The sequence below is a fragment of the Dermacentor albipictus genome, chromosome 8 (genome assembly GCF_038994185.2).
Source record: "Dermacentor albipictus isolate Rhodes 1998 colony chromosome 8, USDA_Dalb.pri_finalv2, whole genome shotgun sequence".
In the NCBI taxonomy this organism is placed as follows: domain Eukaryota; kingdom Metazoa; phylum Arthropoda; class Arachnida; order Ixodida; family Ixodidae; genus Dermacentor; species Dermacentor albipictus.
The window spans coordinates 83,275,649-83,347,737 of record NC_091828.1 but is presented as its reverse complement, the minus strand read 5'-3'; positions in this window follow the sequence as shown (position 1 = coordinate 83,347,737).

The following is a 72,089-nucleotide window of genomic DNA, read 5'->3' as shown; positions in this document are numbered from 1 at the left end:
AGGTCAACCAGAACAGCATCCGGTTTGCTACCCTACACTGGGGGTGGGGGAAAGGGGAATAGAAAGAGGAAGAAAGGGAGAGAGTCAGCACTGAGTACATGTGGGAGGGACACCTTACACAATGACACTATAAGCGGTCTCTTAAGCCCGTGCACTTTAAGTACCGCACTAGTGCACGAATCGCTTTTCGAGCCAGTGACGGTTGTGGCCACGGTCCGAGTATCTTTGACTCGGTGAATGGTCTCGAGTCTAGTCTGTGTAAAGTTGCCCGCAGAGGGAGGCGGTAGACATCGTAGCGAGGGCAGGTACACAATACGTGCTCGATGGACTCCTCGCACCCACAGGAGTCGCACATCGGGCTCTCGGCCATTCCCATACGGTAGGAGTATGCGTTCGTGAACGCCACTCCCAACCACAAGCGACACAACAAGGTTGCTTCGCCGCGGGAAAGGCTAGGTGGCAGTTGTAGCCGTAGCGTGGGGTCCAGTTGACGTAATCTGCAATTGAAGCCACTTGATGTCCAGAGATCTTGGGACTTCTTGCGCGCAAGTAGGCGAAGTTCTCTGGCAGCGTCCGACCTCGCCAAAGGTGTTGGACGCGTCTTTGTATCTTCGTGGGCACACCGGGCAGCCTTGTCAGCTAGGTTGTTGCCGACGATGCCACAGTGAGCAGGAATCCACTGAAATACAATGTGGTGTCCTCTTTCCAGAGCATGGTGGTGCAGTTCCCTGATTTCAGATGTCATTTGCTCGTAAGTTCTGTGACGTAACGCGGACTTGATGCTATGAAGGGCTGCCTTGGAATCACAAAATACGACCCACTTCTCTGTTGGCTCTTCGGTGATGTACATCATAGCGGCATGGAGAGCTGCAAGTTCTGCCGATGTAGATGTAGTCGTGTGCGACAGTTTGAATTTAACTGTAACGTTCTTGGCTGGAACGACGAATGCGGCAGTTGAGCTGGTAGGTGAGGTTGAACCATCGGTATATATGTGTATGCGGTCATGATACGTCTGGTGCAGTAATAGGAGTGTAAGTTGCTTCAGAGCCGGCGATGGATGATTGGACTTTTTTGTAATTCCAGGAATATCAAAATTCACTTGAGGCTGTCGCAGGCACCACAGGGGGGAGGAAGGCTTCGCCGCCGGTGTAAAACTTGCTGGTATGTACTCTTGATGAGCGTTAATCATTCGTGAAAAGGTCGCTTGAGGTCTCTCGGCTGGTAGGGAGGCCAAATGGTGGTCGGGGATCCTTGACAGATGGCGAATGTGCGCTCTGAGAGAGTCGACAGCTACATGTGTCTGGATTGTATGGTCTCCTGCGATGGCAATTGTTGCTGCTGTTGACGTGCACCGAGGCAGCCCCAAACACGTGCGTAGGGCTTGACCTTGTATGCTCTCCAAGGTGCGAAAGTTCGTCTTGCATGCATTGGACAACACTGGTAGGCTGTAACGTAGGAGTCCGAGAAACAGAACCCTGTACAGCTGCAACATAGAATGGACTGGTGTACCCCAGTTTTTCCCGCATAGAAATTTGAAGACTTGAGAAATGGCGACTAGCTTCTTCTTCAGATAGACGCAGTGAGGGCTCCACGAGAGGTTGCGGTCAATGATGACGCCCAGAAACCGATGTGTCTTAACATAGAATACAGCTTGACCATTGATGGTAACAGGATACGATGACATTTGTTTCCGCGTAAAACCAAGTAATGCGCACTTCTCAGTAGACACACTGAGGCCTTGTTCTCGGAGATAAGAAGCCGTCATGGTTGCCGCCCGCTGAAGCCTGGCTCTTAGCTGAGGGCGAGTCACCGCAGAGGCCCAGATGCAAATGTCGTCGGCGTATATTGAGACATGTACTGTCTGCGGTAGGTAATCCGCTAGTCCTACCAGAACGAGGTTGAACAAAATAGGGCTCAACACTCCACCTTGCGGCACACCACGGCAGATGTAATGGTCTGAAGTTGGGCCGTCTTCGGTCAATACACAAGAAGAAGCCAACTTCAAAAGGGAGGTGATGCAGTGAACAAGCACTTTAAAAGCGCGAAGGAACTAAGGAAAATTATAAAGCGTTTGATCTATGCGGCGTTGATTGAAAGGTCGGGTGTTAGTAACCTCATATATCGTGAATAGTTTGGTACGGCGAGGACAGCTTTTCTTAGAAATACTGGCAGAAAGTCTATATGTCATGTTACGAAGAAAACAAAGTAACAGCGTTGCCCGAAAGACAAAGCATCGATTGCGATAACAAATTAGTGGATGGCTATAGTAAGTAAGGATACTAGTTTTATCGGCCGTATAAACTTGGATACATTCGCTCACTAACTATACAACAAGCATGGTGTCAGCGCCCCCAGACCAACATGAACGCAGTCCACTCGATGACCGCGGACACTCTCAGACAAAAGGCTGGCGTGAGCAAGCGAGGCAGCAGCAGCGAGCGAGAGTGACCTTCGTGCTGTCTGTCGCTTCAAAGCTTACAGCGACGAGAACACAGCACGCTCAAAGGTATGAGACGTCTACATATCGGTTTTGAGATCAGTCGCCGTCGAGCGAGCGCCGCCGCCAAAGTATGCGGTTGATGGCGGAGTAGAAGCCGCTCCCCCCTCCCTCCAGCTCTGCCTTCCCACTTTCCTCCCTTTCGGGCGAAAGATGGAGCCTCGATCATCGGCTCCTCTGGCGTGCTTTGACTCGCACTTACGGCTTTCTTTTTTTATGCGAAGCATATTACTAGAGCTCAACCCAGCTCCTCAGGCGCGGCGGTGTCGCCTTCAATACCACGTGACACCGTGACGTCACGACAGAGGAGAAACGGGGCTCCAACTCGCGCCGTCGCTCGCGGCGTCGCGGCGGTATATAAGCAGCTGCGCTTGCCTCTGCTAGACACTCACGAGGTGAGATGCCTCCTGGAGACAGAGCTGCTCGTTGGAATGAGAAGCGAAGGTTGCGGCGTGCTACAGAGACTGTTTCTAGGTGGCTTTGCTACGGCGCAGCGACTACGCGCCCCGCATCGGACGCGGTGAGCGTCGAGCAACGCAGCGTTCGGCGCGACAACGAAATGTGCGCCTGAGCAAGCGTCGCACGCCTGAGCCGACGCCGACGACACCGGCTTTTCTGCGACACGAGCTCCTTAACGCTGTCGCGTTAAAATAAAGGCTAGTATGCTTCGCATCCTGGGCTTAACCTTAGCTAAGCCACAGCCGGTTTTTTTTTTTGCTTGTGCCGGCTTTTCCTAATTGTATATGTCTGTCCTGCGATAATAGCAGACAGCGTGTTGTCTTCAGCTGAACTTATCTGTTAACCTGTCATCAGTCTTCGCTGAAACAGCACTTTAAGTTTGCCGAGAAGCTGGTGATTCGGACGAAGTTCTTGGGCCATGGTAGGGCCCGTGCAGGTATTCGCGCTGTCACAGATTTTCGTGAGTTGCTGATACATGGTGACTTTATTCAGCGTCTTTAAAGAAGCACGGTGATTGTGCTCGTTGTCTGGCTTTGTGCACGTTTATTGTGAAGTTGAACTATTTTTGTCTGCTTTATTCCAATTTTTTTTTCATTTTTTGTTACTCTAAAATTAAGTCTGCTTGGGTAGCGCTCGCTGTCACTTGACTATCTCACGTCGCCTATACTGCGTGCTCCGTATTGTATGGCAGACTATTCTGGAGTTAAGGGATGCTTTATTCATCCGCTGTTCTTTCCATATTGTATTTTTTCTCATTTTCTTTTCTTCCTTTTCTTACTCGCTGGATTTATTCTTTATTATTGGAATACATGGGCCTTCGGTAGCCATAACGGCATTCATTATACGCTCAAACAGTATCTACTTAGTTGCCAACGTTTGCAGTACTCCTATGAATAAATCATGGAACCAGCGAGCAGGGCTTCCTGAATAATTCGCTCACCGCAGCGAGAGAGAAAACGTTGCTTAAATTTCTACTTCAAGGCGGTCGTCGTTCCTTCTCGCGAACCGATTTACACTTTGTGGATTTTTGCAGTGGCCGACTTTGGGTGCGCTTCGCTTGGCTTAGCGAGAGGGGAAGCGCGAACAAGTCTGGCGTCTTCCCTTTCTCTCTTTATTTCACTCTCTCCTACCCCACTCTCTGCACGTGTAGGGTAGCCAACTGGACAATGTTTTGTTAACCTCCCTGCCTTTGCTCCGACCCTCTTCTCCCCGCGGAAGTAGCTTGATTTTTGAAGGATGCGACGAAAAGGAAAAGAAAAATCAGCACTAATGAATTAGAAGGACTTTCTGTAGGCCTAGTTTCTGTGCGTCGAGTAATCGTCCATAACAGATTACTCGACGATCACCAGAAAGAGAAGAAGGAACTTTCGGGAGAGCACAGTGGGCATCAGAAAGCCGAGGGCAAAAAGGTGAGTTTGATACGGGATAAAGCTAAAATCGAAAATGACAGTTTCGAATTTGACGACACCCAAAAAACGAGAGTTCTTGTCCAGTCCACGAATCTGGTCAGTAACAATGACCCGCTAACATTTTTCTCCAGTTTGTCTTCAGTTCAGTGCTCGCAGTGTTGCAAATAAATGCAATAAATGAGAAAGTAGCGTTCTCTCGCATGAAGGTCAAATAGTAGTAATAACTGAGACTTGGCTACTCAGCGATATATGCGACACTGAAATAGTACCATCCGGATAGGGTATGCTTCGCAAAGTCCGAAATTCCCGGAGGGAAGGTTGCCATTCTGAAAAAAAAAACGTTACGATTAATCATCCTACCTGATCTACCCGGTTTAGAACGTGTCATCGTTAAATTTTGCCTCAAGGAGTGCACTTTGGTCATAGTTGGGTTACCGCCCACCAAATGATAAAAGCGCTTTATTCAAAGTGCTAAATGAATTTTTACGTTAGAATGGCGCCTTCGACCAATAACCTTTTGATCGTTGCTGATTTCAATGCCATCCATTGATTGGAGCAGTGATATTCGAGAGCCTCTCACTACTATTGCTGAACAGTTAACTGCTTTAATTAGCTTCCACAACCCCTCACGATTGGTTCATGAACAACCTCGCGTTCATAAAAACGTTAAATCCATCCTGCATTTCCTTCTTGTCGGAAGAGGCATACTCGGGAATGGTCCCGTAGTTGACGTTCTCGAGGACAAATGAGGCCACAAGCTAAAGGAAGTGCGAATTGTTCCGATTTTCACGCGTGCGAATGACGTAGGTGTTCTGGGTGCGCTGGATGGCTCCCCGTCTTTTGATTTTCTTTCACTTTATCAATCGATAGGCCGCAGTGTCGATGAGCTTAAGCACTTCGAGATTGTCGTGCTCAAGTGCATCAAAGATTTCGTGACTAACAGAGCAAAAGCAATTAAAAATACGAAAACCTGGCTTAATAAGTACGTTCTTCGCCTTCAACGCAAGGTGAGAGCGATAATAAAAATGTGCCGGCAACGCGTTTCCGAAGTCAAGGTATCTAAACTGTGACGTACGGCAGGCTGTTAAGAGGAAGCTTTAGCTCGGGCCCAACTCCGACGCGGCCTATTCAAATACATGTAAAATGCAAAAACGTTTTTATGAGATAACCCCTGGACCAATTTTGATGAAATTTATTGCGTTTAAAAGAGAAACCTAAATTCTAGTGACTATTGGAAGCGGAATTTCGATTTAGGGCTAGAATTTTCTTAAAACGATTTTCAAATATTTGATCGTTTGAAAAATATAGAAGCACGAAGTTTACAAATTCATAGTTCTGCATGAAGAACAGATATCGCGGTTCTGTAAACGGCATCCATTATATCATTCAAAGCGGACAAATTCAATATGTCATTTTACATCTTACGTGAATTTGTTACGTTGGTTACAACGGTTTTGCAAAAGTTGTATTCCCGTATGATTTAATTTTTTTTATATTCATGTGTAACATATCAATTTTGTCCGCTTCAGATGTACTATTAGATGCCTTTCACGGTATTGTATTATCATTTTTAGTGGTTGAGTTACAGAGCTGTAAACTTGATAGTTTCGTTTTTTGAAAATCTTCGATTTTCGCCAATTTTTCATATAAAATTGACGACCTAACTCAAAAATTCGAAACCAACAATCACTATATATAAAGTTTGTCTTGTAAATGCAACAAACCTCGTCTAATTTGGTGCAGTGGTTGCCGAGAAAAACGAATTCTCCTTTTACATGTATTTAGATAGGAGCACTCGAGCTAAAGCTTCCTCTTAAAGACAGCATTTCAACAGCGAAATATCACTAGTTATATGTAACTATAAGAAACTTTCTTTGTTCAGCTCCGGCTAAGTTCTGGCAGCATTTTTCTTCTGGGCGAAATTCGCAGTACAGTCTTTCCATACGTGGTGAAAATGAAGCTGACTAAACACAGCTTGCATCGAATTTTAGTCGACTTTCCTGCTCAATCTACAATGAGGACCATGGCAGTCAACTGCACTTCATTCCTATAATTGAAGTTCCACCTATTAGTGGCATTTCCGTAGCAGAGCAAGATGTGCTGTATCTGTTGATAAATTTGGATTCAAAGAAAACATAGGGAGTTGACGGCATATCCAACAGTTGTCTTGTTGGTTAGCCTCAATGGTGTTCGAAGTACCTACGTGTGATATTTCAACAAAATCATTATCGCAAGCTCAATTACTGCTCGAGTGGAAGTACAGTAAGATCATTTCTAGACCTAAAGGTGGAGACTCGCGTCAAATAACCTCGTACAGGCCGATCTCATTTCTTTGCTGATGTTCAAAAATTCTAGAACATATAATATTCAAGCATATATCGGAATTCTTTGAAAACGAAAGCCTAACTGACAATAAGCAGCATGGTTTCAGTAGAAAGAAATCGACAGTGAAAGCACTCCTTGAAACTGTTCACAATTTCGCGGCTGCTATTGATGCTCAATCTCAAATAGATGCCATTTTTTTTAGACTTTCAGAAAGCGTCTAACTGTGCTTCGCAATCTAAACTTTTGTTCAATGTTATAAGGCTATACTAAACAACGATAAATTCGTGTCATGGACAGAAGACTACTTGTGCTCCCAGAAAAGCGTGTATCTGTAGATGTCCGTCTGCTCGGCCACTGTAGCTGTAGGCCGGTCGTTCCAGAAGGGTTGGTCTTGGGACCGTTATTTTTCTTGGTATTTATAAATGACATTGTTAATGACGTATTCGTCATAATTAAGCTATTTGTAGGTGACTGCATAATTTACCAGAAGATTGATAACCCTCACCACCACGTCCAATTCAATGGAGCTCTTCACATGGGAAAATGGTGCGAGGCCTGGCAAATGAAAGTTAATCGAGGAAAAACAGTTCACATGAAAATCCCTAGAAAGAGCTTACCATTACAATTTAACTAGTGTTTAAATGGAAGCTTATTATCTGAATTAAAACAATATAAGTATTTAGGCGTCGTATTTACCTCGGATCTTCGGTGGACCGAGGATATATCTTGCATAAAAAAAGAAGTAAGCAAACTCGGGTACTTAAGACGAACACTGTGACGGGCACCACAAGATAACAAAGTGAAAACATATCAAGCGTTTATCTGACCAATCATAGAATATACGTCAATAGTGTGTGACCCGCATACGGGTGAAGATACTGTCCAGTTAGAAAGTATTAAAAGAAAGTCCGCCAAATTTGTTTGCAATACCTGCAGCTGGCGGGCATCTGCTAGTACCTTGGTGAAAAAGGCTGAAGTGGATTCGTCACAGTTCCAGCGCCATTCTGATTGGTTTCAGTATCTTTATCTACTCTTTTACAGTAAAATGGGAATAGAAAAATACAATCTTATCTAGCCTTTCCCCAAACGAAGCACATGCTCTCACCGCTCAAAAAAAAAAATCTCCCAGAATTTCATTGCCAAACCGATTTCTATAAATATTCATGTTTTGCTACCAACGCTGCAAGAATGGCACACGCTTCCAGCCGACGTTGTGGAACGCTTGTCTTCGGCTGCTTTCGTTTCAGCCCTGAAAGCTCACCTGCCAACAATTTAATTAGTCAGAAGACCGTAGTTCGTTTGTTTTCTTTTTGCTGCGAGACGTATGATTTCCTTTGTTGCCTTCTATTCGTGTGTTTGACCATGTATTTGCACCGCAAACCAGTCCTGGTATATATATATATATATATATATATATATATATATATATATATATATATATATATATATATATATATATATATATATATATATATATAGCGATGTTATGCGAACTATGTATGGTCTGTATTATGTGTTGGCGCATCTTGTACCTCATTCGTGCAGTACCCCACTTCCAGGTTAGCAGTATTGCTGAAATAAATCAACAAATAACTCACTATAGAAATAAATAAATAAGTAAATAAATAAAAAACACTTGGTGCATACATAACGATTATTTTTAAAACGGAAAAAAGGGGCACGGCACAAAAGGAAGGTCATGCACGGGAGAGGCACCTGTAAATGCTGAACGCTAATGAAACGTAAAATGAAACGAAGGGACAAAACCAGCAAGCGAGAGGAGCATGCTCTAAATTAGTGTTGCATAAGTTAGTCCACGGCGACAAGAAAATGCTTTAAACAAATAATTTTAGGTGTTCGTCTTCAACCCGATCTTTGCTCAGTTAGTCAAATAGAATAATGGATTGAGACCTTGAGTTAAAATATTGCTCGAATGAAAGAATGTGCGTTCGTTCTTGATTTCAGCATGTCAGTGCGCACTAGGACTAAACGTGTGCTACCCGCCTGCCCCGGCACATAAATACATCATCCCAAAACAGACGGACAAACACAAGCCTCCCAACACAGTCGCGCGCACGCACGCACAGGCAGAAACACACGCACGACCACACAGGCGCTCTCACGCACCCGCACTGGCAAACCCACACTCATGCGCCCACGTACCCACACTCACAAAGCCACAGAGTCATACTCACAAACCCACACACACGCACTCACAAACCCACACACATGCGCTCGCAAACCCGCACTCACGCATCCAGGCACCCGCACTCACAAAGCCCCACACCAGCACTCACAAACCCACACACCCGCACTCGCAAACGCACACACCCGCACTCACAAACCCACACACCCACACTAACAAACCCACACACACGCATTCGCAAACCCACATACCCCCACTCGCAAACCCACACACCCGCACTCACAAACCCACACACATTCATTCGCAAACCCACACACCCGCACTCGCAAACCTACACACCCGCTCTCACAAACTCACGATATCTCTCGCACACGTGCCACACATACATGCAAGCACGCGCACACACATGCACCGGCAAACACACAATGGCCCCGAAACAAATAGGTGCACTCACGCACAAACACAAGCGCGCTCACAAACACGCGCAAACACACACACGCAGAAAAACACAAATGCCCCCCAACCAAATACACGCACGCAGGCATAAATACACACACACTCACGCGCATGCACGTCAGCATACAAAGAGAATAGGTGTTGCACCGAATAGGTGTTGCAATGAGTGTAACTGAAACAACGGCGCAATGAAATTTGCGAACAGTTATATATAATTAAAGGAAGAAGAGGTGTGGTGGCGATGTAGATTATTACTGACTCAACTTAAGTGACGGCCCTACCCGGCTTTGGTGTTGCGCTGCAAAGCACGAGGTCGCGGGATCAAATCCCGGCCACGGCGGCCGCCTTTCAATGGGGGCCAAATGTAAACGCACCCGTGTACTTCAATTTAGGTGAACGTTAAAGTACCCCAGGTGGTCAAAATTAATCCGTAGTCCTCCACTATGGCGTGCCTCATTATCGGATCAAGGTTTTGCCACGTAAAACCACATAATTATTTTTTTTGATTGACGGCTTAGCAATGGTTTCGGAAACGCACAAACGTATACGCTGACGTAATAAAGACTGCGACAATGCAAGATTATCACATGCAAACCGAGAGGCCAGTGAAGCATTAACAAAACACATAATTTATTTCATGTTGGCTTGCTTTAGTTAGAATATCTGGCACGTACGCCACACAGGAAGCCTTAAGCAAGGGGGTAACATGACTATAAGGCCTCATTTTAATTCAAATTAGTACACGAAACAAAATCAAGGCAACCGTAATAACACTTGGCTAAATTAATTTCGCCAACCACGTGTTTTGAACAGCCAAGTTCATGCGTTGAACCACAGAAGCAACAATGTAATTACGAGAGGGCATTGACCGCCAACGCTTGCCTTCAATTCAAAACGTATTTTTGTTGCTTTCACGCACTGTTTGCTACTGTCAACTTTCAACAGCAGCACAAGTAAAAGCACGCACAACACCAACAGACCAGGTACGGCAAGAGACCGCGTGATGTGTTACGACCTTGACAGTCCCTCCGTCGGAGGATGAGTGGTCTTCTTCATCTTCATGTATTTAATTTGTTCCTTTCGCAATGCTCTCTTCAAAGACAACTTCATGATTCTTTCATACTTTTATGTTGGAAGTTTTCAAACCCATCATGCTCGGTAAATGACCACAAGCGGGCAGCTTGCAAGCGGGTCACCTACCCTGGACAGCGATAGCACTCTTCGGCTTCAAAAAAAAAAGCCATAGCGAAACAGTGTAACACTAAAGAGCACACTCTTTAGTCTGGATACGCACACTTCCCATCAAGTGTGTCTCTCCCCCACCCCAAACCCCTCTCTCTGTCTGCGCCTGAGTGCCGCCCTAGCAAGGACTAAAACCGCAGTCGAGAGGTTTTCAAGAGAGATCTGACAGTAGAAATTTAGCAGAAGGTATGAACAAACTATCGTCGCACTTGTTTGTATAAAGTAAGCCTTGTTTCTTAGTTAGTTCTCTTACAGAAGCAATGAACGAGCGAATGAAACTTTCATTTGCTAAGGAGGTGACTCGGTGACCTTTCTTTTACAAACAGATAAATATAGTGCCGGAGAGAGCTGTTACCAAAAGAAAAAACAAAAAAACACAAGAAAAAGAGGTTATAAAGTGAGTTGTAAAGCATTCTGCAGTCTGTTTCACCAAAATACATGCAAAAATAAAGTAAAGCTCATTATATTGGTAAATGAATAAAACAAAATGTACCATTTATCCTGGCACACGAAAGGTTTCAGCCGGAGCAAATGTTTGCACAGCTGATGGATGGTGGTTTCGTTCGCTGCTGGCTTCAAATCCGTAAGGGCCTGCATTTTTCACGGCCTTGGATTTGACTCCGTCGATATACTTTTATTTTACTTCGTTCTTTTTATGTTGTTTGTTTCGGATGGATTTTGGGAGCGGCGCTTTTATCGACGAAGCGCTGCTTCAAGTTTATAAACACGAAGCTGCCGATTTGAGCAGTGCGTAAGGCTTAGCGACCGTTGACGCGACGCGAGCGTTTTGGACTGAGGCGTAGTGAGACGAGCCCACGCTACGATGGTGGCTGCGGAACCAAGTCTTCCGGATAGGAACGTCGAGGTAAAACACCAAGCAGCATACGACGAAGTACAAGTATAGTTGTTGCTGCTGAAAAATGTCTCGTTTTTTATTAAATGAGAAGGACCAGCCGTGTTGGCGGGGACCATCTGCGGAAAGGAAGGGGAGAGTGAATGAGAAGTACGCAATATCGAATAGTGAAGTGACAAATGGCTGCTACATAAGAGAGGGACAAGTCCCGTTCCTCCTCTCCCAAAGTACACGCGCTGCTCCTCAGGTGTCTCATGTACGATCAATACGCGAACGTCGTATGCACTTAACGCTTTGGTCATGTGAACACGACATCGCGAGTTTATCGTACTTCGGTTTTAAAACAGTGACGTGCAACTTTATTTCTCTTATGCCATTTCCTGCTTACGCTTGCTATAGCCTACGCTGTGGAGTAACCGTCACCATATTTTCTGTGCAACATCTCTTCTTAGCAATGACAACGAAAAAGAAATGTTTCCTGCTAACTACGCATGCGATATCTAACAACTCAAATTCCCATCTTAACGTACAAAAACAACTAACGAACGAATCCACAACCTAGTCAAGCAACCAACCAACAAACTGCCGACCTTAGTTCGCTCACCCAAATCACCAGAAACATCTCGTTAAAAACATGACCAGAAAATGATGCTTGGGTCTACACAAGATACACGTCGCGTATGCCTTGGCACGCAGGCGCATCTGATTACCGGATCGCGTTTCAAAGCAGCGTCTGTCTTCTTTTCCATATCGCGAGAACTTTAAAGCCGCTATAATTGAAATATTTCGTCATTTCATAGACCTTTCACTTTTTCGCAAGGCATGGTCTGGCTCGGGAGGGCCCACCGATGATTCAAAGGGTTAAGAAAGAGCAAAGAGGCACGCTGGACAGCGTAAAGCATGATAGATTGCGAGACGGTAAATGTGAAATCGATGAATGTAAATCGTGGGCGCAAATAAGCATATGATGTAAAATACGGTAAATTTGAAAACCAATTGCTTTTCTGGAGCATACTTTGTGTAGACAATATAAGCTCAGCAGGCATTCAAAATAATGTCAACAAAGAATGTTTGTGCAAGAGCGAAAAATGCGTGATTTTCAGTCGCCCGCGCAGGGAGCTATCAATTTGCCATCGGTAGCGGGCGCACAACAATAAACAAACCATAGTGAACGATGACGCGACAGCATAGAGGAAAGCCAAAGGCCCCCATCAATTTCAACGCGCAAATATTGAATAAATGTGCGCGCATTACCTTCTGTCCGTATAGAGTTTATTTTTAATCTACCAGCAGTTCCACGAAGAACGAGATGAACTTGATGGCGTCCAGAGGATACGTGGATATGAGTTCCATAAATGTGTTCTGCTTTGAGGTTGAGCGACCTGGCGAGCAAGTTATTCGACTCCTGATTGTATTTCCCCGGTATGCTCGCTTGATAAACATACCTGAAGAAAAAGCTCGTTAGAAGGGGACATGAGACGACACACACGAGGGAAGGCTAGCAACCGTAATGCTTACTTGTAGAGGAAAGCTGCATATGTGCTCGAATCAAAAACGGGCCAATTGCGTGGGAATGTACAGGACTCACTAAGTCTGCATTAAGTGAGTGTGTAAGGCGGTGTAGTTCGTTGGAACACAGCAGGCTACGCTTACGGAGCTGTCGTCAAAGAGAAACTCGTCTGAATATGGAGCTTCGCATGTGAAGATTACATAGGAGACCTCGCTCAGACTGATCCTGCATCTCCTCAACAGCTTATACCCGAAGCGACCGAGCACCAGTGTTTAAATCGACTATTCTTTCTTTCTGCATATTAAGAGGAGACATTTACATCTCGCTTTAGGCATGTGTGAACGCTCTTCCATTTTGTATGTTCTTGTAAGGAAAATATATCGCTGTTCTTCACTTAGTGATACACGCTCTCATAAGATTGCTTACATTACATCTAAAAATTGCGTCAACGGTCAGTGCTCGTGTGCGTTATCTACTGCTCGGCTCATTGGGCGTTCTTGTTTTCCTTCGTCCAACTTTGCTCCTACCGCCAGACTGCCACAGCAGACGCGGCCGTTTTCTCTAGGACGGCTTTTCTGCCATGCACGCAACGCTCTCTTCGTCAGCTACAGTGTTGCCCACTGCGGCCCCCGAAACACACGCACACGCGCCGCCAATCTCTGAGTCCACTGGGGCGTCCCCTAATCCCCGCACGCGCTTCGAGAACACTACAGTGCAGCCCGAGAGCTGCTTGTTTTTATCTTCGCCATGTGGCGAGGCTCAAGCAGATGATGTAGAGCTGGGCTTTGACTACAACGGCATAATGGAACGAACGGCGGGAAGCACAGGTTGCAGCAAACACATTTTCAAGCTTTTAACGTACGTCACGGTAAAGAGCTTCAAGAGGTACAGATGTGCGCTCAGAAAGAGGGTCACGAAATAGCAGAAACAGTTTCGATGAGCGTACGAGCAGCTAGAAAAAGAATTATATGTGCTAAACACGTAAGCATGCGGCCATATAGTCGTAACAGTGCTTTTGCTAGACTGACAAATGCAGCAGTAACTAACTGCAGCGATAATTTCGCAATGTGTACATACGGTGCTGCGGTGCCAAATAATAACGGGCAGACAAAAGAAAAACAAAAATGAAAGAAGGGTTGATATTTGTTCTAGAGGGAAGTGGTCGTACGGGGGATAAATGCTTGGGGGCTAAAATTACAAATCGAGAAAAGCGGGGTGGGTCTGGGATGAGTTGTACCTCACTGCGAGGCGTAATTAGCAAGCATTCTCTTCTCTTCTCATTCCATTGCCGGTCGCGCAGCTGGCCGCTTCGACGGGAAGCTTCCTTCTCTCTTCCCTAGAGGACAGTAGGTCTCCCACGCTTCCCCAAACAAAGAGAACCACTTCCGTAACCTGGAATCCGGCCCTTCCTCTGCCAGAAGCTATTCCCCTTTTCTTAAAGCGACGCTTTTGTCCTTCGCTGGGGCTGGACAACAAGGCAAAAAAAGTGCAACGTCATCTCTCTCACGAAAGTCTGGAGCACACAGAAAGGGTGTTGCGGTGGGGGCGCGGTCATCGACTAGGCATGGTATAGACTATCTTACGGAAGCGTTTAGGTACCGCCCTCTTGGGCTGTTAACGCTGCTGGTTTCGGTCTTGATCGATGAAGTTTTGCGTTACTACACTCGATTCCCGAGCATGAAAATAGTTGCATAAATGCATTCAGCGTTTCACTATCATGTTACGTTATTTTACGTCTGATAATACATAGATTTCTTTTGCAACAGCCCAAGATGGCGGGGACCATGAATCCTATATAAGATCGTCTATAAATGCCACGCACGGCCAGCCTCAATGCACGACACATCTACAACACCCAGCGTCCCTTTTGGAGAGGCGTACATGCATCTTTCTTATGCAGACAATACTTGGCGGTATTTTTCGATGTAATTCTACAGTTTGACTATAGTTTGACTACATTCTGACTGAAAAAAAGGAAAGAAATAGAACTTGGAAAGGTATGAAGTGGTTAAGACTCTTTCTACGTTCCTACTCAGACATCTATTGATAGGAGACATTCTTAATGTGTTACTATTACTGCTTCGTATAATGCGTGTGTATACCGGACCCCTCTCCGGTTACTTCTTACTTTCGTTTCGTTTACATTTTGCAAGCGTAGTATGTTTGTGTGTCTGTGCAACGTGTTTGCGTGCCACATAGATAAAAGCGATAGCGTGAACTGCTTAGCAGTGTCCCAGTATAGCCGGCCCCGTTGTAGCATTTATTCCCGCTCATTTTGATCAGCAAGCAACGATGGCGACAGCATCGCGAATATCCTAACTGCCACGACGGACACTCTATCTTCAATCCAACCTAACTTGAAAGAGACGCATCGTTATTGTTATCGATGCTGACAGCAGTAGAAGCAGAAGGGAGTCGTAAAAATATATTCAATTCGATGCCGTCCACGGCCACAGGCGAGAGACTGCTCGAGGTGGTAGCTGAATTCAACAACGGTAGCGCAGGGAGATACAATGCCATGTTCTCTTTTTCTAGTACACTTCAATACAGTAATTCTTCAGGCATTCTCTCTAAACCTAGAAATGGAGCAACCGTTATGAATGTGCGTCTGTTCTCACTGACAACAGACTACGATGGGACTTCATTCTTCTTTCCATTCTTGTGGCTCTGTAGCAGACGCACAGTGTCTTCCCCATTTATAACGGTAACCACTACCATTATAACATCCACCTTCCCTAATTTTGTGTGTTGTTTTGTGTGTCCTCTTTCAGGGTCATTACACGAATGCAAGGAAACCGCTTCAGGACAAGGTATAAAGTCATATCCTTAAGTGGATGCGGCATCGTTTACTCATATTTTCTAATGGACAGAACATGACGACTCAGAGATTTCAATTTCAAAAATTCATAGCATGGCCTTCTGACCTCGTCATAGTGTACGACAATGTGCACTCAGGCCAGAAGGTCGAGGCAGTTACACCTTTTAGTTATGTTGAATATTTCTCGAAGGGTACGAAAGGACTCACTTTAGCCATAACGAAAAAAAAATGCAGCATAAAAGGCGGAGAAAAGTGGTAGCTATTGTGTCCTTTGCTGGCACTTTCACCATCCCCTCCCAGTCTCTGCTTGCAGGATAAGCAAAACACTGATCACTAGTAAAACCGGCTGTGTTATCTTTAGGTTTTCCTTCTGCTGCTGCCCCGAAGCTGTACCGAAGCACCCATCGGCATTCCTGAGCATTCGCCCGGTCGCACACTTTGTGGCTCTGCCATTTTGTAAACATTAATTTTTTTTGCAAAGGCATGTCCCTGTGTTCGTTATATACATTACTAGCAAGGGTTTATGTTTTCACTTTACCAGACACTTTCTATAGCGTAGGAGCTCACATCTTGTACTTTCAGCACATGTTGCGCGTTGAAAATAGTGTGGACAAGCAGCGAACAAAAGGCTATAACAGAGAGTTAGACACCCGTTATGCTGAGAGTGCTACACGATGAAGAAAACGTTGAAATGAAATAAATAATGTTGAAAGGGGATAAGTTGGCAGGAAAAAAAACAGAAATGAAACTAGAAATATGGTTTATTATTTAATGCATCTTTTGTCAGGTTCCACATAACAGAAAAAAAAATGGTGCTCTGTAGGCTCCTGTTAAATTCCTGTAGGCTCCTGCCAGTGAAAGTAACAAATAAATAATGAAAGCAGAGGTTTCAGGTTGATGGGGCCAAATCCACTGAATATTGATGCCAAATTATAAAAAATAAAAAGGAATAAGTCAATCTGGAAAGAGTGAGTTGTCGGGGCAAAAGAAGATACCAAAATTGTCATGGAGACCAAGCTTGCTCTTAACACAGGGCCTGCAGAAATAGATATACACTTAAGTAGCCTTAATGCACCTCCAGTATATATTTACCGACTCGTGCTTGCTCTATGCATACATAATATTCCAGTGAAACCTCTCCTCATCCGTACGACCGGTCTCACGTGAGCTCACAAAGTCAACAAAGACAGAAAAACGTACAGCGGCATTTCTGTGGTAACATTACACCAGAAATGAATCCGTACTGACTACTAGCCCTACTGTCAGTAGTTATAAACACAATAATTAACGGAAGTGTGCCGAAATTCTAATATCGTCGAAAAAGGCTTCGCCAACATTTGACAACAGTACCTTTACTAAGCTGACCGTATTCGTAAAAGCTTGTGCCAGCCCTTGTCGATGCTAGATTTAATGGCGTAGGTGAGCAGCCAATTACAAGTAGGAGCAATTAGCATGCAGGAGCAATTACAAGCAGGAGCCGGAACAAGCAATTACAAACGTTTGTTCACAGCGTATAAGTCGTTGCCGCTTGCATGAGACAGTATTATGTCGCTCTAGCTATTCTGAATCTCTTCATGTTGAATATGCAAAGCTAAACCGGGAGCCAGCAAATGAAAACACCATCTGCAAAAAAAACTTGAGCAAACGAAGGTAAAGTGCCTCGACAGCTTGACAGAGGATTCAATAGATGCCCCTACTTTTGCCAAAGATAGAAATAATAAAAAACTATGATCGTGCTTTCAAGCTACCTGTAGACCAATATCGTACAAACATAGAATGAAAGAGACAATAAAGTGTTGTTTTCAACCTATCTGCCGATCTATTTTTGCGAAGCACACGTCCCCGTATGGAAACGCCGTACAGCCGATCTGAGGCAACTTGCCCCCTGTTGATCGAACTTTTTTCCTTTAAGGTGAACCTGTCAACGTAGATGAACTTGTGCTAAAACGCAACCTACAGATTGTGTACGGCTTTCTGCAAACCGTTTCGTCTTCTTTTAAACTTATCATCTGGACTAGCATAAGTGTGCGTGCTCTTCATGGTGATCTAATCTATATTCTGCGGCCTCCTGTGGTTTCCAGAGAACCCGAGCGGGCTGATTACAGATAGCGTGAACTCAATGCTCGACAAATCATGGACAACCATAAGTTCACTATGCAATTCGCATCAGAAGTCCGCGAACTCACTTAGGCTTGCCGACACAAGAGTAATCCGTGTGTGTGAATCTCAGTGAGCTTTACCGAGAGGGAGGGGTGTGAATCAAAATGGGACTCTCTCGCTGTTTGTGTGAGTGAGCGAAAGTTTCATTAGGAGTGAGTTGCAGTAAATTGGAGCTCTTGTGAGTCTGAGTCAGATGAGTTTTCACTGGCATGCCAATCAAATTTCTCACGAATAGCAGTCATTTAAATTTTCAGTACCACTTCCGGTACTACAAGTCCACTAGACTCCTTGTTATCCGAGCCTATCCACGAGCGTGGTTGAGCCATTGAGTCTGAGTGATTCGGTGGTTTCCTGAACCTGAGTGAGCTTTAGCTATTATGGATCTTGTGCGCCAGAGAGTTTCGTAGAGTCCTCGTGAATTGTAATTTGTTTAGTCAGTGTTTAGTCAGATCTGGTGAGCACAAGCAGAAGCAAACCAGGTGGTGAATATTTTTTTGCACAGTTTTTATTTAACAGTGCTTAAGCACAAGAAAGGAGCAATCGTGGGAGTTGATGCCAAGTACGTTACACACGTACCTTGCCACCAGTGCGATGCTACATATGAGTGTGAATTATCCCCGCTATGTTCAATTTGTTGAATCTGAGTGAGACCTCAGCTTGAGTTGAGTACTGCGAGTGAGGGAGAATTTCACTTGTTTCACCCTTACCTATTGTTTAGCACATTATTACTTTACGAAGGAAACCTGTAGGCTTCACGTAAGCTGTCAAAATGTTTTGTGAGCGGAAAGTGCGAGCAACCCTTGAATTAAAGCGGTGCATAAAGCCTCCGAAATTGATATCCCGCCCACACGGAGAATGGGAAGGCGGGATGGAGGTCGGAGGTGCGTAATGACAATGGCCAGGCAGCCCAGCTTATTGTCGTTGCACTGAATGGTTCCTCAGCAGACGATATATATGTTCGCCTTCACAATCATCTTCACATGCAAAGAAGGGTGTGCCAGAGAGCAGACGAAAATGGTTGTGATGGCTCTTGCGAAAGAGCTCATTTCCGGTGAGCGCCTTCCAGCTTGCCCGTGAGCACCCCCTTTCAGGAAAGCAAACATAAATCTAAATGAATCGCACCTTTATTTCTTATGCAAACGGCCTTCCAGAAGGAAAATACGGAGTGCAAAAGAAATGCAAAAAAAACATATGAAACCGTCACGATGCATCACTTCTGCCTGCTTTGTGCTGCATCTCTTAGTTTCATATCTGTTTGGCTTGTACTGCATCTATTTTTAGTTTAAGTTGTTTTTTATCACCATCTTTGTTCACCACACGGCGAAAGTAAAGTAGGACCAAAACTGTTTATTTCTTCACCCAGGCTTGATGTACAGGATGAAAGCGAGATTCTTTTGACAAAGGGTTCGGGGAAACAGGTGCAGAAGGAGAAATGTAAGGCGCGCATTCCCAAGGTTCTCGGTTAGCAGGGAAGCAGGAAGTTAGGCATAGTAAAGACAGTTCCTAAATAGAGTGTAGTAGATAAACAGGTGTGGCGAAAGAAAGCCAAAGTGCTGCATCTATTTCAGTTCTTTTGTAATGAAATTTCTTCGTGCGAAACAGAAAGTTAACATTATTTTTGTTGTCAGTTTCTTCACGATATAAATTGGTAAAGGATTCAAGAATGATGTTATCGGGTGACAACAAAAGAATGTAGCCATTGTAACACAGTTGAATTATTATTTTTTATTAATTTCGATGAAATCGGATGTCTGACCTAGATGCCTGGGCCCCGGTGAATTCTTTAAAAAATAAACCCTTCAAAAACACAAGTTATTTTGTACACGTCTAAAGGAAAAACGCTGACAAAGAATCTGAATTTATTTCTGGGCTCCCAGAAGTTAGAGATGGTGGATTCTGTTAAAGCCCTTGGAGTACAATTTTCAAAGCAACGTGCATGGAATGTGCATGTTGAAAACCTCCATTCAAAGATGTGATCTGCCCTGGTTGTCCTCGCACGTACGCGATGTATTCTTCCTACAAAGGGGAAGATTATGGCCTCCAATGCATTAGTGTCCTGTCTGTTGCAGTACTGCAGCATAGTGGGGTGTACTACTGGCGTAACAAATTTGCGTAAGCAGTTTTTGCTGCAGAAAAGAGCCATACGACATATTGCTGCTGTACATTATGCTTCTTCTACAAAACTTCGTTTTACAATGTGCGACATTCTTCCGGCGTTCTGTTTATAAAACTAGTAGTCTGATGTTGTGTTGTAAAACTTTTGTTCACTATGGTACCGATACCATAATTATACTTGCTAAGTTAAAAGCAAACACAAGTGTTCGTCCAAACAGGCACAAAGAAATGTGGGCTGTACCCACCCCTAGAACTACTTATGATGAACATTCTTCGTTCTACTAGCTACCATCCCTTCTAAACTTATTAAACCATGAAGATTTTCATCCTTCGTGTAATCAAAAGAATCTCAACAAACGCTTCACCCGGTCCATTTATTTTCAGGAATAGTGCATCCTTTCGAATTTCTTTGTCCCTCTTCTTGTCGATCGCTGCATTTCATGTCCATGCCATTTCATGCCTATGTAAAGGGGTGTTATTGTATCCGAAGGAAATAAAGTAGATTGATTGATTCATTGAAACCATTGAGACATATTATATCAGAATCATGCAGAGGTATACGTAGAACCTGTCACCTTGACATAGCGTCGAGATTATGTACCTTTATAGATTAGTGAACAGGTCGCGCTTCAATTGCGTGTTTTCGCCTTGCTAGGTGGGTAACTACGGTTCTTGTGAGTAATCATCACCACCACAACCATCTTCATCATCATCATCGCCACCACCGCCAGACAATTAGATAATTAATTATTAATAACCATATAGCTTGTAAGATATGATAATCACCGCAAAATTATACGTATGAAAATTGTAGGCTATCATAAAAAATTCACGATCCGTCTTCTTGTTGCTCCCTACGTGCTACATAAAAGTATTTGTTCCAGTTAAGGAAGGTCGCATATGTACGCTTTGTGTGCCGCATGACTAACGAGGTGGCTTATTTTGGTATTTTGCAGACTTTCGTTCACTCATGCATGAAAGAAACACATTTATGTAGGACATATGGAGCAACAATGAGATGAATCGGGAATTTTTCGTGATGGCATACACAATGTTCTGAATAAAGATATTGCTCTTACCATGGTATTCCAGCAGTTATATATATATATATATATATATATATATATATATATATATATATTCTAAAGGTGTTTATTTGGTAGAGCTCGGGAGCAGCGCAACGTCGACGGGCAGGGCAGTCAGAGCTTCCAAGCACGAGAGCCGTTGCTGAGCAGGAGCGCTCGACCCACTAGCGTTTAGAGCCAGTAGCGCTGAACCCACTAGCGTCTCTTCTAAAAACTCTTCGCTACAACCACCCCCCGGGAGCGAGAAGGGAGCCGTCCGGCGACCTAACAGTTCGTCACGATGAGCGGGTCGTAGTAAGGCTTTAAACGGTCGACATGGACAATGTCTCGTCCCCGGCGGCGCATGTCTGCAGATCGCTCAACTGGTTCGATGACATAGTTTACAGGAGATGCGCGTTCGAGAACACGATAAGGGCCTTCATACTTAGGGACCAGTTTTGATGAGAGGCCAGGGGCAGTTAAAGGGACTGAGAGCCACACGAGCGCTCTCGGATCGAAGGTGACCGTGGCAGTGGCGTCACCGCGAGTGCTCCTCTGGCGCTCTTGAACATCGGAAGTAAAGGCCCGTGCGAGGTCACGGCAGTCTTCTGCATATCGGACCGTGTCAGAAATAGGGACGTACTCGGATGCATCCGGCCGGTACGGAAGAATGGTGTCGATGGTGTGCGAAGGGTGTCGACCATACAGCAAGAAATAGGGTGAAAATCCAGTGGTGCTCTGCGTAGCGGTATTATACGCGTAGGTGACGAATGGCAGAATGGCGTCCCAATTCGTGTGGTCGGAGGCAACGTACATTGAAAGCATGTCGCCGAGCGTACGGTTGAAGCGTTCTGTGAGGCCATTCGTTTGAGGGTGGTACGCCGTAGTCGTGCGATGAACAACGTGGCACTCTTTGAGAATCGCTTCAACTACTTCCGACAGGAAGACGCGTCCGCGATCGCTGAGCAATTCTTGAGGTGGACCATGCAGCAGAATGAATCGGCGAAGCAGGAATGATGCAACATCGCGCGCTGTAGCTGCAGGGAGAGCGGCGGTTTCGGCGTATCGTGTCAGGTGATCTACTGCCACAATGGCCCAGCGGTTACCAGCCGACGTCAGGGGAAGTGGTCCATACAAATCGATGCCAACGCGCCCGAACGGTTGGGTAGGGCAGGGTAGAGGCTGCAGGCCAGCTGGCGAGAGGTGGGGTGAAGTTTTTCGGCGCTGGCAGTCGGGGCATGAACGAACAAACTTTTGAATGTAGTTGTACATTCCTCGCCAGTAGTAGCGTCGTCGGAGGCGCTGGTAGGTTTTGAAAAGTCCCGAATGCGCACACTGTGGATCAGAGTGGAACGATGCGCAGATTTCAGAACGCAGGCTTCGAGGTACAACTAATAACCACTGGCGGCCGTCAGAGGTGTAATTGCGTCGATGAAGCAGGTCGTCGCGAATGGCGAAATGGCGAGCTTGACGGCGCAATGCACGAGTGGTTGGCTGCGATGACGGATCAGCAAGGCAGTCTATGATGGAGGCAATCCAGGGGTCCTTGCGCTGCTCAGAAGCGATGGTCCCAATGTCGACGGAAGAAACGTCAAGCTGGGATATTGCGCAACAGGCATTGTCGTCTGGCAAGGGAGAACGTGAGAGGGCGTCAGCATCAGCATGCTGGCGTCCGTTGCGGTACAGTACGCGGATATCGTAATCCTGTAAGCGAAGCGCCCAGCGGGCGAGACGGCCTGAGGGATCCTTCAATGACGACAGCCAGCATAGTGCATGGTGGTCCGTGACGACATCAAATTGGCGACCATACAAATAGGGCCGGAACTTGGTAAGCGCCCAGATGATCGCCAGGCATTCTTTTTCCGTGACGGTGTAATTGGTCTCGGCTTTAGTAAGCATACGGCTGGCGTATGCCACAACATATTCAGGAAACCCTTCTTTGCGCTGTGCTAAGACAGCGCCGAGGCCAACACCACTGGCATCTGTGTGTACCTCAATAGGTGCCGTTGGATCGTAGTGGCGCAAAATGGGAGGAGACGTCAGCAAATGACGGAGCTTAGTGAACGCCTCGTCGCACTCGGACGACCACGAATGGAGAGGTCCGTTGCTGCCAAGGAGCTTCGTCAGGGGTGATATGACGGCGGCGAAATTGCGAATGAAGCGCCGGAAGTAGGAACACAAACCTACAAAACTGCGCAATTCTTTGACGGACGTCGGTTTAGGAAATTCAGCTACGGCACGAAGTTTGGCTGGATCGGGGAGGATTCCATCCTTCGAGACGACATAGCCTAGTATCATAAGCTGCCGCGCTGCAAATCGGCACTTCTTTAGGTTCAGTTGAAGGCCAGCGTTCGCTAAGCAAGTCAAAACATGCCGTAGGCGTTGAAGGTGCGTGGGGAAGTCAGAGGCAAAAACAACAACGTCGTCGAGATAACACAAGCACGTGTGCCACTTCAAACCGCGGAGGACTGTGTCCATCATGCGTTCAAAAGTTGCTGGCGCATTACAAAGTCCAAACGGCATGACGTTAAATTCGTATAGGCCGTCGGGTGTGACAAAGGCTGTCTTCGGCCTATCGACGTCAGCCATGGGTACTTGCCAATAGCCGGAGCGTAAATCTAGAGATGAAAAGAATTCTGCTCCTTGTAGGCTATCGATGGCGTCATCAATTCGCGGCAGCGGGTATACATCTTTGCGAGTGATCTTGTTGAGGCGGCGATAGTCTACACAGAACCGTATCGAGCCGTCTTTTTTCGTAACAAGGACGACAGGGGATGCCCATGCACTGTTCGAGGGTCGGATCACTTCGCGGCGAAGCATATCGTCCACTTGCTCATTAATCACACGACGTCCCGTCGCAGAGACGCGATATGCTCGTTGCCGCAATGGTGGTTGGGAGCCAGTGTCAATATGGTGCGTGACAGCAGACGCCCGGCCCAAGGAAGGTTGCTCGACATCAAAAGAAGAACGAAATTCTTCTAAGATGCGCAGAAGCTGCGAACGCTGAGGTGGGGTGAGGCCATCGGCAATAGATGAATCGAACACACCTGTGGGCAAAGGGTCGGACGTCGACAGAGAACCGAGCGTGTTGTAACTGGCGCAGGACGTGTCTTCGGGAACATCCGTAATTTGTACGGCGTCGAGCACTTCTACGTGGCCAAGACATTCGCCTTGAAGCAGCATCACAGGGTATGAGAAGGGGTTACATACAAAAATAGCTGTGGAGCCCTGTTTGACGTTGACAGTCGCAAAAGGCAGCAGCAGACGTTTTCGAGTGTAAAAGCGGCCCGACGGAGAAAGTAGTGCGATGGCGTCAGAGAGGCTGCTGCACTGCATTGACACAATCACTGACGAGTTGGCAGGAACGTTTGTGTCGTGCCTGACGAGTAGTTTGTTCGCAAAAGGAGCATTATCGGCAAGCGTCATATCTGCTATCGGCGACAGTTCTAGTTCGGCCCGTGCGCAATGAATGACGGCATCGTGGCGGGCGAGAAAGTCCCACCCCAGGATAACTTCGTGGGAGCACGAGGAAATCACAATAAATTCGACGGCGTATACAACGTCCCCGATGAGAACACGAGCGGTGCACGCCGCAATCGGGTGAATACGCTGTGCGCCTGCTGTGCGGAGGGCGAATCCACCAATGGGCGTCGTAACCTTTCGAAGGAAGCGACAAAGCTTTGCGTCCATAACTGATACAGCGGCTCCGGTATCCACGAGGGCAGATGTGCGCACACCGTCAACTAACACGTCTATCACATTGGTCGGGTTACGTTGAGGACTTCCGCGTTTCGACGGCGTCGCAGCCCTTGCCTCATGGACTGCGACGAATAGTTTTCCTCATCCCGAGCTTCGGGACGAGGCCGCATCGGTGATGGGGAGCGTCGGCGTGGAGAAGTTGAGCGGCGGATGTTAGCGGACCGGCGGAATGGTGGTGACGCAGCCCGAGGTTCGTCATCGTAATAAGGGCGTGGAGAACTCGCCATAGGACTTGGCCCATAAGGTGTAGCGCTAGGCGACTGCACGCGACAACAGTAGCGTGCGACGTGGCCTGCATAGCCGCACGCAAAACATATTGGTCGATTGTCCGCTGTACGCCACCGAGTCGTTGCGGGAGGTCCCATCCATGTGGAAGGACGCGTTGGACGTGGCGCCTGGTGAAGTGATTGCATAGCCGGCTGTTGTCGGGGCATAGCGAGGACTTCGGCGTACGTGAGAGGTCCCCGTTGAGGGAGTTGTTGAGGCTGGGTGACGACTTCCGCGTAGCTGAGTGGCACAGCCGTCGGCATCTGTTGGGGCCTGGCCATGACTTCGGCGTAGCTGTGAGGCGCAGCCGCAGGAACACGCTGGTGGTGCTCAGGCAAAACCTCGTGCAGTTCTTGCGCTATGACGCGGCGAAGCGGAGGCGCAAAACTTGGCGTAGGCGCGTGTACCGAATGCGGCTGTGCAAAATCCATCAACGAGAGTTGCCGGGCAACTTCCTCGCGGACGAACGCCTTCATTTCTGCGAGCAACGCTGCCTGGTTGGACATGGCAGACAAACCAGCGAGGTGTTCGTCACGTGGTAGAGATCGACGGGTCAGTGACCGCTGCCTGCGGAGTTCTTCATAGCTCTGGCACAGTGTGACAATTTCAGCCACAGAGCGTGGACTTTTGGCCAGCAACATGTTAAAGGCGTCGTCTTCTATGCCCTTCAGTATGTTTCGGATGCGATCAGACTCCGCCATGGTCGAATCGACTTTCCTGCATAGATCCAGGACATCTTCGATATAGCTGGTGAACGTTTCGCCTGGCTGTTGAGCTCGTTCTCGCAAACGTTGCTCGGCACGCAGCTTGCGAAAAGCAGGGCGCCCAAACACATCGGCGAGGGAAGTCTTAAATTCCGACCATGTCTGGAACTCTGCTTGGTGGTTGTTATACCACAGGCTGGCCACTCCAGCGAGGTAGAACAGAACATGGCTCAATTTGGCTGCTTCATCCCACTTGTTATGGTCGCCTACTCTGTCGTACGCCGTGAGCCATTCGTCCACGTCAGTGTCATCCGCTCCAGTGTAGATAGGAGGGTCGCGATGACGAGGCACCCCGGGACACGCAGTGGGCGCAGGAGGAGGCGTTTGCTGGGAGGCGTCTTGGGGCATGGTAGATGGTATGGTACGGGACCGGAGTTCCAGGATGATCGTCTGAGGTCACCCCGCACCTCCACCAGTTCTAAAGGTGTTTATTTGGCAGAGCTCGGGAGCAGCGCAACGTCGACGGGCAGGGAAGTCAGACCTGGGTTTCAGGGTTTCAGGGTTTCAGCCACATTTGACGTGGTTCGCTCGGCTCCCGCTTTTTGCCAACATTTTCGTATGTTTTTCGAGTGTGTACCCCTGAACTTTCTACATTTTCGGATCCGTGAAGTCAAGAGGAACACGCTGATACCCGACTTTTGTGGGTGGGTGGACTTTTGTGACATTTCTTGCCGTTTTTCTTTCGACTACGCCATGACTGTGTGCTGAGCCTAACCGTGTTAGGGTTCGCGAGGCAAGGCATCGCTAGCCCACCTCTTCTCGGCGGAGGCTTTTTCCACGGACTTTGTGATGGAGTGTGAGGTGGAAGGGGAGTTTTTATCCCCCGAGGACTTCACTAAAGACTCAGGGTGGCAGCTCGTTGCCGCCAGACGTTCTTCAAGGAGCACGAGAAACGCGGCCAATGCCAGTGCGGCCGACGTTCAGCATAACACCAGTTCCCACGCTCGGCGTAGCGCCGACCTCGCGGGCATTAAAGGCAAGATAATTCGAGGAGCCAGGATGCCTCCGATGCCCAAGGAAGAGGCAAAGATCGTCGTGCGGCCCAGGGGAGGCCTGTGTATCAGCAAGTGCGGACCTACCGCAGTCGCCGACGCCATATGGCAGGCTGCCGGGCTCGATTCGGCGTCGCGAGACACTGACACAATGTGTCCTAACTTTCAACAAAACATAATGGTGATCAGCACACCAAACAGGGACAACGCTGCACGCTACGTCGGCGTCGAGGGCATCTCCGTCGCCGGTCAACGTTTCGAGGTGAGCGCTTACGAGGCCGCCCCCCACTACACGTGCAAGGGCGTCATCCGATGCGTCTCCCTTAGCGACGGGCCCGCGGTGATCGACAAAAAACTTGTAAACCCGAGAAATCCCACGGCGCTGGGCGCCAAAAGAATCAAGAACACCGGCACCGTGGTGGTCCTGTTCGAGGGGTACCGAGTGCCAAATTTTGTCTCCTACGGCGGCACTATTGTCAGGTGCACTTTATTTCGCAAGCAAATGGACGTGTGTTATAGCTGCGGCAGGCTCGGGCACCGCTCCGACGTCTGCCCTTCGCCGAACGATGCCATCTGCAGAGGATGCGGAGAAGCAAACCCCGACGCCCAGCATAGCTGCGATCCCAAATGCAAGCTGTGCGGTGGCGACCACCTTACCGCCGCCAAGGAGTGCAAGCGACGATTTCAGACGCCATATCTCGTCAGACGCAGACGGGGGGAACGCTCCCGCGCCCTCAACGCCGAACATTTCCCGCCCATGGAAGGCGCGAATCAAGCCCGGCAAGCATCGCGTGAACGCCAACACGGTCGCAGCCGCTCCCGGTCCAGGGGGAGATCCAGGTCTCGTGGCCGCTCCAGGGGTCACATCAGGAGCCGCTCCGCCTCCAGGGCCAGGTCGATGTCAAGATGCCGAGTCCGATCCAGATCCAGATCCGGTTCCAGGGGCGGCCCGGGTTGCAGAACCCAGCCAGCATCTGGACCTCAGCCCGCCTCCACATATTTGGGGAAGCAGCCGACCCTCCTTTGGGCCGATCTGGCACGTCCCAAGCCCGGTGCCAATGTAGAAGCTGTTCAGGCACCTCGTAACGACCAACACCCAGAGCGAGCTAGGGACGCGGAAGTCACTCGCTTACGCAAAGAGAACGACGATCTCAAGAGCACGATCAAGAGGCTAGTTAACGAAATGGCAGAGATTCGGAAACTCGTTTCGAATGTGTCGGATAACGGTGCGCCAGGCAGGGCCACAGAGACTCCAATCCCAGTCCCAGTAGACGGTACTGCGACATCCACCAAACGCAGAGCAGTAGTAAAACAAACAGGTGAATCGGGAGCGTTGTCCGCAGAAGTCAGCGAGATAAAGCAAACTCTCATTGGGCTGGCAGATGGCCTCAGACAGGTCACTGCTAGCGTCAGTTGTCTCACCGATAACGTTCGTCAAATTCAGGTTGCACTCGGAGACCCCAACAAGGGCCTCGGAGCTCTCACTGATCGCATAGATGCAATTCAGGCGCGAATGGCTTCATCCGCCTCCGTCGTCCAACCGCTCACCGTTCCCGCCATACTAAAGGAAGCTAGACTTCAATATCCAACCAGGGCGGCGACAGGAGGCCCCAGTCTTTGTACAGCCCTAACTGCCCCATTAGGTGGTAGTCCATCCGGTCCGCCATAATGGATAGGTCCAAAGAGAGTTTTCGCATTTGGCAATGGAACTGCAGGGGGTATTCTAACAAAAAAGCCCCTCTGCAGCAGTTCTTCAGGTCTTTCGCTGTCAAACCTCAAATCATTGCTCTCCAGGAAACATTAGTCTCCGCCGCCTCGCTCAAGGGCTACAGGGCCGTGTCGGGCCTGCCCGGGGGGCGAGGGATTTGCACCTTGATTGATAAAAGGCTGACTCATCTCACCCACGACCTCAAGCTGGCAAGTGGTAGAATTGAATACGTCATGGTTGAAATCCTGCTCAACGTACCACAGCAGAATCAGCGCAGAAACAGCGTGTTCGTCCTCAATATCTACAGTAGCCCCAGGGACTCGCGCCAGCAGTTCAAGACCATCCTCAAGAAAGCGACCGACTTGGCCGGCCCTCGACCCTTAGTAGTCGTCGGTGACTTCAACGCACCGTACGGCATCTGGGGTTACGTCTACGACACTACCAAGGGGCGCAACCTGTGGCAAGACGCCAACGATATGGACCTCACTCTGGTCACTGACAAGAATTTTCCTACGCGCATCGGCAACTCCGTCACCCGGGACTCGACACCCGACCTCTCGTTCGTCAGGAACGTTGAGGACGTGGGCTGGGAGAACACCGCCATGGAGTTCGGCAGCGACCACTACATTCTCGAGACCAACTTCAAGGTGTCTCGGAGTAGGATCAAGGAATTCACGTTCATCGATTGGGACCGCTTTCGCAAGATTCGCGAAGAACCCGGCAAAGACAGGGCACCCGCCACCCTCGAAGAATGGTGCGAAGGCGTCCGGAACGACGCTTCCGCGGCTACCAAGAAAGTAGAAACCGATCTCGACGTCGAGCGGATGGACAGCAGACTTGCCCACCTGATCGAGGCCAAAAACGCCCTGCTCCGCCGATGGAAGGGCCAAAGGCTCAATCGCAGACTCCGAAAAAAGATCTCAGAGCTCAACAAGGTCATCGATGAACACTGCAAGGCGCTATGCCAGCAGCAGTGGGACGAGCTCTGCGAATCCGTCGACGGACAGATGCGCAACGGCAAATCCTGGGGTACGCTGAAGCACCTTCTCGACGAAAGCGGTTCAAAGTCAAATCATCGGCATACGTTGGCCCGGGCCCTTCACGAAGCCACCAGGTCTCACATGGTTGATGAGCTCGTCTCAAAACTCGTACAGAAGTACTTGCCCGTCTGTCGCGATGGAGATCCAGTGACCCAACTCCCGGACTACCGAGGCCCTCCACGCCCCGAGCTCGACGAAGACTTCTCCGTTGCCGAGGTCAGACAGGCCATCTTCGCACTCAACCGCAAGTCTGCGCCTGGTCCAGACGGAGTCACCAACAGAATGTTGAGAAACCTCGAGGACACGTCGATCGTCTTCCTGACCGACAAAATCAACGAGTGCTGGAATAGCGGCGTTGTTCCTGCAGAGTGGAAGATGGCCTGTACGGTGCTCATTCCCAAGCCCGGCAAGGCCCCGAACATCGAGAACCTCAGGCCGATTTCTCTAACCTCCTGCGTCGGCAAGGTCATGGAGCGCGTCGTCCTCAACAGGGTCAACGGGTACCTCGAAGACAACGAGGTTTACACCTACAACATGATCGGCTTCCGCGCCGGACTCTCGACGCAGGATGCAATGAAGCTAATAAAGCATCAGATTGTGGATGGCCGTTCCAGAGACGTCAAGGCTTTGCTCGGTCTGGACCTCGAGAAAGCTTTCGACAACGTGCTCCACAGCTTCATCGTAAAGACCATTTCAGACCTGGGTCTCGGTTACAGATTCCATAGCTACGTCAGCTCTTTCCTAACGGACAGGAAGGCCAAGCTTCGCATTGGGGACTTCCGCTCCAACGATGTGCCCCTCGGAGGGCGGGGCACTCCTCAGGGCGCCGTCATCTCACCCACCCTGTTCAACATCTGTATGATTGGTCTTTCCGAGAGGTTGGCACGCGTAGAGGGCGTCAAGCACACCATATACGCCGACGACATCACCTTATGGTGCCCCGGCGGCTGCGAGGGCAGAGTCGAAGAATCCATGCAGGAGGCGATCGATGTGATCGAGGAGTATCTCCGCCCCACCGGACTTCGATGCTCCCCCGCCAAGTCGGAGCTTCTGCTTTACAGAAAAGAGAAGGGAGGCAGACCCAAAGATTGGAAGCCAGTTTCCGAAAGCAGCATCAGTCTTCGTACTTGTGACGGGGGGGGGGGGGGGGGGGTGATACCCAGGGTCGACGTTATTCGGGTCCTCGGCATGTTTGTCGAATTCAACGGCGGGAACGGAACGGCTCTCCGCAAGATCATCGCAAAGACGGACAACGCTTTCCGCCTCGTTCGCAGAATAGCAAACCGGCACCGAGGAATGAAGGAAAACCATCTCCTCAGGCTTATCAATGCCTTCGTGCTATGTCACTTTGCGTACACAATTTCTATGCACAACTGGCTCAGAGCGGAGCGAGACCAGCTCAACGCTCTCATCCGCAAAGTGGTCAAGAGGGCTCTCGGGCTACCCATCAGGACCCATACCGAGGATCTCCTCAAGCTGGGGGTGCATAACACTGCCGAGGAGATTGCCGAGGCCCAAGAACGTGCGCAACTCACTCGCCTGAGTACCACAGCGGCAGGTAAACACATCCTCGAAGAGTTGGGTTACCACCCTGCGGGATTCCCGATGGTCAGTACCCCGATCCCTAGGTGCATTCGAGACAAGTTCGAAGTGGCCCCTGTGCCCCGAAACGTCCATCCCGTCCATAACGAGGGCAGACGCAAGGCCAGAGCAGCAGCCATCCTCAAACAGATAAAGCAACGAGACATTAGAGCAAGCTTCGTCGACGCCGCGGAGTACAGCGATGGGAAGACCTTTGCCATCGTTGTGGTCGACTCCAGCGGCAAGATTTCTAATTGCGCCTCCATTCGCACTTCAGACCCCGGAGTCGCCGAGCAAGCCGCCATCGCCCTCGCCCTGCTAGACGGTCGTGGGTCCGAGATATATAGCGATTCCAAAACGGCAGTTAGGGCTTTTCAGAAGGGTTGCATCGCCAAGCAAGCTGCTCGTCTTAGCAACTCGAATCGATATGCTCTCACGCATCATTCAATCCACTGGTTTCCAGCTCACGTAGGGTCGGTCGAGGGTGCCCCCCAGAACCTGAATGAGTCTGCTCACGAGGCTGCGCGTGACCTCACCGACCGCGCTTCCTCTGCAAGAAGCACCGACTCCCCTCCTCCCTACGGCCACAGGGATGCTCCCGCTACTCATAACGAGATTATTAAATTCTTCTACATGTCTAGAAGGGTCTTTCCACCCCCTCACCCCAGGTTGAATAGGGCGCAAGCCGTTTCTCTTAGGCTTCTGCAGACTAGTACGTATCCGTGTCTGTCCGTTCTCCACGAGGCTTACCCGGACGTGTATCGCGACGACGCCTGCCCCTCCTGCGGGCAGACCTCTACTCTAGCGCACATGCTGTGGGAGTGCGGGTCAACATACCCTAAGTTCATCAAGGAGGAGTGGGACTCGCTTCTGCGTAGCCCCGCTCTGGAACAGCAAATCCTGGCTGTCCGGCGTGCCCGCGACCGGGCCGGTGGGCTAGACCTGCCGGTCCCGACGTGGGACTAGCCGGGTGCGCGACGAGTTCGCGTCCTCGCCGGACCTACAATAAATGTTTCTTCACTCACTCACTCACTCACTCACTCACTCCAAGCACGAGAGCCGTTGCTTAGCAGGAGCGCTCGACCCACTAGCGTTTAGAGCCAGTAGCGCTGAACCCACTAGCGTCTCTTCTAAAAACTCTTCGCTACAATATATATATATATATATATATATATATATATATATATATATATATATATATATATATATATATATATGTATATGTACGGCAAGCAACATTAGTATTAGATTGGTGCTGAACAGCTACGCTTCAGTCAATTTTTTTTTATTTCGTGGTAATTACGTGGGACACCCGGTATGCTGCATGCATTCCGCAACGAAAATTATTCTGTTACGAGTCAGTGCCCCTGTTTTTTTTTTACCATCCATGCCTCTTATCGCCCAATAACTTTGTCTCCCAAATTTAATATACGTGACCTCACACTCACGTGTGCCGGCACTGCGGTTGAAGGTGCAAAATTAAAGAAAGAGAAGTTTGGTCTTCATTTTGTTCCCAAGCAATTTGCAGTCTCCCCCCCGCATCAAAGGAATCTAAAGAAAGTTTCCAAATAACAATTTGCGTTCGCAAGTTGCTTTGGTGTGCTTAAAAAACAGAAACAAACTTAAACTGCAGAAGATTACAAGGAAAGAACACTTTCCCCTTTCTTCATCCCGGGTTTCTGTTTCTTGCCGTAAATTAAGTAGCGCGTTAGTTTACGACCCTTGCCCCCTCATTATGTGCCTCCAGTCGGCCTCGACGTACATCGTGTTACCGCGGCTGAAAAGCGTATCTCTCTCGACGTGGATCCCGCGTGCAGCGAACATCGTGCACGCAGGCCGAACATCGTCGCGTCGACGTACACGGTGCGACTCAGCGCGGCAGGCCTTCCTACCCACTCGCCTTTTGTTCGTGCCGGTGGCCTCCCGGCGTCAACTGTTCCGTTCCCCGAGGCCACCGGGAGCAGAATTCCTGCGCCTAGCCGAGCGCATTATTGAAAGCGCTACCAAAAATGAGAAAATCGAGCTAAGAAAGGGAAAAAAAAGCGAGAGAGAAACTATGCACTCCCGCTCGTCCGGGGTGGCGATAAGAGGAGACAGCGCGCAGGAAAACCGAGCAGACGCGGAATGCGGGAACAGCACAAAAAGGGGTTGAAGAAAGGGGTTGGAGTGACGTTCGTAGCAATCGACGAGTGAAGCAGACGATATTCCTGCGTGCAGAGGGAACCTCGCGCGCGCTAGTTGCCCGTTCACCGGCAAGCGAGGAATGGGCGTGTGTGAGAGTCACATGACTGCAAGCTACAAAGACGACGAGATGCGTCCTGGAAAGGGGGAGGGGAGGGGGGGGGGGGCTGTCGGCGGCAACACGCTGGCGACAGAGTACCGGATCCGCCAGGTACGCAAATCGCGCGCCAATGTGCAAGCACAAAGCCATGACGACGCCAAGTAAGGAAAGAATGGGAAAGGATGCGAGAGGTCGCCTTTCAAGATAGGGCGTAGGTATTGTGAAGTTGTGGGAAGGGCATGCGGGACAGGATGCGGGGGGAAGGCAGGTGGAAGCTCTCTGATCGAAAATTCGACAGGTTAACTAGCGTGATCGGTAAGGCTGTCGGGTTTCGCTTTGTGCATGTATGGAGCATTATCCAAATTTTTTCGAGTTATAGTGATGCCGTTATGAGCGCACGCTGTATATGTAGCGTTGTCCTTGGTGGCGGCTGTCGGCTCCTCTTTCTACTGACACTAGTGGAATTGGCCCATTCCATGACATTGAGACGTCCTTGAGGTCTTTCGGCAATCAAAATAGTGAACTGGGAGACTTCGTAAGCTAACATCGTAGCAAAAAAAATAGCGCTAAGAGAAACATGTACAGGATAAACAAGCGGTAATTCGCCATACAAGAAAGTTATCCAAAGAGCCTCAGCAAATCATGTCAGTGATAGGATTTTGGCTACCACATGAAGCAGAGTTTATTTCAATTTTGTTGGCCTCCATTACTAATGTTTACTGCCGAAATATTATTTGGCTTCCTCAGTCACCCCTCTTCTTATCTCTAAAATCTACATACATAACACCCCGTAACGCCTAAACATGGCGTCGCAGCTGCGATAGTGAACACGGCGCCGGCGATCGGCGTAGTGATCCTGGCCTGTCAGTATGCGTTACGGTCAGAAGGGTGCATTGAAATTAAGTTTTGTTGTTCTTGTACACATCTGTGCTCCCATGAAACGTGCTCAATAAAATTTTCCCCAACATCCGATTCGACTTCGAAGCTTAGCACAGCTTTACCCACGAAATTAAACGCATATCCGGGGAAAAGTACTATTCTCCTAAGGGCATCGTGGAACTACACTCTTGCATTTACCGGAAAGCGAATCAATGTTCAGCCACACTTTATAATGAAGACTTAGTCTGAATTTACACATAGCTACGTTCCTTCTTATTCCGTTTTTCTACCTCCAATTTCTTGGCGCAATAACATTCGTCGAATGTACCCCAGTACGCGAGCGACTATGAAAAGAAACATTAAACAAGTGCCGAGACAACATTTTCGAATTTTTCTTGTTCTTCGTCGAATGAAGGTCCAAACCTACTAAACCCTACAATCAATTCTGGCGCCAAGCCTCAGAGTGCCTTAAATAATTTACCATAAAACTTGTTTCTAAAAACGAATCTAGGCTTGTGTAATGAGGAGGAGAATGCACTATGACGTCATGATGCACTGTTCCAATCCCGCTATCACTGCATGCAGCTTCTATAGGTGATGGAGCCAGAATAAATAAGGTGGTGGCACTCTTATCTACATATTTTTTTTATGAACAATGCCGTTATAGCTTGGTATATTACGGCACCAAGGCTGAAATTTTCAATCTCGATGATGGTTTCATAGTAAGGTCACTGAAGAGAGGTCAGGCATTCCAATAACAGCTAAAAGTCAAGGTACAATATATTTGCTTAGCATTACTTATACTTGCTTTTAAAGTGCGCAAAGCGTGCGTTACAGTTTCCACGACTTGGTTAAAATACAAGTCAGTACAACTTTAGCAGAGCCGGCTCGAGAGGAAGGTATGGTTTAGGAGGGAAGGGGGTGGGCAAGGAGTCGATAGATCAAGCACTACGAGGCACAAATAACAATGAATGCGGGTCACCATTCGTATTCGCAGCTCTGTCAATTTCCCCCTGCAGCACCACTACAGCCGCGTTGTTATGGCGGCGGAATTGATTGACCAGAATGTTGCCGGTCTTCATTTAATAACAACAGTGCATGCTCCTTCTCTTCTCGGTGTCTTACAGTTCTTGAGAGTCTAAGGAATAGAGACACAAATGGAGCCAAGCTGAGTAGTGGGAGCATCGCCCTCCCCGCCTGTTGCCGTACGCGACTTCGAAGCGGCGGCTACTGGGATCACGCCTCAGTCTGCTTCATCGCAGCAGACGATTTTCTTCTCTTCTGCTACGCGTCTGTTCTGCTGCTCATCAAATATCCATGGCACGAGATGCTTGCCGAGTCCGATGGCACGTTGCCGCAGCCTACTTTGAAATCTCGCATTCTGTGCACGTACATCTGAAAAGAGGACGTGCATCTCGCAAATGCTACTTTTCGAAATATTCTGAACGTGCGAAAACGCCATGGCAAATAGGCATTTTGACGAATTTCTTTTCTCTTTTGCAGACAGCATGCCCAATAAAGGAATAAACTCTGCTGCATTTGCTGGCTCACCTTTTCCGAGAGAGGAGATAAAAAAAGTGCAAGCATTTGAAGAAACGATGAGGATTGGCTAGTTAGTAATACGTAATTATAAAGTGATCCTTTTAGCTGTTTACCCAGTCTTGTGGGTGCTGGTTCCTGCTGTCTTGTCATGCAGGCATGAACTTGTGCCATCGGTTATTTTCACTGGCTGTGTTACACTGGGCACGTTCCCGCTCTTGGCCAATGTACCAGCATGAACATGTGTTTCCCTGTGCATGCCGGAATGCACAAGCAAAACAAGAAGCAAAATGTATAAAAATCGGCTACAGAAGATTGAAGAAGTTGGCCGCAGAAGATTTAGGAAGTCGGCTACGAAGACATCAAGAAGTCGGCAACAGATGCGTATCCCAAGAATCTACATCTACAAGAGAAGCAGCTGATCTTGGAGGTAGTGAAATCGACAAAGACAACCAAAAAAGGCCCTGAGTCTTGAAAAGGCGGATGTGCCGAAAGAAGCGCCGAGTAAATCAAAACGTTGAGGGTTTCGGATGAGGTCTCTTTATATCTCGACGCCTGCATCGCTAGTCGCCGTTATGCCACGCAGGCAAAGCCATTCACGAGAACGCACTAGAGCCAAACGCAAATGCATTGCTTGTGTCCAACGACTCAAAACCCAAGGAGGTGTACTACAGAAGTGCAAGGCGCAGGTGACCCAAGGTATAGAGCACTCGGAACTTGTGCTCGCAGGTCCAGATTAAATCTCACCAAAAGATGGCAATTCATTTTTTATGAAGACTTCCAGAACGATGCAGCAAAGTGTCTCATATGAGGCTGATAATGTCTAAAAAAATCACAAGACTTCGGCGGCTCCTCTGTCTTCGAACTCACTCACTGCTACAACAGCATGGCTCTCACAGTGGACAGCGCCGTCTCATATCGAGACCAACTTATCTGCGGTGCGCACAAGGTCAGCCTCGTCCGTCGTAACATTGCCTGCTGTCGCCTCCGAAATGCGTGCACAGACGCCACGTCTCTCAGAGCCTATGTTGCACACCAAACTGTGCGTGAATTACCTAGCGACAAACTTGCGCCGTAGAGTGGTGAGTACACTCTCTCTCTCCCAACTGCACAATACCGAGGGACCAGAGTTGTAACCTCCACACGCGGTGATTTTCATTTTCAGTACGTGGCAAAGGTAAAGCAATGTATGAAGCGGCGTTCTGAACTTCTGATGACAGCATGGCAACAATAATGATTGCTATATTTATTGAAAGGGCACAGAGGCGCAGATAAATACAGCAATCGTTGTTCTATGCTCCCTTTGATCTGAGGATCCGCCACCATACTTTCCTGCAGGATTTATGTAATAGAAACACCTATAAAAAGCTTCACCCGTATCATGGTGCAAATCACATTTTAGAGCAAAAAGAAAGAACTCTTGTTTCAGTAATAAAAGAATCGTGGGCGCGTAAAATTGCGAATGTAGAGAGAGCGAGGACATTGAAAGGATGGCTCAAAAGGAAAAGTGCTTTCCGCTCATGTCTTGGTCGGAATGCAGCTCCTAACAGGAGACACTTGCCGGGAATGTAGCCGAATGCCTCTCTTATATGAAAATGTTATCGCTGGAATGCTTCCAGGGGGTAGTGAAATGCGAGGAATGTGTTGTCATTACGAGGCGTTAGATGCGACGCCCCCTCTTCACGACAAAGGGCTGCCGCCCGAGATACAGAAGCTTATTCTGGTCCTTCCCTTCACAGTTACTTGAAGATTGTGCCGCATTTCCTGCAGATGGTCCTTGTGCGATGTAGTAAATGTCCCGGTCTTCGCCATTTCCACTATGTCTCGTTCCTTCTCTCTGTGATTATACGCTTCCTTTCGCCAAATCGAGACCCTGTACACTCTCGTTGTTGACAAGTCACAGCAGGCCCTATAGCACTCTGTCTTTCTTTTTGTAGGTTTGCACTGGTTAGAGTAGCTCATATATGAGTTTACGAGGATATTCTGGGCGTAAACTTCTGGAATGCCATCACGGGCCTCTGAATGGCGCTTCCTCCGCGCTATAGAACGATGATGTGAAAGGTGGCCATACAGCGACAACAAATCACGCTTTTGCCTGACTCTACATTGCAGGCTCAAATGATTGATTCTCTTCGGATAGGGTCCCTCGTCGCAACCACTCACGGATATATTTTTGTCACCGTGGTATAAAATATGAAGTGACGTAGAGCTCGGTAACCAATGGTGGGAGATCCGCACGCTTTTTTTTTGCAGTTGAGAATGGAGCAGCAATATATATGTCGTCTTGCAGCAGTCGTGCAAAAGGAAAGGGGAGATGAGAATTTGATGAGCCATGAAGAGTGACAATACCTAAGTAATGAGGCTGTTCGGCGTACGCTACACGCCGCTAACCATATTACAAGAAACTAACTAGCCCTTCCATGTTCTGCTTTGTCGAATCCTCGTTTTTTCTTACTAGTTATGATAAGGCTGGTGCGTGTAGCGTTGCAATTGTACTTAGACATTGTGACTTTTCCAATCGGATGCACTGCCTTTGACGTCGGTGCAATGTCCATGCTTGGATATTTTTTATGAGATAGCGTGCAAGAGCACCGTAAAAAGCCGCTTATAATATCGGCCTGCATATAGTAGGAGGTGATATTTAGGGATAGCGAAACGAGAAAAAAGAATTTTCTACCCTGTATAACACGGATGGGGAAAAGGCAGCGAAAATATTTTTGCGTCGGTAATCCACTCGCAGAGCGTGGCTGGAGATGCCCGCTGCAGCCTCTTTGTAGGCCTCTCTGCGGGCTCCCCTGAAAGTATCCATACTACGTAGCACTGCTTCACCCAGTGTATGGAGCGCTGGTTTAGTAAGACGCCTAGAGGCTGCATGTGAGATATCGTCCCGTCTCTGAATGGCGCTTCCTCCGCGCTATAGAACCATGATGTCAGGTGGCCATGCAACGACAACAAAAGCAAAACATTAAGCCCGCTTTTTAGCTAAAATGCAGCTAGGATCCGGATACAGTGCGAGACAGAAATTTGGGACGCTTTGAATTGAAAAAGAAGAATTGTAAAATACGTGGAACTTAAGGGCATTCACTTAAAAAACTTGATCATTAACAGGTCAAGCGGTTGTTTACAGCCTACAAACAAAACAGCACGATCATTGTACTTCCTTTCGTGAAGCATGACAAGAAAGTACGAATGATTCTGCTACCTAATATGTTTGGCTGAAAGACAGCTCGGCTGTTATAACGTTGACGATGTTGATGATTACCGCAAATGCCTTGGCGTTTACCCACTGGAGAATATAGGACAAGTGTTCGGACGATGGCAGTTCATAAATGTATAAAAGACCGCGTGACTTCATAATAACGAACATATTAACGAGGAAAGTCACAGGCCTGCGCCGCACACGAAGCACAGTCACAGCGTAAGCCGAAGAAGCGGCTCTATAAGAGCTCCATTTTCGGCACCCACGCACTGCAGGTCTTCGTGGCGAAGTATCTTCGCGTAGTTTTCACGAGAACGATCTAAACTGTCCGCCTGGCTTGGACGGCAAGCTGCGGCTTGTCCTGTTCTCTGAACAACATCCTGCTGAGCCCAATGTTGCCTGGTTGAGGTCGCGCGCGTGGCTTTATGATTCGCTTCTTCAGGTTCGTCCCTTGCGAGTAGACGCCATAACGCGCACCGAAAAGTAAACACAGGTATCCAGACCACGTGGTGCGCATGTCTCATCCCTTGAACAGTGGCACAGTACGTTTGCCGTTGATGATGGTGATAACGATGGCATCCTCTTCGAAATGGGATGGGGATAAATAGTCACCGGGCCTGCTACATCCTGGGTTAGCTACATGCAGCGTGCAACTGCTATTGTCAGAGTTGTCGGACGACCTCGCCGCTGCCACCATTTGAAGGAGTTGAAGGTCGTAGAGAGGAACTCGATGAACAGGATTTATTTACATATTAAGCATTTTAAGCAACATACATTGGCAGTCTAACGCGACTCCCATATGGAGCTCGCAAGACTAACAAACAGCAAACAGCATGCGAGTACACAGCTCACTAGTACATTTCTAGCATGACCACGAGCGCTCAGCTCCCGACGACGAGCACCCTCTAGCAGCCGGCAAACGCTGCTTGTATCCTCTCCGCTTGACGTCATAGTTCGACGTCACCGTTCGAGGGCCTCGTGGACGGAGTCCGTGGACAGAAATGTTCGTGTTGCATACACACACAGCTTTCAGTGCCGCACAGCTTTCAGTGCCGCACAGCTCTCGGTGTCGACGTCAGAGGGCTTCGTAGAACTGTGCTCTGTCCCGGGTGGCGCGGCGGAGTACCACATTCCTGAGCTGACCGCGCGCCACGTGGCTGCCGGCCCTTCGCAGTTCTCCGAAGCGCGCCCCGTCTGGTGGGATTGGAACACGTGCAGCGGGCTGAAAGCCGTACGGCCATTCCTAACACTATATACAAATGCTACCTGTCGGGACACCTTGAGGAATATTAGCGGAACAGCAATGCAAAATTCGTACGTATCAAATCTACTTGGCGCGCATGTCAAATGGCACAATACGACGCTAATGATAATCATGATAATGATTCAATAGCCTTCTCTTTGAAGAGGTACGGTGAAAAACACTCACGTAGCCTGCTTGAATTGATCAGGGGTGTCATACGTCTTTTCCTTTGCGTCCGTATTTATGCATATCCATAATATTCTTTTCCTTTTTCAGACTTCTCTGTCACCCTTGCACCAGTACACACTAAAACCCCGCAGTGGCGTCTGCGTAAGCAGGCGTTTCGTGTGTTGCGACACCACGTACCCGAGCACACCAGGGCTGGCCCCTCCCGCGTGTAGCCCTGCGCGGCTTAGCCGTGTCTGGGAAAAAGGGGATCCTGGGGGTTGAGCCGATGCTGGGTGTTTGGACCTTTAAGACCCCCCGGTAGAGGCAACACACCTCTTCGGCCTCGGCTTCACATAGACGGCACCTCCAGACTGACCCACCTGGAGGAAATCGGCAGTCGCCTTTTCCTGTCCCTGTATTCAATCTTTTGCTTTCCCTCTCGCTGTCTCTTCTTTCCTGTCTTCTTATCACTTCAACCCACTTCCGAATTTCAAGGCGGCAAGGGTTAGCCTTTTGTATGTATCCAACCTTGGGTATTTTATATTAGGTTATAGTAACTACGTACAGCTGGCGTCTGCGTTTCCTCCCGGACTCGTGGCGTCCACTTTTTGGGCTCGGTGGTGGGCGGCTGGCGTAGCTGCGGAAATTAAATTATTCCGCATGACTAAGACGTCATCCACCCACCCCTTTCCGATCATCCTCTTTCAGAAAGAGGGCGCACCGAAGAAACCTTTCAGCTATTCAGCCAGCGCAAGGAAACTTTCCCCCGCTTTCATGTAATACACAGTCAAGATTCCGAAAAGACAGTCAGAACTATCTCACCTTTCATCCTAGCTAAATGCCTTACCGACATGCTAGGTGCTGGCAACAAAGTGACAAAAATGAGCAGTGGCGACCTTGTTCTTGAGGTTCGCGACACTCAACAGTATGACAAACTCTCCTATCTCCTAGCATTCAGTAATGTGGCAATCACCGTTACTCCCCACCGATCATTGAACACGTGCAAAGGAGTCATCTCTGATGAAGATCTATTGAGCCTAAGCGAGGAAGAGCTCCTGGAGGGCTGGAAAGAACACAATGTGATTCAGGTGCAAAGAATAAAGATCAAGCGAGATAACCAAAATATTCCAACTAAGCCTCTAATCCTTACCTTTGCATCGAGCATGCTACCAGAAACCCTAGAAGCGGTATATACCAAAATCAGAGTCAGGCCTTACATCCCGAACCCCCGAAGATGCTTCAAGTGTCAGAGATATGGCCATGGTTCGCAAAGCTGCCGGGGCCGACTGACCTGTGCAAAGGGCGGCGAACACGAACACGAATCCAACAACTGTAATGGCACACTCCACTGTCCCAACTATGACGGTGGAACCGCAGCATACTCTCGAACCTGTCCTGCAAGGAAAAAAGAAAAAGAGATAATCACAATGAAAATCAAAGAAAACATCTCATTTGAAGAAGCGCGGAAACGTGTTTCATTTTTCCATACCTCAGGGTATGCTGGTGCGGCGCGCAAGGGGGCAACGTCGCAGCAGACTCCGGCTCCGGCCCAGCCCACACCGAGTGTGGTTGCGGCCTTGCCACCAGCCCCCCTGGCGTTAGCAGCCAGCGTGCGCCGTCCCCGAAGGAGGGCCCATCGACTTCTGGGTTGGTGGCCTCCAAGGCCCTGCTTTTCGAGGCAAGGCCTACGGTGAAAACCCCCCGCACGTGTGAGCGGAAGTCCAGCGGCTCCCAAGAGTCGATGGACACAACCCCGAGCCAGAAGGCGCATCTAGCGCCTCGGGAGCGGCGCGAGTCTCTCGACCGCTCCAAAAAAGACAAAACCCGTACCATAATCACGGGGCCTGAAAAGGCTCCGTAGGTCGTTTCTCTAACTTGACTCCTCTTGACACACAGCATAAGAACACGAACAATATGGCTACACAAATAATACACTGGAACGTTAGAGGTCTTATCCGCAACCTCGATGACATTAAAGAACTCTTACACAAACATAACCCAAAAGTGCTGTGTGTTCAGGAGACACATCTTAAATGTACACAAACAAACTTTCTTTGTCAGTACGCCTTCTACCGTAATGACCGCAACGAGGCGAATACCTCGTCTGGCGGTGTAGCAATAGTTGTAGACAAGTCCGTAGCTTGCCACCATGTCGCCCTTCAGACGCCCCTTGAGTCAGTGTCAATTCGAGCAATTCTTATTAATAAATTGATCATGGTATGTTGCTGATACACACCCCCAAATTATCACCTCAGAAAAAGCGATTTTTGTAACCTAATTGATCAGCTGCCGGACCCCTACATACTTGTAGGCGACTTTAATGCTCACAACACCATGTGGGGAGACTCGCGATGTGACGCGAGTAGCCGTTTCATTGAAAATTTTCTTATGAACTCCGGTGCATGCCTCTTGAGCAAGAAGGAGCCAACTTATTATAATATCCATCATAATTCATATTCCTCAATAGACCTGTCGATTAGCTCTGCAGCAATTTTCCCGGACTTGCAATGGCATGTAATGAAATATCTCTATGGAAGTGACCACTTCCCTGTATTTTTAAATTCAATAGGTCAACGCCAATGCCCCCCACATACCCCCTGGTGGAAACTAGCCTCTGCCGAATGGAATAATTTTAAAGAATCAACTTATTTATCACGAAATTTTATCACTGATTTTAACACATACGAAGTAGTAGCATATATTACTTGTTTTATACTCGGCGCAGCTGAAAAGTTTATTACCCAAACACAAGGTCTCTCTTGTAGAAGAAGGGTACCCTGGTGGAATGAGCAGTGCAAACTGACGCGAAAGAAACAAAACAAAGCGTGGGGTTTGCTGCGTCGCTCCCCGACTGCAGAAAACCTCATTGAATTTAAACTGGCCAAATCGCAAGGAAGGCGCACGTGGAGACAGGCAAGGAGGGCTAGCTGGGAGGGGTTTCTCTCAGGCAACACATCCTACACTCAAGAGTCTAAAGTTTGGAATGGTGTACGAAAGCTAAAGGGACAGCACATCCACCCATTGCCCTTAGTTGACTCCCAAGGAACTACCTTGGAAGACCAGGCCAACGCTTTCGGCGAACACTTCGAGTATATATCAAGTTCCACACACTACACAAGATCGTTCCTGAAGTATAAACAAATAGCTGAACTTAAAACACTTGATCGTAATGCGGTCCGGATGATCCATATACCCGTCCTTTTAATGTTGCCGAGCTTAAAGCTGCATTGAGCACGTGTAGAAGCTCTGCATCGGGAGCTGACAGAATCATCTATGACATGATTAAGAACTTACACGAAGACACAAAAATAACACTTCTGGCACTTTTCAACTCCATCTTGGCTGCCGGGTACCTTCCATCCTCATGGAAGGAAAGTATTGTTATTCCCGTCTTGAAGCTGGGTAAAGACCCTTCCTTGGCGGCAAGTTATCGCCCGATAGCTCTTACAAGTTGTGTTTGTAAGCTATTCGAAAAAATGATTAATCGTAGACTAATACATTTCCTTGAAGTGAACAATATGCTTGATCCCTATCAGTGTGGCTTCAGAGAAGGGCGGTCCACAACTGATCATCTTGCACGCATTGAAGCAAATATCCGGGATGGATTTGTACATAAACAGTTCTTCTTATTGATATTCCTCGATTTGGAGAAGGCGTACGACACTACGTGGCGATACGGGATCCTGCGAGATTTGTCGGGGATGGCCATTCATGGAAATATGTTAAACATACTAGAAAGCTATCTGTCCAAACGTACCTGCCGCGTGAAAATTGGCAATGCATTGTCACGATCTTTTATACAAGAAACTGGTGTAACTCAAGGAGGTGTGCTTAGCTGCACGCTCTTTATCGTGAAGATGAGCACGCTTCGAGCTCCATTACCGACAGCCATTTTTTTATTCTGTTTACGTAGATGACATACAAATAGGTTTCATATCCTGCGACCTTGCAGTGTGTGAGAGGCAAGTACAACAGGGCTTGAACAAAGTATCTAAATGGGCAAGCGAAAACGGATTTAAAGTAAAACCGAACAAAAGTTCTTTTGTGCTTTTCACAAGAAAGAGAGGGCTCATTCGAGATCCCAATATCGAAATGTATGGCCAGCAAATCCCTGTGAACAAAGAGCACAAGTTCTTAGGCATCATACTTGACTGTAAACTACCATTTATTTTACACATAAAGCATCTCAATGTTATATGCTTAAAACCAATGAACTTACTGAAAATTTTATCCCATACAACATGGGACAGCGACAGGAAATGTTTGATGAATCTGCACAAGAGCCTAATTCGATCACGATTGGACTATAGTGCCATGATCTATTATTCTGCCACCCCGAGCGCGCTAAAGATGCTAGATCCGGTTCACCATCTTGGAATCCGACTCACCATGGGCGCTTTTCAAAGAAGTCCCATTGAAAGTCTATATGTAGACTCAAATGAGTGGCCACTCCATCTTCAGAGAACATACATCAGCCAAACATATTTTCTAAAAGTTCGCTCTAATCCTCAACATCCGTGTTTTAATACCGTTAACGATATAACAGATGCTGCACTCTTTCGCAATCGTCCCACTGTAAGGCAGCCCTTTTCACTGCGTGTGAGGGAGCTTAGCGCTGAAATGGATGTCCCACTCCTCAGACATTGCCTAATGCCTCCAGCTAAGCTGCTACCTCCCTGGGAGTGGCAGATGATACAATGCGATATATCCTCCAGAGATTGAAATCCAAATATATTTCCTGGAACTCCAGCATAAGCAGTCCTGCACGGAATTCTACACAGATGCATCAAAGTCGCACGATGGGGTGTCCTATGCAGCCGTCGGTCCGTCCTTCTCCGAATCCGATTTACTGCATCCGGAAACTAGTATCTACACGGCTGAGGCCTACGCAATATTGTCGACCGTGAAGCATATAAGGAAATCAAAACTCAAAAAACCAGTTATTTATTTATTTATTTATTTATTTATTTATTTATTTATTTATTTATTTATTTCAATACTGCCAGTCCCATCAGGGACCATTGCAGGTGGACATACAGAAATGAAAGACATGGTAATACACGTGCACATACAAATTGCCTGTCAATAAGCCAAACAAGGAACGTAAAGGAACAAGGTAAGAATACATAAAAGAAACAAATATAGATAACACATTTCTAGGAGACATGCGCAGCAATACAGATAATACATCATGAAAAAAAAACAGCAAACGGGAACAAAAATAACAGTAAACACCCTCACGATAATCAGCATGACTTACAAGAATTACAAAGCATAATATGTGAATGAGACTGCGTTACTGATTACTAGATGTGGATTCTAACCGTGATGCGAACTGAGATAATGAGTCTGCAGAAATGACTGACGGATCGAGGCGATTCCATTCCCTTATCACGAGGGGGAAATAAGAGTACATGAATGTGTCATTATGGCATGAATATTCTGTTAGAGCGTTTGCATGTTTATGTCTCGATGATCGTGACTGCGAAAAACATATGTATTTTGTTAGGTCAATCTTATAATAATTGTGAATCAAGTTAAATAAAAATTTTAGCCGTGCTTGCTTCCCCTTGATGAGAGCGTCCCTAAACCCGATATAGCCGCAAGGTTAGTGGGTGAATCTGTACGCTTATACTTGTTGTGAATAAACCGCAGCGCTTTTCGCTGTACTTTTTGCAGTTTCGTTATGTTAGTTACTGAGTGGGGAAACCAAACTGTGTTAGCGTACTCCAAAACCGGTCTAACGAAAGTAGTATACGCGAGAAGCTTAGTCGACGTTGGTGCAAGGCGGAGACATCTTCGGAGATAAACTAGCTTGCGTAATGCCTTCGAGGTCACGTTGGCAATGTGCGCGTCCCATCCCAGGTCAGAAGTTAGAGTGATGCCTAAGTATTTATGCTGGTGAACTTTCGTTAGCATTGTGCCGTTAATAAAGTATGGAAAGTCGTAAGGTTGTTTTTTTCTTGTTACCGTCATGCAAACTGATTTAGTTGTGTTTATCGTCATTTGCCATTTTTTGCACCATTCATTTAGCTGGTCTAGTGAGTTGCTAAGCGAAACATGATCTTCGTAGGTGTTAATTGTTTGGTAGAGGATGCAGTCATCAGCAAACAGTTTGATGTTACAGTCAATATTTCTGGTTATGTCGTTAATGAAAATTAAAAATAACAGTGGCCCCAACACGGATCCTTGGGGGACGCCTGATGTGACAGGCACTGTCGCAGATTCCACATGCTGAAATAGTACGAATTGTGTCCGGTTTGTTAAGAAATCTGTTACCCAGTCTAAAATTTACCCATCCCCAATAAAACCTCGCAATTTTGTTAATAATTTACTGTGACATACGCGATCAAATGCTTTGGAAAGGTCTAATAATATTATATCAGTCTGGCTACAGTTATTGATGTTAAATGCGAGGTCATGCACAACTTCCGTAAGCTGCGTGACGGTTGACAATCCATGGCGGAATCCGTGCTGGTGTGGCGTTAATAAGTTGTGAGTGTCAAGAAAGTTTGTTAGGTGTTTAAGGATGATATGCTCGAGCATCTTGCAGGCGGTGCTAGTAAGAGATATTGGTCGATAATTAGAGGGCAATGAGGTGTCTCCTGTTTTGTGTATTGGGATGATTTTAGCATTTTTCCAGTCGTCGGGTAAGGATTATTGTGATAGGGATTTTCGAAATATCAGGCCCAAGTATCGGCTGCACCACTCTGCGTATCTCTTTAGAAAATGGTTTGGAATGTCATCTGGCCCGCATGATTTTTTAGGGTCAAGGGTGAGCAACATGTTAAGGATACACGCGTCAGATATGATTAAAGGATCGATGCGCGATGTTGAACTGCTACTCAAGTCTGACAGGTTACCGTCATCTTTTGTGAAGTTCGAGTGAAAATAGTTATTGTACGCATTAGCGTTGTTAGTTTTTTCCTCAGGAGACAAGTCCGATAACGTGTCTTTAGTAGGGCGGAAGTGGTTCCAGAATCGCTGAGGGCTGTTTGTCAGAAAGTTAGGCAGCGTTACATGAAAATAATGTTCCTTAGCTTCTTTGGCTGACTGTCGAAAATGTGCTACTGCGCATGCTAGTTTGCTAGTGTTGGATGGGCATGATCCATGATTTTTAATAGCGTTACGTATCCTTTTTACATGACGTTTTGCGTGGATGACTTCCCGAGTTATCCATGGGCTTGTTCTTTGTGGTCGCTTGTTTTTTAACGGAACATAGTTAGTTACACAGTAGCAAACCATATTCTTAAAATGAAGCCAGGCTGTGTTTACATCGACTGACGGGTCGGAGGTTATTTCAGTGAAGGCTTGAAATTCGTGCGCAAGATGGGTTAGTATGCTGGCGTCATCCGCCTTCTCGAAGTTGGTTACTATAGACGTACTACAACGCGTTCTTATCGAGCAGTCCAGAGGCAACAAGCATAGCGGTATGTTGTGATCTGAAATGCCTTCAATAATTTCTGTCTGTGCTTGGTGCCCAGAAAAATTATCACTGATTAGTATAAGGTCAAGGATATTGTTTGCTGAACCTTGCTTACGCGTCGGTTCTAGGATTATTTGGTGAAGGTTAAATGATAACATTAGGTCAAACAGAATTTCTGAAGCAGATGATGTGTGATGCATAGTTACCCAGTCTACGTCTGGAAGGTTAAAGTCTCTCATAAGGATAATTCTACAGTTGTTAGCATATCGGTGTAGAAACTCATGAATGGCAGAAATGCTCTCATCACCCGAAGAGGGGCTTCTATAGAAGCAACCCACACAAATAGTAGTGTTGTTACAAAGAATCTTGCAAAACACGCTTTCAGCACCTGATACATCTGGCAATAAAACAAATGGAAGGTTTTTCTTCATCAGAAGAGCCACGCCACCCCCACGGGAACCCCGATCTTTTCGAATGACTGAATAATTCGGTGGAATGATTTCATGGTTGGAAACATCCGGTGAAAGCCACGTTTCCGTGACGGCGACTATATCAGGTTCGCGATCAGTTAACAGGTTTTCGAAAGATTCTATTTTGTTTAGTAAGCTTCTTGCGTTCACATTTACGATTGTTAGTTGTCTTATCGAGCTCTTCTCCGCGTCATTGGCGGGCCGTTTCTCTTGCTTGATTCCGTTTCGTTTTTTTTAAGGGGTACTTTGTCATTAGTTTCGTCGTCCCAAACAAAGGCGCGACTGTTAATGTATAGTTTGTCGAAGGCGAGGGAGACCTTGTCGTGTTTGTCGCGATTTTCTTTGGCACTGTTCCACAGTTTCTTTCTAATGTCCCGTATTTTAGGAGAAAAATCTTCCCCAATGGCAAATTTTGAGCCTTTAAGTTTAAAACCTTTTTTCAATATTGCCGATTTGTCGCGGGAATTAAGAAGTTTAAAAATTACCGGCCTAGTCTTTTTCGCTTGCGGTCTGCCTAACCGGTGTATGCGTTTTATCGTAACTGGGTCCAGCTCTAGGATATCTTGTACGATATCTCTGTTAACTATCTGCTCAAGACTGTCGCTCATTTCTTCTTCCGATTCCGGTATGCCATAAACTATTACGTTAGCTCTCCGGCTTCTGTTCTCAAGGTCATCGATTTTTTGTTCCATTGTTTCTATTACGCGACTCATGCGGGAAATCTCGGTCTGACAAGATTGTAGTTTGCTTTCTAGAAGTGCTATAGCATCTAATTTGGTCTCTATATCTGCAAGACGTTCTTCCTTTATTTCTTTGATATCAGCAGCAATTTCCTTCAGTTGCTTAACGATGTCCTTTAGTTCAGGGCCGGGGTTCGTTTCGACGTCTCCTGATAACAGCAGCAACTTAAACAGAAATACAGCCACATCAAACAACCCGTGACATAGCTGCGGGCACGGCAGCACTACCAAAAAACGGTCGCTAGAGCTGAAGCATTTTCCAAAAGACCTTCTCACCTGCACAACGAAGATGAGAGGATTAGTGCACCGCATGCTAGTAGTGCCGCCGTGCCCACTGCCGATGTAGTGCCCGTGCGGGATATATATGGTCCACTCCTGTGGTGGCGCTCGTACCGGCTTATGCGCCGAACAGTCTGCGCACGTTGCCGTCCCAAGGTGACTTGGCCGATGATAGTCTGATGACGTCAGCGTATCCCACACGTGGACGGGCGCTTCATTCACCGGTGGGGAGACAAAGGTTATCCCGGGATGCTGGATGCTGCTCTTGGCGCCATGAAAACACAGACCAAGGGCGAGCTGCACAACGAAGATGAGAGGATTAGTGCACCGCATGCTAGTAGTGCCGCCGTGCCCGTATATATATATATATATATATACGGACTCCCTAAGTGTTGTGAAGTCTTTGATATCGTTCTGTAGGAAAAAATCCTGCAATAATTGAACTATATTCCGTCTTATGTAAAGCATATGCATCTAACCAGCATGTGATTATATGCTCGGTGCCTGGCCATAGGGGCATCGAGGGTAACGTTCTAGCGGACCAGATGACCACATCAATTGCATCACACACTGTTAATTCTACCGCTACAGCCCCTGTCACAGACCTGAATCCTTTCTTAAGATGGAAACTGCGAGGCTACTGGCAGCGCTTGTGGGACCTGGAAACAAATAATAAGCTGCATGTAATAAAGCCACATTTAGGTTTCTGGCCTCCTGTAACGAAATCACGCCGGACAGATGTCCTATTCTGTCGTCTAAGAATAGTACACACATTTGGCACGCATAACTTTTTACTCACTGGAAATGAGCCTCCAACCTGTGGTAGATGCGGGGAGAGGCTGACCGTCCTCCACGTCCTCCTGGAGTGTCGGGAAGCCGAATATGAAACAAAGAAACATTTTCCCTTAGCTTACCGGCCGAATATCCCCCTTCATCCTGTTATGTTACTCGGTGCAGAACCGCTCTTTGATACCAACGCAGTCCTAGGTTTCCTGAAAGATATTACGTTACATGTAATTAGCCCCATACGTTCATAGCGCCTCCTCTCTCCAGAGGATAGCACTGTGATAGTTGTTTCGTATAGCACATGCCTCTCGGCCCTTGGGTTCAAGGGCTCTGGCGAGGCAGTTAGTGCTCTTAGACAATTTTAGCATCTCACATATTTTGTATATTGCATCATTTTTCCCTATGCATTTTAGTGTTCATGTTACACGTCATTAATCATTGCCCTAATTTTATTACGCGTAGATTTTATGCCATGGGCAGCAATGTCTTTTAGGCCCCTTTACAGTCACGTCACACTAGCTTCACAGATCCCATTAGACCACTACAAACTCATTAACACTAGATTGGCGCTCTTTAGCCATACCTGGCCCTTGCGCCATTAAACATCAAACATTCATTGCACTCTAAAAAAACTTTACACCATCTGGGTTGTATTTTGCCCGAAACAATATAGGTCATCTGTCTTGCCCTCATACTTTTCTGTAGCGCTGCGAGCCCCGTGCTTCCTAGTCACGAACAACATGCGTGTCATCAGATTGATACAGCATTCTCGAGAGAAAAGTAGTGCTATAATAGCAGCTTGGGCTTGTTCGTTTTCGCTGAAAAGCGCTTGTGATGTCGTCTCATCTCGTGTTCCGTCTACATTTTGCGCTGTTAACAGCAGGAAGGAAAGCAGCGCGTGCCGAGTTTTTGAGAGAGGAAACGCAAGCGAGGGAGATGACGATTATCGTTCGGGGACAAGATAAAAAGCAGAGGGTGTAAACTTTATTTAGAGTGTAGCTACGCAGCGGCCACATGGTGTGCCACCTGTTGTAATAACGTGCAAGTGCAATGCAAAGGCCGCACGTATAGATGCTACGCGCGCGAATCCCACATTGCAAGGCAAGTGGCACGATACTATGCTAATTATGATGATGACTTGTTGGTATCCCCTTTGAAACGCTGCGGTGGCATGGTCACCTAGCCAGCATGATTTAATCAAGTACACAGTGTATATTTTCGTTAAGGTCCCCGTGTCGCAGAAAACCCGGCATCGGCGTCAGCGTCCAACGTCGGATGTCGTTTTGGCAAAAAAAAAATTCGAACCACCCATGCCCAGGTCCTCCATGTGGCGCGAGAAAGTTACTGAACTAATTGTATTTCTCAAGCTAAAATAGGTAGAAAATCGTAAAGGCTTACACACAACCTACAGACATGATGGCGTTGGATTGTAATTTGGATATACGAGAAAACAATTCTGTTACGTGAAAACTCAAACAACCCCTTTTCCAAGCGTTTCTACCATTCGTACATAGAACGGCCACGGCGTCCAACGATTGCGCGCGCCGGCGCGCGAATATCTCGGAGTCCACAGGGCAGCGCGCCCATTGATTGCCTTGAAAGACTCCCAGATGGCGCTCGCCTCTACCGCATCGAGGCACACGCAAGAGGCCGCGTTTCTACCAGAAAGCCCGCCTTCGGTCATAGCGTTTGCCGCGAGCGTTTCCCGGTAGACATTACGGTTACACACGCTGCAGTTGCCGGAAATCGTGAGAAGCCACCAGAGATGTTTGAATGCTATCGCGTTCCACTCCTGAAGGCGAGGCTCGGGCGTCCTCCAAATTTTTTTCAAGAATTCTCGCATACATCTCCTTAAATTTCTTTTATTGCAATTGCAAATATATGGAGAATCCAGGCGCATTGCTGCCATCGGCATTGACGTGAGGTTACGTACGTAGTCCAAGGGCAATAAAATCATCGCCGAGCGCCGCGTGCTATATTTGAGAGTGAACGCGTGCGAGGGGTGAGCCTGGGAACGTGGCTCCTTGTCTCGTGCGCGAGAGAAACAGCCGAGCAGGAAGCGCACCCTCTCCTGTAGCGCACCGGCCTAACGGCCATCCCACCACCTCGGCCTTCCTGATCGGCCACTACTTCGCTTCCATCTCTACGACCCTCTACCTTTCTCCCTCCTACCCTCTCTCTCCTTTAACCCCATCCCCTCCACCCTGCTGGCGCTGAGCCGTGCTCCCGCATGGGTTGCAGAAAATGGCGCTAGCCTTTTCTCCTTCCCCTCAAGAACCACTTCTCTTTCACGGGGGTCATGCGAGAGAAAGGGGGAGGGGGGCGTCCGTCTACTGCGGCTGCTGCTTACGACACGGCCGTGCGGGCTCCAAATCTCGAAAGCGATCTGCAGTGTTTGCAGAGTTCGCTTAGTGCCGGTAGCTTCGTATGCGCAGTGCCTTCAAAGTTTCGTTCGCCTTGAAGCGAGAGATGCAAGAAGGTCAATTCTATCGCTACTGTCGCTGTGATTCCTCACTGCAGCATTTTGCCATCGAGTTTCCGCTCTCATCGAGCCAGATGTGTTTGTGTTTACCTGCGTGCCCGTGACATTACGCTTCTTAATTTAGTTAAAACACGTTAGCCGGCTAGTTGGCTTGAATCCGTGGAAGAATTTGCAAGCACAACAGAAGGACGACATAGAAAAAAAAAGAGGCACAGAGAGACAGCGCTGCCTCTTTGTGTCTGTTTCTTTCTACGTCCACATTAAGTCGCGATTACATATTACATCATTGTTATTTAAGTTGGTAAGCGTTTGGTTGCACGTTTATACGGCCGATAAGACTACTATCCTTACTTCCTATAGCTGTCTACTAATCTGCAATTGCAACCGGTGCTTCGCCTTTCAGGCGAAACTGCGACTTTTTTCTTCATCAAACCTTTTTTAACTGCCTTACACCACTACATGTGCCTCAGCTGCATGGCGGTCTACGCTGTGTAATAATGTGCAAGTGCAATGCAAAACTTGCTCGTGTCGACGCTACGCAGCTCACATGTCACCTAGCGTGTCTCCTCGCGCACTAGGACTCGTTTATGGGGCATTTTTCCGTTGCATACTAGCAAGCGCTGGCGTAGCTCAGTGGCAGAGTAGCTGACTCCCACGCATGGGGACCCGGGCTCGATACCTGCGGGAACTGGGTCTTTTTGTCCTCGCTCCCGGCGATAGCTGCTAGGACATCAGACACCGGCGGTGGCGGCGGACACTATCACAACTAAAAACGGCTGTTAAAATGAGTCCATAGCAACTTACCCTGTAAAAAAAAACGAAAAAAAAACGTAATACGATTATAACGCTAACTCATGTCGCAGAGAAACACGAAACGACCTTAGAAGCAGATGACCGAAGCACTTATTTAATCGTTGCTGCGAACTGCCGTCGCAAAATGAAATAAGAGGACAAGAACTGTGAGACCCTAGTCATTATGAGCGAGAATGGTGTCGTTTCCCGTGACACACACCAAGGTCACTAAGGAAACGTCATTCGGTAGTGCCCGGGATATAATCGAACAAGGCAAAGCCTTTCACGGATTGCGTGGCGGTGCACTACGTGATCGCGAAGGCGCCTCGCCTGCTGCACCTGCAAAACAGCGCCAATCATCTTGCTTAAGGTGGCGATTATTACGCCGTAACCACGTTGATGCGCCGCTAACAGCGTTCTCAATCATGAGAAGAAACGCCCAGCAAAATGCACATTGTCAACTCCCAGCTCGCTTCCCTTGGCCGAGGCGACGTGGCAGCGGGCGCGGAGAGAGCGGTGAGTTGGCGAATATAAAATAATAAAAACAAGACACGTTGTATTCGCGCAATCAACGAGAATATGTGGCGAGGCGCGTTCCGAATTCAGAAATTTATAATATGAGCACGCCTTATTATAGTGGGGATTTGGTACTCGAGCACAATATAAACAGAACTATTCAGTAGGAATTCAGCAGTTCGGCGTGAAATCTACTTGGAAAAGCTCGAGGCTGACTACTACTTATTTCGATCAAAGCTACTGCTCGCGTGGAAGGTTCTCGCTAGGGACTTGAGTGCAGCATTAACGTAAATTTTCCAGCACACGTGATAGAAGCACAAACCGGAAATCATGGCAAGTAAACAGTAAGCCGCCATTTAATAAGAGCCGAGACTGACTATTGTTTTTACCCGATAATTTCCAATCATCCATGAGTGGCAGATGAGGGGCCACCATATGTGCACCATCCCTACAGAAATGCTGTTCCTGTGCTGCAAGACCTTGGTGGATCTTCTCTCGTAAACTCAGCACAGACGCACTCTGTATGCATGCACCACCCGTGTTGTACGCCAGGGATGTATCTAGAAGTTGTCGTGTCGATACACATCAACTGCCAAAACTAGACCGAAAGCTCTGTGCTGCAAAGAACGAACTTCTTAACAGTCCACCGGAGAATGCACACCAAAAAATTAGTGGCCGAGAGCAGTCTTCAAAACACCACGGTCTTCATCAGCCTCCCGGGACAAGATTCGTATTCCCCGCCAAGTGGTGAGAAGACGCACATCGCGGTTCTCCCTCTGCCCACGCCGTGTGTAGATCACGTGATGTATCAAGGATCCATTATACAGATTTTCATATGCGTGACGGAAAGTTCCCGTGCTAGCGCTATGCGTGATGTTAAGCGTGTGATTTGCGGCTCTCACGCGTGTGAGGCTCGCTCACGCTCGCACACAGCTTACAGAAAAAAGCGGTTCGATTCATCTACAACACATATGGGCGTAGTTCTATTACTAACCTTTTATCTCGGAGCGGCTTGCCTTCTATAAGTGACAGAAATCGTGCATGTCGTTTAAAATTCTTTTTCCAAATAATAAATGGTCACTACAACATCGACACGTCTCACGTTATCACCTATGCAACAGGTTACACTACCAGACAGCGACACTCACTAGCTGTAACTCCATTTACAACACGTGTCAACTGCTTCAAGTATTCCTTCTTTTCGAGAACTGTACTAGATTGGAATAAGCTCGCCGATAAAACTGTAACACGGGCCTCATTATCACTTTTCGAAACATATCTTTAACTTTTTTTTGCACTTGCTGAGATTGTCAGTGATAGCACTGTTTTATTGTATGATTGGGAAAGATAGCTGATGCAACGTTGAAGCGCTTGCTTTTGCGCCTGTGTTTTTTACGCCTGTTTTTTGCGCTTGTGTGAAGCGCTTGTTTGAAGAATTTTTGAGTGCCATTCCCCATTTTTGTATTTATATTGTTTCGTGAACTTACTTGTGTACCACGCTGCTAAGATCTTGTTTGAGATCGCAGTATTTATAAATAAATAAATAATAAATAAAGACCGAAGCATGGTACGTAGCCTGAGCGTCATGCGTATGTGAAGGAATGTCACGCTTATTTTCTGTCACGTAGTGCTTCAAACGAAATTCAAGCCTTATTGACATGAGCTCCACGCTTACACCTACAGTTTAGCATGAGATTAAGCGTGGAATTTTTTAGAGCGTAGAGAGGCAAGGTTTTCGCTATGTTGACTGAAACATAGTTTAATTTAGCTACTTCCTCACGTAGTTGCCAACATTGCTACCCAGACGACTGCGGAGTTGATGATGGCGCAGGGATGATTATGATGGTGATGATGGCTCGTTAAAACTTCACGAGGCAACGATCACTACAATATTCACACATTATTACGCGCGACAACACAGAGCCCTCTGCTGACAAACGCACGGTTCAACCCATCGCTTGTCGACCGATATAATAAAATACCCCGCGTTCTTCTCGGCGAAAATGGGAGCACAGCCAATAGAGAAAAGAAGGCAACTCTCACTGCCAGCTTTCGCAGCAAATATCTTTGAAAAAAGCCAGTAAAAATCCTGCAAGTCAAGGCAGGCAACAGATGCCGGTGGCGTGCATTCCAGTGCTTGGCATTATTGGAGCGTTCAACGCTGCTCGCCGTGATTAATGACCGCAATCGAGCCAGCTGCCGACGTAGACAGCACAGAAAAAAATTGCTTGGTGGCTGGGGGGTAGGGGTGGAGGTAGTTCTAGGTATCGGCCAATGATTTTCACCCTTACTTTTCTGAGGATGCAGTGATCAAAACGGCCCTTAGCGCTGTTTGTCTTTCCTGCTTTCCGACGGCCGCATTTTCTTTTGGGGGGGGGGGGCGAAGGGAGGGGGGGGGGTAGTTTACTTGTTCAGTTTCTGCACCTCCTCTTCTTCGTCTCCCTGTCAATCGATGAGGTCTTCATTTACTACAAGTTCCAGCCACGTATTGCAGTGGGGGGGGTGACATGAGGTTAGTATGTCGGCAGTTGGAAAACTTCCTGCATAACTCGGATAAACAATCGTAGTTAAAAGCAAAACAAAACTATCCGTTTCAGACATAATACCAACGCATATTTAAATACATGGACTGACTTGTGCTGAGGTATTAAAATGACGAACACATCAACAGAATGATGTTTGTAGCCCTTAGTGACATTTAGAGTCCTTGGGTCGAACAAAGGAACCTTTCCGTTCGCAACTCCTCTTTATCACTGGACATATTTCCACTATGAAAATTGGCTGCAATCTCATCTCATGAGCAGTTCTAGTCTAAGACCCATTTGTGGATGCAGGTCCCTGTTCACGTAACAATTCCAGTGTTCTTAACTAAGACGTAGATTTCCTCCTGCCATGAAAACTAAGCAGCTATTATGGTGCGTTTATGTAGAGCCGGAACACGCGCATCGTATTCCTGATTCTGGCGTCACAGGAGAGCGTAGAAATGGTCAAGTACTTAGATTTGAGCCAAGTTCAGAGCAACTGGCCATGTACTTAGATTTGAGCCAAGTTCAGAGCAGCTGGTCATGTATTTAGATTTGAGCCAAGTTCAGAGCAACTGGTCATGTACTTAGATTTGAGCCAAGTTCAGAGCAACTGGTGGCCAAAGCTAATCTGCAGCCTATCCCTTGCGCTGCCTGCTGCTACAACGAAGTATAATCACTTAGTCAATAATCGAGATAAACGCTTGTAATTTAACCTGAATCGAAGTCTGTTGCCCTTGCTTTACTATAACCGCGAAGAGGCTATACTGCTGTCCACGAAGAGGAGGGGGAAGGAGGAAATAAAGAGAGAAGGCAGGGATTTTCACCAGAACTGCGTCTGGTTGGCTACCATACTCTGGGCGACGGAAAAGAGCCAATATAAACATAAGATAGAGAGAGAAAGGGAGAGGGAGGAATGTCGCGGTGAGCTCGCGCACGCACGCGAAGGGCATATGCATCCACATAGGCCTGTCGCCCTCAAAAAAGAAAAAAATTCCTTCATAGCTTTGTAGGCCTACGAGCGATGGGGACGGTCTTCAAGTAGCACCAACACAGACAACGGTCGATCGTCCAGTCGTCGCAATGCGATAGATAAAGTTTGTCTTCGCGGCTGAAATCGATGACGGTGGCGCAATAAATGTTCGATGTTTTCTTCCACGCCGCAGATGTTCACGAAGATTGCTAAGCTGTGGCTTGCTTCCAAGGCGAGGTATAAATTTGAGTACCTGCCGCATCTACAACAGAAAACCTGTATCAATACCTTGACGGACTGTTTTGCGTGATCAAACAGGTTGAACAGCTCGGTATAGAGAAGCAATATTTTCAATTTTATTCAAGTGATGGTACCCCTTTCTTAAATATACTCATGTCGTTTTTTAGACCCCTACTATGCATGATGAGACTTGACGAAAAGGATGCGCCCATGGTAAAGACACCCATATTTCCCTGCTGCATTTAGAATACATTCCAGTCACAGACTACTTGGCACCTTGTTCTCCGTAATCAAAAAGAAAAGAAAGCACTAGGTGCATGACTTGAGCGAACCCACGGTAATATTATTTGTAAGAATAAAGTTGCAGCTTCGGTCTTTTAAAAATAATTTCGTTTTTCTGGCATCTACGGAGCACTGTCCAATGTGGTAAAGTTTATAATAACCGTGCGTAAAAGCAGACATCAGTTTCCTGCCCTGAAAATTACCGGAAGGGCGTCGTTACGTGGACCGGAAGTTACGGAAAAAGAAGATATGCAAGCTATGTACCGGCCAAAAGAATATTTTGGGTGCCAAAGCCCATGTACGCATTAGGTATGCCAGGCAACACACAAAGCACAAACTTACCGAAGAAGTATTTTGAAAGCGATCGTCTTACGCGAAGGAAAGATGGTCGAACAGCATACTCGTTAGGTAACCATAGATATGCTTACGCATTGTAAATATCTGAAAAGACGTAACAACAATGCATGGGACGCCGCATTCTGAACATATTTGCTACTTTTGCCCAAGATGCCAATTTCGCTTGCGAAAGAAATGACCATTCATGACATTGCTTTCCTAAACATCGCAATAAAATAATGTGAGATTGAAAAGCCTGTATCAATGTCATAAACCGGCATTACGAGCAAAAACTATTTTCGATTCCTTCAAGTTCGCGTAAGTGATGCCTGCCTAGAAATAGAAATACTAGCTTCTCGAAATAGGAATAGCAGAGAAATACTAGGCTTCACAAAGCATGAAAATCTATTGGTCTCTTTGGATTTAACAGGTATTGGCTGTGTATAGCTTGCTTTTAGAGGAGCGTAAATGTAAAAAAAAATGCTGAAACAATCTACAATGAACACCATTCTCGGTAATTAATTTCTTGCTAATGCTGTGATTATGTTACTTGGTTTATGACGTTTGCTTGGTAATTTTATCGCACCTGTTTTTTATGAGAGCCTACTGGACATGCCCATGGCTAAAGCCTCCAGCTGTCTATTAAATAATTTCAGAACATTCCGGATTTGTTTCATTAGTTAGCGCTCCAATAACCCACTTCCGTTCAAGAGAAGGCCCAAGTGTCAAAACATTTAACTTAGGAGGGAAGCTTTCGCTCCATATTTCCCCTTCAGAGGCTCGTAAAGAATTCATTCGGCAAAGTATACCCCGCGCAGCCAACGCATGAGCACCTTGGTGATTACAGCGCATCCCTGTTTCCTTCTCATTCAGCCAACGTCTCCCATCGCTGTCCTCTTGGAACTGTCCATAAGTCGGCTACTGCGAAATCTCTCCAAGAAACAATCGATGATTTCCGCTTAGACATCGTACGCTCTGATGGCACGATAGACATGACAGGGTGGTTGAGACGCAGTGGCTCACACCCATTCCATCAAAGCTAGCGAGGCCCACCGAAGCAGGCAACCAGGGATCGATTGGAGCATAATTGGGGAGGCAGATTATAATAAGGATAAAGAAAGTGGAAACTATAAAACAGGCGCTGCACTCCTACTGAGGGTCCTGAGTAAAATTTAAACACATATTCGCTTCGAAAACGCAAGCGAGTAATGTATATGCATCAGTACATACACTAAATGCTTTGTGTTTGTTATGTTTTTTTAGCTCCACGTGCATGCCGTTAAGACTACTTTCAAGAGAAGCAAGCGCATGCGACTGTTTTACTAATTTTATATAAATCGGCTACTATGGACAATTTCGGGAGTAAATGATTCGGTTACGCCATTTCACTATTATGTAAGCAAGAGAATTGGAACGGATAACGAAGATAATGATAATAAACATGAAGTTGCCCTTTCTCAGATGTTTATCAACATTTGCACTAGAGGAGTGGGGGCTTTGTCAGGTTTTCATATGTATTTTTGTGTGATAAATAATTTCCCCAATGCCGAAGACAAAGGCAGCTGCATAACCCTACCTAGGAATGCGAGGCCTATGCGAGGCCTATGCGCTTGGCGGCCGCTTTCTCAGAGTATCATCTCGCCGTGTCCGGTCACCGCGCTGTCATCTGGACTGAGTTGCAGCCGCCGAGACCACCAGGGTGGGACTGAGAAAGACGAAACCGCATGGAGGAGGGACCCGCGCATGCGCTGAGGCACGGCTGAGCCAACGTGAGAGAGAGAAACGCGTTGGCCCCGTACTTCTGCACCACGCACCGGCGCCTCGCAACAGAAAGAACGCATCCCCTCTTTCTCTCTCTCTTTCCCTCCCTCCCTATGCTCGGGTCTCGGGACTTCCGCGTCAGTCGTTACTCTTCCTTTGTTCTCTCGTCGTCTACCCGCGCGAACAGTACTTGCTAGCTCGCCTGATCCTCACTGCGAGTGAACTTTGTCCGCTGTCCTCCGTGTTTTGTTGCACGAGACCCTGTTGCACGAGACACGTACCCCTGTTCCCACACTTCACTTTTCTTTCATTTCACCACCTTCGTTTCTCCCTTCACGCTGCTAGTTTCAATTTATGAAGTTTATTTTTTTGTTTTTGGCGCTTGTCGCAGATGTAACTTCTCGGACATTCTGTGCGACCGAATTCATAAAGGTGACTCGTACCCTCATTTTTACTTCATGTGACGAGAATTTTTCAAGCATAAGTTGTGTATTGCTGAATAAAAGATACCATGAGGCCCTAATTGTTTTAGCGCCAGTTTGCAGCGTTCTCCTAAATAACACAAAGGCAGGTGTTCCAGACGTACATGAGCCGTGCTGACAATACAGAGCTGCTTTATGCTGCTTTACTGAAATGAAGCAGTGTCACTGCGTTTTTCAGGCTTTCGTTAGTTTTTTTCCGTAGTCCACAGCTGTCAGCATGCATTTTGCTTACCTTTCGGTTTCTTGCAAGTGCCCGCACTATACAACCCCATTTGAGATTTATAGATACAGTTACACGCAGCGTCTGGGGTGTGCGGAATCCTTGTCCTCGGATTTGAACGTACTTGAGGCAGTATGTGGAAGCAATGCACTTCCCATTTTGCAATTCTCTCCAGCGGTAAGAGGCCGATTTAGCTGGTGACCAATACGAATTTCTGCATTGAAATACATCTAAAATGCTTAATTGATTTTATGAGGCAAGCATGCTATCAAGCTGAATTAAATTTGTTGGGTTTTAGAACGTTAATTTCTAGCGAGCTTGCACGCGAAACAATAAGTTTATCCTAACGTTCTCACTAAATTGGAAATAATTGTAAGCGGTAAACAATCAGAGCCACAAGTTGACAAATTTAGTGTTTGTGCTCCAAAAAAGAAAAGATAGAACAGATATCGCAGTTCTGCAACTTGCATTTCTTAGAGCATCTAAATAGCGAAAATTTCATTATCGAATTTACAACTTGGATAAAATGGTTACATTGTCTGCGAAGGTGTTGCAACAGATATCGCAACAGATATTGCAACAGATGCAACTCAGATATCGGTCTTACATCTCAGAGCAGTGTATATTGTAATATTGTGGTCCGTTTTAGGTGTCGTAACAGGCGCAGTTGAAACGATGGGGATATCGTATTTCATTGCTGAGTTGCAGATAGTAGCGCTTTTCTCCAATTTAGCAATTCGCAAGTATTTTTCAAGCCAAATTGAACGCCTTGTTTATATATCTGCCTGCTGCAGTCGCCATGCTTAATTATTCTTTCTATTAATTGCAACAAACTTCACCATACTGTTGAGGTGATTGCGAGAAAACACTATTCATCCGTTGTAATATATTTAGTAAGGAAATCTCGAGCTGGAACAGTTCGTGAACGAGTCTATATCCCCCTCTTTCCCTTCTCTCTCTCTCCCTTCTCCCTTCCGCCTGTGTTGCGCAGCCAATCGGACTCTTGATTGGTAACACCCCTACCTTCCTTATATTCATTTCACTCTCTCTCTCTATCTCCCTCCCTCTCTCTCTTCCTCCCTCTCTCTCTCTCTTAAGCTAAAGAAAGACATGTGAAGACACGCACTTTCGTGCTGAAATGGTTCCTTTCTTGCAGGCTGCTCATCGTGTAATGAGCGACGGAGCTTCTGCAGTGCTTGAACATGTCAGCAGCATTTATTTTTCCGTAATCTAAGCCTTTCAATCATCTTATAAACTGCTCCGCGCTCTATTTTAAGAGTTCTCGCTATTTTGTGTATTCTTACTAAAACACGTTTCATTTGATAAGTGCATCCATGTTCTCCTTGTAGGAATCAGTCGCCTATTGCGACACTGATCGCGATTGCTGGTCTGCTTGTCGTTATATGGCAGACGAATGTTGCCACATTTCGTTCTGGCTGATTCAGGCGCCGCCATACGCGAGCCAAAGCATCCTGAAAATTTACTCCTTCGAAAATTCGTACTATTGCCGGAAATTTTATCGCCGCACGTTGGCAAAACGAGGCATCGGATGCTGCCATTTCGTTTACCGTATTGGTACTGGATTACGTAATCTGCTGACGCAAAATGGCCCCCATGGCCTACACTGTTTGCAGGCAGTTTAGAGCCCCTCATACCACCAAACACCCAGTCTTGTCCAGTTTCAGGTTTAAGCAGAAACAACAGTGGATAGGCAGTTCTAAGTCCGCCCTCGAAATTGGCCAGCTATGAAGCAGTTACCAATCGAGCACAAATTTTAGGCTAGCCCTAGTTTTCTGGTATCAGCCTCTAAGAAATGCCGCAATTTCTTTTTTCATTTTATTGAAGTGGAGCTCTTTTTGACTACCATTCCATCGTGTCGCCTGAGATGGACAGACCGTCGGTTGGTCGCTGCACCGGACGGCGTTGAGCTCAAGTCGCACGTAACGTTTCTTTATTCCTTATTCAGAGCTTACCCCGTATTGCCCGAAGGCGCTAGAGCAAGGGGGGTTACAGCACTGACATATACAAATCTTCATTTTTACAGCACACTTGCACTTGAAACAAAAACTTACAGTACATTTAAGAAGGTTATCTATGTTTTCCAATTTACAGAAGCAAGCGTTAGATTGACAGTTGTCACCCAGGCCACAATTAGAGGTTGCATGACCATTATCTTTAGCATTACTCTTCATTTTTTCCGGTAGAACATAGAATAATCAACAGCCGAGGTATTTTACATGTTTATAACAAAAGTCACGAGAAAAAAGAAAGCACTGTGGGTTCTGACCCGAATGTATCTTTTGCTGAAGGCAAGTTGTTCCATACACTTACGGCGCTATATGAGTGCAAAACCACTACGGAATAGCACATTGGCTATTGAGAACGTTCTTCTGCTGTGTATCATGAAGAAGAGGATGACAAACTTGAACATAGAGTCGATACTGATGTATTTCACGGAGACCAAGGGGGAGATATAATAAAATTTAAATTAGCTTTCAGGAATCGTTTTGAGGAAGCAGAAACACGGTATTCGAATATATCAAGTGTTTTCTTGCTTGTCTCTTTTTCACACTTAGGAACTCCACCTGTAGTACTGGTAGGGTTACTCCAGGCATTCTGGAATGAGGACGCCTCTGCAAAGCTGCATTCACCGAATAAAAAAGCTTATTCTCTCTCTCTCTCTAAGGTCATGCATCAGCAGACCATATACGTACGGTCTGCGTTAACAAATGAAACATTTGTAGGAAGGCTATTTGCGCAACTGAGGCGAGTGTGAGAGTCATGGATATTTTCTCTTGAAAGGTACTGTATTTGTCATCCCACACATGGCATATACTGAAGCTGTCAGAGCAACCACATTAACAAACCGAGCATTTTATATCTTTTTTGTATTTATGAAGAGAGGTGACATTAAATCTGGTTTCAAAAGGAAACATCTGCGCACCAAATTTATAATCAGGGCATTGTAGTTGACAAAAATACAAGGAATACGGCACTTCTTGCTGCAGAATGCCTTCAAAGAGGAAATGTAAAATATTTTTATTTTGTCATAGTGGGGTCTTCATTATGCTCCACATGTTTTGTGCTGCTTTTGGTGAAAGTCATTCTTGCTAATTGCAACACCGGTGCTCCAGTGCTTGGTATATCCTAAAAAATGTAACTGAAAAACAACGATATATTCTTCTGGAGAATGGAAATCAAAAGAGTCGCGTGGCTGTTTAACATTTCGTACTCATCAATGGAGTTACGAGTTTGGGAATTAGCCTTGGTTCACGTCGGCGAAAGCAGATTTCATATCGAACGTGTTGGTAACCGTAGTCAGGTAGGTTATTTGGAAATGGTGTGTTCTATAGCGGGCGACATTGATTGTCCCCGCATACTGTATTGACTACTCTCACAGCAAAAGTCCTTGAAGCCAATTCAAGATGTCTGCACGCCCGGCGCTTGTGCTGCGTTTACCAATTTTGTGTCATTTCTGTAACAACCCAGGTGAATACGCAAATATAATATTTTCTGGTCGTGAGGTCGCTGTATCCTCGTCTTTCCTTTCTTCAGGCTCCTCAACTTATTTGGCTTTTTATAGAGATATCGTGTCAAACTTCCGTAGAGAAATCTGAAAAATGTCTTACACATTTTGAGATTGTGCAACTGCATTTCTATAATTAAAGTTACGCTTTCTATTACTAACATTATTTTGTATTGTCTTGTAGAGCCGTTCTCCTTTTTTCCCCTTATCAATGCTAGAGCAGTTAAACCATTTAGACAGTAAGCTTCTGAGATTGCTGCAAGTTGAGGCAAGGTATGAGTATGAAATCAAAGTCTCTCGCAATATTGCTACTTGAACCTATAACCGAAAGTTCGTTCCTGTATGTTATCAAACGTCAGTCATCCCGGCCCGAAGAAGCTACAGTGCGATTATTACTTTCGTCAGGAGTCGGGAGACAAAGACACACACAGAGAGAAGGTTTAATAAATATACAAGCTGTGCAGGACAACAATAGTCTTTTTCTTTTAAAGGAATGCAACCATGTCAATATCAGTGACGTGTGACATATTTAGATAGCCGACTTGATGCACTAAATATTCCGTAGCGATTATGTCCTGAGAGAATGGTGCAAACGCAGGAAGTTTCCCCATAGTTTTACCATAAGAAAGTAGAGAGAAACAATCGTCACTCGCGCTTAAGAAAACCCATTCACTTGTTGCAGTAGCATATCTATTGCGACAACCTCAGTGACATGTGACATATGGAATGAGATGACCTGATGCAGAAACGCTCCTGTAGCAACTGTGTGCTGAGAAAATGGTGCAAACGCAAGAAGCTTTCCCGTTTTTTACCATAAAATGGCAGACAGAGACGACCGTCAGTCGTGCGTAAGAAAGCGCATTCACTTTTTCCAGTAGCACATCTATTGTGACAACCCGAGCCCACCAAGTTCTGGAAACAAACGAAAAGATGCACAACTGGCAATGCATTCACCTCCTTGTAATCTCTATTCCTTCAGAAACCAAAAGCAACGCGATGCATGCAGGAGAGCGGGGATCCCTTTGTGTCGACGGACAATGTGCCGTTGACAGGGATATATAAGTAGGTGACAGTGATGCGGCTTCAGCTAGAGCTATTGTTGTGCTGTCTCACATCTGACTGGAAGGGGAAGGAGACATTGTCCGGGCTTCAATACTATGCAAAGTGGCAAGAGGCTCGCGACAAAGCACCTACGAGACCTGTTTTACGTTTTGGAGGCAAAATGCTTTTGTAACAATTTCCTTCTGAGCTAGAACAATAGCTTCAGGAGCGTTTGATGCCTTGAAGCGTCACCAGGAGCTTCTTTCGAATACTAATACTACAAGTTGACACCACTATATTGGCGAATTGAAGAACAGGAAGCCGTAGTCAGGCCGCCTTTGGCACTTATCAACGTAATTTTCTCTCCTTTATTGTATCGTAGTCACGCTGTCCTCATTCAGTCGTGACGTTTGTCACGCAATCATCGCTATTGCGTCTTCGTCAAAGAGTCACTGTCAACGCTCCCTTGTGATACCGTAGTGTTCATGCCATCGTTCAACCTTTATGATATATTTCTGCCTTCGTCGTCAGTCTAGCTTTGTCCTTCCGTTGTCGCCAAACCGTCGGCGTCGTCCCACTGTCTTTATGTCGTCCTCTTTACTGTGCCGTCATTACAGTGTTGTCATCACTTCACAATCGTCATTTACTTATCGTCATGTTTTCGTTGTCGTACAGCCATTGTGGTTTCACCGCCGTCATTCCTTTAATGCACCCATCGTCGCCACTGCGTCGTCGTAGAGTCAACGCCATGCCGTTATTCTTATGGATGACCTGGGCAATCGAATGGCATATCACAGCGATGCGATACAGAAGACAGTGTATGCCGGATGCAGCTGCGCCACCGGAAGTCTGATAAAGTCCACTACTTATTTGAAATTAACATCACTTCTGCTACGCTAATCGCAATACCATAAAGCGAATTTGCGGAAAACATTCGTGTAGTGTGTGTGCTTATGATCTAAACTATAAGAGCATTGTAAGATGTAGCGATACAGTTCAAAAGACGTTGGCTATAATGAATGAGTTGGGGAGGATGTAGTGGAGGATTTGATTTCAACGAAACAAAACTCATCTGCCAACAGGAAGACCTTAGAGTGTCAGAAGGGTCTGAAAACTACCTCATGCATATTTTCAGCCGTTGATGTAAATGTAACTCACTCAGATTTGCATCCGTTTGCGAAGGTTTCCTTTAAAAAAAATGGGGAAACTGGGCGACGGTTTTGACCTTACAGCAATCGTAAGCACAGATTAGTTCGGAAGGGCATGCATTTACCGCTGATAACGGTCTTGCTTTGACCAGTAAGCGAACTTATCTACTTTTTGCCTAGACTATGCCCACATTTTGATCATGCAAACAAATAAATACAATCGAATTAAAAGCTCGACCATCGAAACGATTTCAGCTTCTGGTTATGGGATTTGTAAAGAAATGTGTGCAGAGCGAGTACATTGGGAAGAAGAAAGAATGAACAAGACGGAGCACTACGATTCCCCAGACGTCTTATAGGGCACCGCGTCTTCACGAATGCCTTCCGGTTACACGAGCAGAAGACGACATCCATTCCCTTACCTCTCCAGTGGCGTGTATTGCAAAGTACGCTTCGGATGAAGAGATGGTGGTGACGCTAAGCCGTCAGGATAGGACTTCACTCAATCTGGCAGTCACTGAAATTTTCGAAAGTAGGGTGAAGCGCAGGGGAGACAGGAGATGGTTGATAGCAAACGGCGCTCCGCCATTCGACCATTCCCTTTACTCGACCCCGTTAAAATCCATGCAGTACACTGAAGGCTAGGTATCGTGTCGGCGATTCGGGAAGGAACGCCGGATGCATGTTCGAGGAGATGCGGGCCGTTCATTGCACTCTTTATGATCTTTCGGTGACGCTTGGCTTCACTTGCGCGCAGGGCGACCCTGCAATGACACCGTAGAAACCGTTATTCTTGTCCAACATCAGAAAAACATGCTTTTTTTTATAGGAAGCGCAAGTGAACGTTAGCCACCGCCTTCCTTTAAAACACGTTTGCCATCATTCATAGCTGCTATCCGCTCTTAACAAATCGCTCCGCTGTAACAAGCGCCCACTTCCATCCCAACATTTTGTTTTTCAGCGCGAACCCAGATCCCCCCTGTGTGTTTCGAAGCGTACCTTTTGCTGCAGCGAACAGATCTGGTAGGACGGTGTATAAGAGGGGGAGACGGCCCACGCCTAGGGATGATTGCCTGCTTGTCGATGGGCGTGTCGCTTGCTCGTCCTGAGTGTCGCCTATGGTAATTAGCATCTCGTTGAGGCGCCCACGCGTATAGGAGGCGTGCGAGAAGCCTGTAATCAGCGTCCTGCACTTTCCGTGCCTTTGATTGACGTAGGCAGGCAAACCAAGAAGAGTGTGTTTTTAAACACGCTCCGGAACGGCCGTGAGCGATGCAGAAGCAGGCGTGAAAGTATGGATGAGAGCCGAGAATCTGTAATCCGGTAAAAGCTGTACCGCCGATGACATATGTGGGTATACCAGCTCAGGAAGAAAGCTCGGCGCCAATTTCTCTATGCTATGATTGTTATTCTTAGCTTATTATTTACGTGCTCCCCTATAGTTAGTATCGTACGTACGTTTGCCATGACAGCGGCTTAGACCGCTAAACTGATGGGGATAATGACAATTCTGGAAATGTGACCACAATGGGGGATCCGTAAAGAATTATGAGGGGGCGTGGGAGGGGTACAATGCACTGATAATTGCAGGAGCGAATGATAAACACGATAAGGTTAAACTGGGAACAAACCAATCTTAATTATTCGGGAAGTAGGAGCAGATGTTTAGCTGATTCCAGGCGAAATAAAAATAAGGGCCGTTGAAGGATTTATACCGCGAAAATAAATGTGAATTATAGTAGGAATAGTAATGAGAACTGGCACCATTGCGTTAAACATTTTGTAGCTTCAGTGTAATAATACACAGCACCAATCACATCCTTGTGATTAAACTCCTAGTACCGAAGCCCTAAAGAAGCGAACAACCAAAGTAATAAAATACATCTATTTCTTTTTTCAAAATTAGGCAACATTTTTCTTTGTGCAACGAATTGACGACGAAGTAAAATAGGATCGATACATACAATTTCTCCCGCAAGAATGACACGGTGGCGTTTACAAGGTACATAGAAATATAGGTGTAGTGGGGGGATATGGTGGCTTAAATGTTTACGCGGATCATCATGGAAAAACCAACTTACGGCTGCCATATTCTTTTGGAACGTGCTTGCAACTAGCATGAAATCATGTTATGATCTAACTTCAGTTCATAATTCCCTGATGTTATATTTATTAAAATTTCTTAAATTATTGTCTACGAAGTCTAAAAATTATTAGTGTCCAAACGTCTTGCAGTAAATGTCTAAAACTAGCATTACTTTTATGCTCCTCACTTTCCAAGTCCCTCGTATTTTTGTTAGTGATATCGTATATGCTAGTGTTAGAGATCGCAGCCGCAGTTTTTGCGTCGGGACATTATTAGCTTTATTTTTTCACGAGGTTTCTGTGACCCTGAAATCCATCAACAAACCTGAAACCTAAAAAAAAAGCCAATCAGGGGTGCAATAGTCGTGAAGCCACCTGTCCTCATCCTAGACTTCATCCTTATCAATATGGCGTATACGGAAAGCGCACCCACATCGCCGTTTGTGATAGAAACTGCCTCCGTGGCAAAGCGAACTTGGGAGCCGCACTAAGAAACGTGCGTGACATTCGTGAATGCCTAGCGTGAACAAGCTTTTCTATCTGTTTTTCGCAAGTGCAGAGAAAAATACGACTAAATATTGCATTTAGTCTACGCTTACATTAGAACTACATTCGTCCTTTGATTTTCCGTAAATAAAGCAAAATGAAATGGCTTTCGCAAAGCATTCATGTTGGCGATTTGTTTTCCTATTATGTGGCTACAGTGATGTGCATGCGTTCTTTTCCCATCAAGGAAATGGGACCCGCGTAGTGGATAAATATACCTTCAGCTATAGGAAACACACAAGAGCAGCTACAGCGCGAAATCATTTATTTTTCGTTACTGCAGCAGGCTGGCTTTCCCTAGTGTTGCCATTCATATGGAAAATAAGCATTGGAAAGAGCGAGAGATGCAGATGAGGAAGGAGTGGAATATTAACGCGGTCGCTCCCGCAGAGTGCAGGGCATGCGCATTCACTCTGAAAAGATTGTCATCATTTTTTGTGCCCTTGCTCGCGTGTTATCATGCATGACGTCGGCCTGGAATGGGCTTTTATCTACTGCAGATTCACTGATATTATTATTTAGTTTCTCTTTCTATTTTTCTCGCGTTGTTATCATTGTTTGTCGACTATTTTATGTCCTTTACTTGATGACTTTGCAGCTATTCGCGATTGGCCCCAATTGAATTTTCACTTGGTCACAATTCCATCTCCTTCAATCTCTGCTGTTCGATGACCATAAACATCCATTGTTTACACTGACTCTCGAATGTGTATTGCGTCCTAGCCTGCCGCGCACAGCAAAGTAATTTGAATTGCACTAGATGCTAAACACCTCTTCCTTCTTCCTGTAGTTCGCGTCAGTCTCATTATAACAGCCGCCCCATAAGCAACAGAAACTACCAGGAATTGATGACGCAAACAGTATAAAATATTGTAAGGAATACAAAAATTTTGCAAACTGCGGCGCACGATGAGTCATCCCGCCATTTTTGCCCTTGCACGAGAACTGTAGTTCGCTGCCGGTGTTGGATAATCTAGGAATGTACGAAAAAAAAGTAAGGTCAGGCAGGGTAGGCAAACAAAAGGGAAGCGCCCTGCAGCGCCCCACTGGCAGTATGTTAAACCACAGGCCGGCTCGTTGGCGACCGGAAGGAGTAATTCTGCTCCGTAGATGTTCTCCCCCTCGCGCTATACCACAATGCAGCACCTTGGTTCCATGAGCATCCACGGGGGGCGCTGCACGTAGCGACGGCCATGCGCTCCGAGTGTCCTATTTCAATCCGTGAGTACTGTATATATATGCCCGTGGTCATGATGCCGCTGTGGCCATTCCATCGTCGCAATTAAAGCGTTGTCATATTACTGGCGTCACACAGTCGTCGTCACGCTTTTTCCGCCGATCCAGTGGCCCCCAAGTTGTAGAATACCTTGGGACGCTAGGTATGTGTCCGTGAACGTCATAACGCAGGGGTCGCCGCGATGTCATCATTCAAGGTTTCTCTTGTGACTCTCGTCATGCCGTCGTTGCCACGACGTCGCCGTTATACCGTCATCATGCGTACTTTGACATAGCGACAGTAGCGAGGACATCGTGGTCCTTCCATCCTGGTCATGAAAGCCGTCGTATTATGTGTCTCGTCATGCCTTCTACATCGTCCCACTGGGCCCAGTTGTCTTATAGCTCGTGACACTAGCTATGTGCTCGTCGCGGTGATGCCCATTATGACCATTACAGATTTTAAATCAACGTGACTTCAGACATACGGTGTGCCTCTGGATTGCTTCAATGCTAATAGCATTACTGCTGGCGATCATCAGAAGTCTCGCCTGCGATGCCCCCGCTAACACGGAGGAAGTAACAAAATAAAAGGAGCGAGCCCTGCGTCATGCAGTTGCCTTCGCAAGCCAAGTCTCCGTGGAGTCGTCCTCTTGACCTTTTCGTCTCTCAAAAAGTCAGCGCAACACGTAAAACGGTACGCTCGGCGTACTCCGCCTGTGTGCTTAATTTGTGATAGGTTTTATTCAACCTGTCCCCATTCGTGTGCCATGCCAGCAGCTCTGTGCATATTTTCTGCCACTAAGAAAGAACGTACGCACACAACCTATCCCTCGCTACATGGACCCAAACCTCCATGCGTGTAGGAGACAGGCTAGGGCAGAGTTTTACGAAAAGACGATGGGACATCGGGACAATACAGTCTATACCGATGCGTCCCTATACTCACAAGCACAAAATAACAACGCGGTTGCGGTAGTAGTAAATAATCAAGGAGAATTAATCACAGGACTCACGGCCGAGGTGGCTAACATAACCGAGGCAGAGGAAATTGCTGTCGCACTGGCAGCGGAAGAAGGTTATAGAACAGGAATATCCCTCAATATTCTAACAGGTTCGCTAGAGGCGTGCCGGAGCTATATAAGAGGCAGAATTAGTAACACGGCACTGAAGATCCTCAGCATAGTTCCATTCGCTGAGGGACAACCCACCCATAACATTATGTGGATCTCCCACCACATAAAGCAATAACAAAGGAGGAGGCCGCAGGATGGCGGACAGTGCAAACGGGCTCCTTCCCAAACTTACACATAGTAAGTAGGATGTTCCCCACGCAGTATAGCGCAGCCTGACCGTGGTGTTGAGCTAAACCAACATTATACCACATTACATGGGAGTGTACAAGAAATCAGGCATTCCACAAACACAAAACACCAAGTGCGGAGCAATGGGGGAGCTGGCTCACCAGCCGAGAGCTAGAGGCTCAAAGAGCTCTAATAGCGCACGCGTGCGAGGCGGCCCGGCTCAGTGGAGCCCTGGACTAGGGGCCCATCCGTGGCTGAAGAGGACCCAAGCTTCAAGAATGAAGACTTCGGCCTCGACCCGCTAAGACCTTAAAAGAGTCAATAAAGTTTTCCATTCCATTCCATTCTGCCGATGTGTTCAGACCACTTTCGTTGTTTATATTTCAAAGTGTGCATTTCTCGCCTTTGTTGCAACAAGAGAGAGCGGTAGCTGCGCGGTCTCG